A 72,089-nucleotide genomic window follows, 5' to 3' on the forward strand; every position below is an offset into this window, starting at 1 on the left:
GATATTCTGACTTTTTCAGTTTTGAGAAACATTTTTGATATCTATCAATGGCTTGCAAGGCAAGATTTTTCTCAACATGGCAAAGGCGTGTCGTTTGATAATTGGATAGGTTTTTTTTAAAAAGAGAACACAGTTTGATTCAAAATATGATCCTCCTCCAAAACCCTCTCTATATGTTGACTTAGTGGCTTTTGTAGCTCTTTAGATTTGTTATTTCATCAGACCAAGAAGACATAATGTGATCAGGCCAACAATTTTCATGATGGCTTCTGATGTTGTGTATGGGAAAAAGATTACTTTTGCTCCCGCAGTTTTAGCATGCATATATGTGGGGTTGAATGCCATAATTAATAATAGGAAAGGTCCTGGGGTTTCCACAACAATTCTCCCTTCTCACTTTCTATATGCATGGGTCAGATGTCACTTCCTTAGAATATATCTTTGAAGTAGGATTCATGATGGCATGCCTACTATTCCAGGACTTTTGAAGATATCGGAAATGTTGTATTATATAAATGCTTCCCCATCCCATTTGATTATCCTTTGAAAGTGAGGAAATTTATCAGACGTGAAGAAAATTTAATATGGCGTATGTTTCCATTTTGACAACATAATGGCGAAAGAATACGAGACTATAGATATTCTATAGGGTTAGAAGTTTTAGATTCTTACACCAAAGAGTATGTAATTTGTCTTCGTTGTGGAGTTCTCCCACTATGCTATGATTGGGATATTTACACAGAACCATATAATCATCATCGATTTGGGCATCTATTTGGTTATGACAAATATTTTCCAAAACATGTTAATATCCCTAGAAAGCCTTCTTCTCTTTGGATTTTTGCGGGCTACTAGTTTCATTTCTCTCACCTAAGGACCTCGAGTTTGTTTTATATTCCTGGGCATGAAAGGAATGGTAAATTCCTATTAGTCTATGCACAAAAGTGGTTCAAAAATGTCCAAGCTTTCTTCAATCAAAGCATTACATCCTAAACTCAGAGACCTTGTCACAAGTAGGGAGCAATGTCAATCCTCAAGAAGACCATAATTTATCAATGAAAGTATTTTCATTGGTCCCTCTAGCCCCATCTCTAAATGGGGTCACTTTGCGATTGATCCGTCTACTTTCGTAAAACGATAACGAACTCGAGGTATGCTGATATTATATGTGTATACACACAATTTAAAACTTTTATTTATTTATTTATTGCACAATAGCCTTCCATGTTTGTTATTACTCTATATATGATAGCAATTATTATAGTATATGTATATATATATATATATATATATTTAAACATCAGTACTTGCACGTCCCATTCATTCGCCACTTTGTGTCCGCCTTTTTACTTCTGCCTTTTTTTTTTTTTAAATTTCCGCCCCTTTTATTTATTTATTTATTTATTTATTGAATAGTAGCTTTCCATGTCTGTTATTACTATATATATATATATATGTATAGTAATTATTATAGTATAAACATCAATACTTGCAAGTCCCATTCATTCGCCACTTTGTGTCCAGCTTTTACTTCTAACCTTTTTTTCCCATCCCTTTTATTTATTTATTTATTTATTTATACACATAAATATGTATAAATATTCTTTAGATTCCTTTTTTTATTGCATATATATATATATATATATATTATTTTTACTTAAAACTTTTTCATAGTAGGTATACAAATTGATGATAGGCCATCAGAAAATATCATACCCACTCAAAATGAGGAAATTATCGCTGATCACCTACATAGTATGATCAATTTGTTATCATTCATCACAATTTATTATTATTTTATCCTTATTTGCGTTTGGCCATGTCTTAGGTGATATACCAATTGTTTTAGTGATTGAACCACAACAACACTTGCCATTGGTCCAAGAAGGTATTCTTTTATTTATTTATTCACCTATTCATACCGTCTAGAATTAACATTTTTTTTAATTCAGGCGTTCAAGACGATGAACGTTTGCCATCCTTGGGACAAACTACTTCTGAAGAGTTTATTAAACACTCCCTTCCCTCCACAGAAGAATTCAAGGATGATGATACAAATGTCGAAGTTACTTCATCACTAAAATAGAATGAAGGTAATTTCATTCCACCACCATTTTTTTTTTTTTTTGACAAAAATTCTTGAAATTTACCCCTTCAAGAAGATGCCAACCTTTCATCTTTAGGACAACGTATGGAAGAATTAGAGCATACTCATGCCAACATTGACACTACTGTAGGCCCATCTTTTTTCACTTTATTTAGATTTAATTATTTATTATCTTTTATCTCCTTAGGTTTGAGGAATGTTGTATTATTCCTACGGGACATGGTAATCGAAAGTATCAAGTCTCTTGATCAATACAACTACCAAAATGTTATTGACAAGGTGAAAGCATCAAATGCAGTTCTATGTCCTTTGGTATTGACTTGAACAATCTTGAACATGTTTTCGTAAAGGTATCTCAATGTACATTCTATGTTAAAGAGATTTCAGAAGATCCTAGCATTCAAGCTCATGTAGATAAGCAACAAGCCAAAGATCATGTGCTAAATACAAAGTTAGCGCTTGAAAATCTTAACAAGCAAAGGCTGAATTTGAACAATGACACAAATATGAAGGAGGATGAACGTCATAAACTTGAAGCAGAACACCACCAACTTCAAAACAGGGTTCGTGAGATTTAAGATAAGATAAAGATTTTGCGTGAAGAAGTAACAACTTCAAAACAATCCTTGGAAATTTCTGCCCTCACACAAACCAACTTGTAAACTACACTGGATGAGAGTAGAACACAACTTGCTGAGAGTTGAGGGCGCGATTCAGATGATACCCATGTTGCTCTCTTCACAATATTTCTTAATAAACTGGAGAAAGCAAAGGAGTTGTGCGCTCAAGTTTTCAAGCATTTGAAGAACTCTATCTTTCTTTTATTTGTTTAGCTAGTTTGTTTATGCTTTGATAACTAGTTTTGAGTATATATTTGTTTTAGTAGTTGGTTTTGAGACATTTGCTATGAACATAAAAATTTTCCTTAATATGATTTAATTTTTTTTCCCATTTCTTATTATGCTTCACAATTGGCTTTGAAGAGTATTCATTTGACGATGGAATTATAGCAATGTGATTACATCACTCCTCTTTTTTTTTTTTATTGAATCAAGAAAAATAACTGAGATCTAATGTCTTGATTCATAAAAATGAAACTTTTTGAGATAACATGCCATGCACTTGATCATGGATAAAAGTACATAAAATTCAATGCTTTGCCTTAGGAAGTACGCACAATCGTACATGACCGGTCTATCTCTTGTTTTAAGGGTCCAGACATTCTGTCATAGACAAACATTTTACAAAATGCATAATATTTCTTTATAAAATGACCATTAATAAGTAGCATGGGTCATTCTCCATTAGCATCAATGAGTTGGTATGCACTTCCTTCATAGACGATCTCCATGAGACATGGACCTTCCTAATTTTCTTTAAACTTTCCCCAAGCTGTCTCATTGGTAACGATAGGTATTATGAGGATAAGAACCATTTCTCCTTTTATGAATGTCTGGAATCTGGCCAATTTCAAGATTTTGCTGTACTTCTATCCTTTTTCATCAAGAGAGTCTAACTCATCTTTGCTATGTAAACTTCAAGATTTCGTTGTACTTCTATCAAGAATGTCTAACTCATCTAGATGTAGTCGAACATCATCTTCATTTGATATGTCATTCTGCAACTTCATATGGGATGCATAGGTATTATAAATTTTCTTAGCAAGCTCTCCTTCTAAGACTTTGATGGCTTACCTCCTTTATCTTCTCATTTGGTCAAGAGCAAAACCCACTGGTCAATAAATATTATATATAGCTTTAATTGATGACGGTTGTGTACTTAGCATGATGTTAATAAAGTCTGACATCGTCAAAATTTGATTTTTTATTTTTTTTTATTTTTTGTGTAGGGCTCATATAGGTAGAGTCATAAGGCAGCTCATTTTGTGCCCCTTCCAATTAGATAGTGATGAGACATTCCACAAAATAACTTTTCTCAGGAAGATGAAGTATTGACATTTTTTTATCAACATCCTTTTCACACTTATTTTTAACGATGGGAGGAGAAGTCAGTCCCCACCGGGCATGCCAAATTTTGTGGTCTCCTTTCGTTTTCACCTGGCCTTTAATTAGAGTTAGAATGGTTAAAAATGATGGACCAAAAATCAAATTTTAATTTTTTATGACTTCCATTAAAGGCAAGACCCTCATATTAATTACCTTGGACATTGTCACATGAACCACCGATTAAGAAATAAGTGTGAACAAGGAAACAAGTTGTGACAATCATTTTCATTCATTTCAATAAATATGAATTCATAGACTTCATTGAAAGTACAAGGAATTTGAAATCATCTTGATACCACTTAGGCTTATGGGCCTAAGCAAACAATGATTGTAGCATTTTGATCTCCTTCTGACTATTTTGTTGACATTTGATCTTCATCAAATTTTTAGAATTTAAACCTTGAACATGATTTAGAAACTTGTGAACTTGTGTTTGAACTTATGTATTGGACATTATGCATCTTGGATTTGATTTGAATTTCAAGTTATGAACTCTCTATGTTGATGAAGTAAGGGTCAACTTGGGTGGTAAAATCAAGCGGTAACCCAGTATAGACCATGCCACCGATGAACTCACGATCATAAATGCCCAAGTGCACCACAAAATTGTTATAGCTAATGGATTAGGTCTCGTTGTGTACTTGAAAAGTAATACCTCCCCATGGCGAAGATGTGCATAGGTACTTTTCAAGTACACAACGGGTTCATCAATGTCGAACACGGTTAGCCAATGATCAAATCAAACTAACCACCACACTTCATCGGCCAAACCCACTTGTTCAAGTACTTCCAAATCTATTATACTGGTTTGGCCAAATGGTTTTTTCTTAAGGATGTTGTAGCACTCTTGAAAGAGTTCATTATCAAAGTCCGGCACCTAAGAATAACTATACCCTGTTCTTGAATGTTTGTGTGCAACATTTTTGGTCGACATGATCCTACATGCACAACAAACATGAATCAAGCTTGGCAATGGTCTTAGATACATGAGAAGCATGAATAATACAATAAGTTCAATGGAGGCATGATGTACACTAAAACATGATCAAGAATCATCAAACATCAATTCCACAAAAAAGAACATGCTAGCTCATGTTAGAAATACACATTAAGCATGATAGACAACATTATCCATGGAAACAATGTACAAAAGAGAAACATGACATCAAGTCATGACAATAAATATAAAAATTTACAAAACAAACAAATGAATAAACAAACATAGTTTCCAAAAAATAAAATCATGCAAATGAGAGATGAAGCAATCTCCATTAGATTTCCACCATCTTGCCAACACAAATATTAGGAGAAGCTTATTTTGGCTAAGAGAATAGAGTGAAAGAGCTTACCTTACAAGGGTGGAGAGAAACAAAGAAAAATCAGCAAAAACATAAAGGATGAAGTTATGGATCAGAACTTTAAAACTTCAAAGAAGAAGAAAGAACTTGAAAAGAGCTTGAGAGCTTGGCAAAATCAAGATAATGGAGGTTTTGGAAGAAAGTTCTCAAGGTGGGGGGATGATCATGGGAGGATGAAGACCAAAGAAAGGTCTTTAAAGGGGGTGGGAACAAGTGGCAAGACCCTTGCCACTTGTCTAGCCTGCTAGTGTGCGGACTACTATGCGACCAGCATGGCAGGCCACACGGCTTACTGCCAAGAGCATGCGACTAGTGTGCGAGTCGCACACCAGCCGCATAACTCTTTAGCAAGGATGTGCTGGTTGCATGTAGCCCGCACACCATCTCAATGCACTCAAACTCCCTCTATGCGGTCTTTAGATAGCCGTACAGTCTCCCATACTTCAAAAACGAGAAAACAAGTTCAAAAACTCAACTTTGACAAAAACAAAATATGCCGAATCCTCGGATTTACAAACCCGAAATTGGTCTTTAGCCGCAACTAGGCATAACTTTAGTAGTAAGACTTGGGCAAGTAAAATCCTTCTCCCTTCACAGGTTGTTCCTTTTCTATTTTTTTATGAATTTTTTGCTTTTATAAACAAATAATATATCATCACTTATATTAAATTAAAGGGTTTATATAAAATATTTTATTAAAAAATGGTTGAATTACAATTATTTCTTTTATAAAGGATTGAAATTAAATTTTCTTATGAAATTTCTCATCAAATCTTAGCCATTCATCTGAACCCTACAGATACCCACCAACTTTGTATTTCTACAATACCTTGTTTCCACTTGGCAGAGCTTTCTCCCAAATCTAGTGGTTCCTGCCTATACCAGTTATTAGCAAACTCAAAGTTCCCATCTTTGGTTGCCCTCTCTCCCTCTAGTCTCCCTCATCCTTTTGCTCTTACATCATCTTCATACCCTTATTTTGAAAAGCTCAATCCCTAGAGAATCACACAAGGTACACATGCTAATTGTTTTTGGTTTTAATCTTGAATTTTTGTTGTGATTATGATGTGATTCTTTCCTATTGTGTAACCGAAAGTGCCCAGTTAATGTCAAGTAGTAGTTAAAATACTGACCTCTCAGAGACCAAGTGTGGATTACTAACTGATTGCTACCCTAGGCTATTTAGGCAATTAAACAACGTGAAGATGAACTTACGCAATGGAATTTCAAATTTCAAGGTTTGGGAGTATGAAGAGGCAAGCTCATGGAGGTTAAAATTCAGTTATAAAAAGTCCTAGGTTTGGAGGTTCACAATAAGAGTAGGGAAGAAGATGCTAAGTTTCTATTACACCTTGCCAAAACACTTTAAAGGGTAATGCTCCTTAAATACTTGGCACTCTCTTTTAAGAGACAACAAATTACTTTGATTTGGGCTAACCCCCTTCTTTTATGGTGGCAAAACCCTCACAAAACCATTAAGCTTAAAGACCATCTAATAAACCCTCAAGAAACCCTAATCAAGAATTTCAAGATTTGCCTTAAGATATCCAAGATCCAAGTTCACCTTTCAATTCACTTTGATCCATGTGATTGAGCAAGTAAGATGCTTTCACATTCACAAGCTGTGCAAGTGCAAGTCATAAGACTAATTTAGAATGTTTCACCATTAATTAAAGAAGAGTTTTACAAAACATAAGCAAAATTATTGACCCCACTCTAGGCTAACCCCAAACCTATGATGAAAGTTTACATTCTCATGTCTAAATTACAACAACAAAAGAAAAAGAAATAAATATAAACTATTCATGTAACAACAAGACATAAAAGGAATAAAGGACTCCCTCTTCTTCACACAAAAGAGCTCTAATGTCTTGATCTTTAGTTTTTGCAGATTTTCTCCCTTTTCCTTCTCTTTTCAATGTCCTTCTAAAGCTTTTCATGCCTCCAACCACCACTCCTCTCTTCCTCTCCCTTTTCCTACCTTTTTGATGCCTTTTATACTCAGGAACAAAGACTGGTCCCTAGTTGACTTTACAGTCCACAGGTGTACCAACTAGCTTGAAGGGATGATATCTTGGAAGGTTGGTCCACTTAAGTCATCTTTATTCTTTTCTCTAAACAACCCTCATTAACCATAAATTTAGGATCCAGCTCCATCCTCCTACACAAAAAAACTACTAAAAAAAGCAGTTTGCACAAAAAAGAGAAGAATTTATTACAAAAAGCTAGGAGAATACAGGATAAATCAAACACTATGCTAAGGGGTGTTTAGATTTTCATTCTACTTTCTTAAATGGAATTCAAATGATAAAATTATTTTGCATGGGACATGATAAGTGATTGAGTATACATATTTTCCTATATGTTTTACATGCATTGAGCATCATTATTACCATGGTTTATGTCTCATATAGTATATTTGGTGTTCTTTTGTGCAATTAGGTTGTGAATGCCTTGAAGTAAGAAGAAGAAGCAAAGATAGGTTATAAAGACATATTTTGGGAGTTTTTGTACAATCTAAGGATCAAGACACAAGAGGAGCTCATGTACATGAAGGTGTGTGCCAACTTCCAAGAGGATTCAAGCCAATTTTCTAGTTAGAAGGGCACAAAGGTAGTAACACCCCCATGTCCCTACTTATGTGAAGAATGCAAGATCTTCCAAATAACGATTCAATGAAGAAAAGTCTTATAATCCATCACGTGGATGTGTGCCCGACCATGTGGCCTCAAGAGAAGAGTTTGTGAGGCGCGTTGATGAAGAGTACTGTAGTAAAATAATGTAGCAATTCACTGTAGCAGTACTGAAACAAAAACAATGTTCATGCGACCACGTGAAAATTCAACACGGTCGCATGGGAATTTCTGGAGCTCACACGGGTGCAGGGAGGCATGTGACAGATGCGGTTTAGGCTTATAAATAACCGTTTTACCCTATTCTTTGGACATCTTTTGTGTGGCTCTTGAGGAGTGAGATGGCTAGGGTTTGGAGAGGAGGTCTTTGCAGCTTAGGAGGCACTTCTTCACCAACTTTGATCAATTCCTTCTCCATCATAGCATCAAGGAAGCCACTAGCGACCCTAACTTCGGAGTGGATTCCATCAAGACGTCGAAGCTCTCCATCAAGGCCATCAGTTAATATATAGGAAGGGGGTTATTTCTATCGCTTTTATATACTTTCATTCATTGATGGTTTGTTTTGTATATTGCTCCATGGAGAGCTAAACCTCTAGAGGGTATTTGGGCTTGTGAACCCTAGGATTCTAATCTTTTGTGGATTTGCTTTGTGTTTCTATTTAATCCGAGTTTGGTTGAGTTTCAATATTGTTTGCCTAATGCTTTCTTACCTTATTGATCTTATGGTTGTTTGATTTGCATGATTTGTTGCCTTGGTGAGAGAGAGGTCTCTAGTAGGGTTAGAACCTCAAGATTGAAGAGAGTTGAGAGGGTGAGTCATGAGATAGTGGAGCGTCCTCTTTCTCCTCTGATTGGTGTATTCTATCTCCAAATTCCCTAAGCTTTATGCAACCATATTTAGTGTGAGGCATGAGATTGAAAGATTTCTCTGCTGGGACTTTATAGGGGGTTAGGTACCTTTCACCTAGAAGTAGGGTTAGGTCTATTCTTAAAAATCGGATATATCTTTTGGAATACCTATAGTGTTTTGATGTGATCATGTGTGGTGTGAGGTGTTGAGATTGAGCGATTTCTCGACCGGACCTCGTAGGGGACTAGTATCGGTGATCTAGAGGCAGGATCCGATTATCTTTGGATTTCCATGACTTGACCTAATCATTTAAGAAACACTTGGCATACCTAGTAATTAATACCTGAATCGTAGGGGGAACATTGCCTGAATACTCTACTTTTACTGATTGAGATCTCCCTCTATTTTACCCATGTATATTCGTCTTCGGTATTTATTTCTTTGCACATTAGATCATCACATCATCCCATTTATCATTAGGCTAGATAGAAGAGAAGCAGTTAGTACTAGTAACCCTGTTCCCTGTGGATTCGACTACCCAACTCATTGGCTATTTTATTACTTCAACATCCGTGCACTTGTGGTACACATACACAAATCGGTCGTGTCAGGACACAAATACAATTGCAAGCCAATTTCTTAAAAGACATGGAGCAATTGAGCTCACCATAGAATAGGATACATACAAGTACCACAAGAGAATGTTCATTCATCCCACATGCGAATAGTTTGAGACTTTAACATAGCATATAAAGATGTAATGAACCTTTAATACTCCATGAAGTCCCTTACACTAGTCATAATCTTGTTGCTTATTTGAGGGATCAGTAGGATTTCATTCAACACACTTAATTGTTTTTTTTTTTTAAGAATCTATGTCGAGATTATCCTTTTTGAGAGATGAACATGCCTTTTGAGCACCCCAACACCCAACTACTCAGCTAGTCTCAACATTAGGTAAATGTGCTTATATCTAGATGCGAACTTTCTACTCAGCAAACACTCTTATTTGGAGTCAGAGTGTCAAGCTACTTAGCCACTTTAAATAGCGGTGCACTCTTCAAATATTCACTAACCTTTATCTACAAAACATGTTGATAAGTTCTTGTGTGATAAGAATACGAAGTGTTCTTTCCTTACAATGAGCATTACTTTTATCAAGTTTAAGCGCTAATACATGTGTATTTGTGTTCTTTTGCGCATGTAGGGTTGTGAAGCTATGTTTTAAGAAAAGAAGCCAAAAGTAGATCGTGTACGCACTATTTGGTGGAATCTTAGAAGTAACAATGCAAAGACACAAGTGGGGTTATAAGATATGTGAATGTGTGCCAACCTCTATGTATTCAAGCCATTACAATGAGTTGGATGGGCACGAAGGCAGTCACATATGCGTATCCCAACTTGTGCAATGATAGCAAGATCTTCACCAATGAAACCGTTTATTGAAGAAGCGACGCGATCTACGGCATAAACGTGTGCCCGTTTATGTTGCCTCAATGAAAAGTGGATTCAGGAGTGTTTTTGGAGGGGAGTAATGCAGCAGATTACTGTAGCAATTACTGTTCACAACCGGCAAAAAATCAGAATTCCAGAGAATTCACACGCCCGTGTGGAAATTCCACAGGGGCGTGTGGAACATCGACAGGCCCGTGTGGATGCTCGATTCCAGCCCTTTAAAAGCCGCGATTCAGCCCCGATTTCTCCATCTTTTCCCCTATCTTTTCTTCCACCTTTCCCTATTTTTGGAGGCTCTGGTGGCTAAGGTTTGGAGAGGCTTTGGCAAGGCTTTGGAGAGGTTTGCCGGCCTTCGACACAGTGTTTCCTTTGGAAGTATTGGGGGAGCTTTCGTTGTTACCTATTTGGCGAGGTGTGCCCTAGGTTTGACGAGGGGACCGTTGAAGAAGATGCGGCCGATCCACAAGACCTTCGACACGAATACAAGGGGGTTTTCATTCATGGATTGCATCTCTTTACTTTTGATTTCATTATCTATTGTATTTTTCTCCATAGAGAGCTATACCCCTAGTGGGTACTTGGGTATTTGTGAACCCTAGGATGTAAGCTTTTAATTGATGATTATTGTGAGTTCCAATCTTGTAAGCTTGATTGTTTGAATACTCCCCTAGAGTGACACTAGGGTTGAGAGTTCTTGTTGGTAACTCTTGTGAGTGAGTGACACACCACGAGAGTTAGACAAAGCTAGATTGGAGAGGGTTGAGAGGGTGAGTCAAGAGGTAGCAGAGCATCCCCTTTTCCCTCTGATGTGATCTATCCTACCTCCACATTCCAAGAGTTTTTTGCGGCCATAGTAGAGTGAACGGGCTAAGGGATGACCTTCCGCTGGGGCTTAGTTGCGAGTGCAACGGAGTGAAGCGTTGAAGTGATTTTAGCACCTAGGGCTTAATTGTGGTTAGGTACTTTTCATCTGGACTAAAGGGTTAGGTCTATACATAGGAATAGGGTTTATCACTTGGAATCCCTAGAACTCATTGCAATTCTATACGAGTGCGAGGTTGAGAGGTTATTCAATTTCTCCTCCAGGACATGTATAGAGTTAGGCATGGTTGACCTTAGATTTGGGACCATGTATTTAAGGATCTCCATGACTCATTAATGCATTAGTTAGAAAGCATAATAGGGGGTTTTGCACTTGAAACGATTGTCCTAGGCGGAACAATATCTGGGTATCCCATTTATCGTCGATTGCCTCCCCTATCTTTTACTTGCGCCTCCTTTATCTTTTCTTATTTTCATTTGCATTGAGTTTGTTTTCACATCACTTTCAACATATTTTCATTCTAGTTAAATAGCAATCTTGGTGGTTCTAAGCACTATTCCCTGTGTATTCGACTACCCTCTCACCGGGGTATTATTACTTCAACACCCGTGCACTTGCGATTTACACGCATATTCGGTCGTGTCACATGCCTATATCATCTCCCTCTTATTCAACATTTTCATTCTCCACCCGACTAGGCTAAAGACAATGTTTTGGGGCCTTGAAATCTTAAGAGGAACTCATTACAAAAATATATACCAAATTAATGTCCACACGATACAAGCAATGAGATTAGCAAAAGCAATACTGATGTAAGTATAATGTGTGCATCCTAATCATCGTTAAATGAAAATAGCCATTCTATCGCATTTTATGTGCGATGCCAAATAAATTATCATAAGAAATCTGAAAAATTCTTCATTGAAAGGATTTTTTTTCAATGCAAGTTCTAAATGTGAATAAATGTTCATGGAGATGATATGAGTATTAATAGGGTTTGTAATGCAATGAGACTAGGGATGAACTAAGAGTAATCTAATGCAATGCAAAACATGATGGTATGAAAATTTTGAACAACATGTAAAGACTTAAGATGCATGCAGAAATTCAAGGTATGCTTCCTAACTCCCCCAAGCCTAAATTCTACATTTCCCTCAATATCAAGCTTTTAATTGGAAGTAGACAAAAGTGAAAGATAACTGACTGAATCATGATGAAGATGGATGGAAGTGGGCTTGCTCTTGGAGCCACTGATACATGGTGTTAACTTGTAGCTGAAGTTGCTCAAGAGTGTTTCTTTGTTGTCGTTGTTAAGTCGAGATGTTGGTGAGGGCTGCAAAGATGTGTGAAAATTGGTCTTCTGGCTGGGGGAAGGGGCTCTTGTGTTGCTTTCTAGGAATATGGTTTAGTAGAGGGTTGCTCGATATTTAGAGGTGCAGGTTCTTCTTGTGCAGGAAACCCCCAATTCTCGTGGTGTCGCACCGTAGTATGCTCAGGATGGGGGAGTGGGTGAGGTAGTGGATCTACTTTGAGCACTAGGTAATAGATATTACATTCCTTTATGATTATTTTCATTGCAATGCATACCTCCATGTCAATTTTGGTGCTAGCTGTAGCTGGCTAGAAAGAAGACAGATCAAGGTGAAAAGTATAGGCAATTGGGGTTATCAATCCACCAAGAATGATGTTAACCATACTAGCCTTTCCAACTTTAGTAAACTGGCATGCTAAATGCGAACCAGTATCCAACTGATGCTATGAACCATAGCCCACAAAAATAATAGTTCAGATTGCCTCATAACGCTCTCACTATCTCCTTGATCGAACATGGTGTTAGCTAGAACACTATAAACATACCTAAAGCATGGATTGTGAATGCCAGTGGTGCGAGTTATAGATGGTTCATACTTAGAATCTAGAGTCAATGTGTCCCAAAAATCAACTTCTAGAAAGTCTTTAGGGGTTCTCAGATCACCTTCACTAGCAGTTCATAGATTTCATTGAATTGGGCTAAGTCAAGATGACATTCTTTGTTAAACATTTGAAAAGAGATGTTCCCATCTTTGGACCCTTGACCATAAAGGACATGAGCTTTGATTGAACTTAGAGACTAGTGTGAGATGTTTGTAAGTAGGTAGTTTCATGTTAAAGAATTGGGTGCAACCTACTTGGGAAATTATCCAACCTACTTGGGAAATTATCCAATAAACATCATCTAAGACCCCTAAAGTTCACAAAGCATTGTCATCCATGTACTAAGTATTAACAAGATTTCTTTAGGAGAGAACTTTATACTTCTTCTAGTGAAATGCATCTTGAAAAATAATGCCATAAGGGTTGTGCAGATCCGGGAATGGGTTTCAGGTCATTAGAGGAGGACTTTGAGGTTGGTCTTGCGAGCTTAAGGCAGCAGTGGAGAGCCTTGTTCACTTGCTTGTCATGGTGTCAGTGAGAGCTAATGGAGAGAAAACTAGAAGTTCACTATGTGCTTCAAGGGTGTTGAAGAGTTGTTGGGATGGAGAGCAGAGATAAGAGGGATGATTGATGTGATGTGTTGTAAAAAGGTTGGTATTGTCATGGGTAGAGGGACAAAGGTGGTGAAGGGAAGTTAAAGTGGATGATGCCCTCGGGAGTAGAGAAAGTTAAGAGGAAATAAAAAAAAACAATTGGAGTTTTTGAATTTTTTAATTAATGCATGATCCACATCCATGTTTTTCGACACACCCCAGTTGTGTTTCTTACCAGCGGTCTATGGTGAGTCTATTCCAATTGGTAGCATCCTGTCTGTACATTAGAGTATCAAACAATCCATGAGAAACTATGACACAATTCCGCACATGCAATTAGCAATCATACGCACATTAACAACATGAAAAAAAAATCTAACGCATGAAATAATGAACAAAAGGAACACCGAAGAAGGATAAAGCTTGGAATGCCTCCCAAGAGAGGACTCATTTTAGGTTGTGAGCTTGACCCCTTTCATTCATTAGTTCAGCAAGCAAGTTTGGAAAGGGCATAGGTTCTCCCTTTCTCAATGGGTTGTCTAGCAATGTAGTGTTTCAATCTTTGCCCATTAACTTTGAAAGAACTTGTTGCTTCACTCCAAACATCAATAGCACCATAAGGGAAGACCTTGGACACTTGAAAAGGCTTTGGCCATCTAGACCTTAATTTTCCAGGAAAGAGCTTGAATCTAGAATCAAAACGCAATTCTAAGTCTCCTTCTCAGAATTCCCTATGAAAAATCTACTTATCATGCCAAAGTTTAGTCTGTTATTTGTTAATTTTAGTGTTCTCATAAGCATATGTTCTTAGATCATCAAGTTCATGCAACTGAAGTTTTCTTTTTTCTCCAGTTGTTTCCATGTCAAAATTGAGGTTTGATTGCCAAAAACACCTTGTGTTCTAATTCAACTAACAAATGCCAAGCCTTGCCATAAATTAACCAAAATGAGGTCATGCCAAGTGGAGTTTTGTAGGTCATTCAATACACCCACAAGGCGTCATCAAGGCCAATCTTTTCGTGATGTCAAAAAATGACCTTCTCAAGTATACCTTTGATCTCTCGATTTGAGATTTCAGCTTGCCCACTTGTTTGAGGATGGTATAGCATGGCGATCTTGTGAGTTACACCATATTTCTTGAGTAGGTTTTCAAATTGTCATTCAATGAAATGCGACCCTCCATCTCTAATAACATCACTAGGAACTCTGAACATTGAAAAAAATAACCGGTTTGAAGAGCTTAATCACTGTTTTGGCATCATTTGTTAAGGATGACAAGACTTTAACCCATTTGGAGACATAGTCCACAGCTAGAAGAATGTACCTATTGTTACACAAATATGGAAACGGCCCCAAGTATTCGATGCCCATACATCAAAAACATTACAAGAAAAATAGGAATTTACCACAGTAAATTTGCCACGGTTTTGGGTCTAAAAACCGTGACAAATTGATTTTGGCACAATTTTTGGCACAGAATCTTAATCATGCCTATAGCATGTGTGACAAATATATTTTGTCACAGTATAGCAAAACCGTGACAAATTTTGTCATGGTTTTATAGACCGTGACAATGTTTGTCACAGTTTTTGGCACGGGGTATATTTTGACACGGTTGTTGGCACGGTGTATATTGTCACGATTTTTGTCATGGATTTTGGCACGGTTGAATTTGTCACAGTTTTTGGTATGATATAAGTTGTCATGGTTTTTGGCATGGTCGGATTTGTCACAGGTTTTGGCACAGTTGGATTTGTCATGGTTTTTGGCTCGGTTAAATTTGTCACGGTTTTTGGCATGGTGGTTAGCAAGGTTCGATTTGTCACAGTTTTTGACACGATTTTGTGTGTCACGGAGTTTGGTATGGTTTAGTTTGTCACGATTTTGGGCACGGTGTTGTTTGTCACAGTTTTTGGAACGGTGTGGTTTGACACGGTTTTTGGTACGGTTTTACTGTATTTTGAACGGTTTTTTGTCACAAATGTTGTCACGGTTTTATAATTTACATAATTGTTAGCATATTTTTTGTCACGAATTTTGGCACAGAATTTAGCATAATTTATTTATTTCATGAAAAATTAAAATTTATTTTGCTAAATAATGGTAGATTCATTTGATATCATAACCTGCATTAATTTACCAAAATATGTCCTGCAACATTAGTAAAATAAACATAAATGTTATTACAATCATCCTAGTCCTGGCTTACATCATCCAACAAAATACCACAAAATTCTGACCCTCTACATCATCCTAGTCCTGGCCTACATCATCCTCAAAGACTTCAAGAGAATTATCCATAGATGGGGAAATCCGAACTCTCTTCAACATTGGAGAGTTCTCGTCGGCATGTGTTTGGGACTCTCCTGTTGGTGCTCGAGGGTCATGCGGTGTGCGAGCAGTAGTAGGAATGCTAGAGAAATCAATACCTTATACCCGAAGTGCAGCAAGCAATGGTGATTCAAATAACTTACGTCGAGCCAACTCAGCATCAGCCTTAGCGTGGGATCTAGCAAGGTCCTCCTGTAACTCTTTAACTTTGCTACGGAGTTGTTTAGTTGATTCGGAAGGCCCCAAGCGTGGCTTGTAATTGGATGAGGACATTTGCCTAACAATGTTACCTTTTTCTCCAACTATGTTATGACTTCCAATAGCTATCTCATCCCATAATTCATCTTGATTGATAGAATCTTCATCTACGCCTTGACTGCATTTGTCTACAATAGCTTTCTCAAATTGTTCCTGCATCTCAAGTAAGCTTCCTTTCAAAATGAATATATAAATATTATCCAAAATCAAACAAAATTTAAACTCAAAATATTCACATTAATATTTATGAATAATATATTAATATCCCAATTTTTATTCAAACAACCTTCTTATTTGCCATCATACAAACTGAACAAATACTTGATATATATAATAAAAGTGCAAATCTGTGGTTACATATCTCATATGTGAATGTAATATCATAAGTTTTAAATATAAAATCAAGGAAAACTCCTATCCTTAATCCTATCATAAAATAAGTAAAAGGTATGCCTATAACAACATGCAACTCTTATCAATATGTCATGTTTAGCCGTTTCTCATAAAAAGTGAATTGTTAAATGTGAAACAATTCAAATGAAATCATCTAGACCAATCAAACATAGCTTTGTTTCAATTGGAAAGCACTAAATTGTAAATTGACAAATATAAGCTTGTACAATTAGAAAGGATTAGCACCAAGGGTTTAAGTTTTTTTATTGCAATAGATCAACTTTCAGACAATTACCAATCTCACTTTTCAGGCATACATCCAAAAGTTAAACTAATAGACTTGCAACATGAAGGCTCATACAGGCCCTAAGAACTAAAAAAGGTAAATCTCAAATATAAAGATATTGCAAACAAATCTCTAAACAGTCTTCATACATGAAGTCACATAAAATTTGAGTTATACCTGGTGGCTAATACTCATAGGACCTTAAATATAACAACAAAATACAAGTCAAATATTATCTCAACATGTGAAAGAAAATAATATCCTTCTCCATCACATTCTTAACTAAATTCTTTGATAAAAAACATAAATCAATATAGATATGTATATCTACATCCATATAAGATTTAAGACAAGTCAAATATTTTGTTCTTAATATCTAAAGCACAACATTTTTTTACTTGTAAATTTCCTTAAGTGGTATATCATGTCAACAATCATTAGCTTAATTGATTTTCTGAACATATATCTCAATGAACCATGCCACATTAAAATGTAAATTCTAAAATTTTCATATTTTGGCTCAAATATTGTTTTATTTTGAAGATAATATATTATACGTACAATTTTTGTGGCACTCCCAGCCTCAAGTGTGCCATCTTTCCTTCCATGAGTTTGGATAAAACATTCTTTAGGTGTTAGCTCCCTCCCAATTCCTCCGCCTAAAACACAACATAGTAAATAAACATTAAATAGTTAGATGCAACAATTATAATGGTATTTAAATAGATAAGGGACATTACCAGCCTAAGGCAGTGCACAGCAGTACTAACAAATCCACCACGATAAATAACGGTGGAGGAGCTTCCAATTTCTGCCCTATTTTGTTTGTTCTTTTCACTTATTCTCTTAACCTCCTCTGATTCCCAATACCTCTGCAAACCCTCCCAAACTATAGGAGCCATCCATGAAAATGGAGCCATATACAATTTATGTGAAAGATATAATTTTTTTTTGAGCCATTCACTAGCTTCGTTGCTGAAATGTCATAACACTGACGACTCATGCTGTGGCTCCCATGTATAAATGCCCTTAAAAAAATATTAACTAAGATAATGTTTTATTATAATTAATATGCATACTTAAAAGATATTGGAGTATTTAATTAATTAAATGATACTTACCCTAAAAGCAGTGAATATCCTTTGCCTCACATCTTTGGGCACTTTTCCCCATCTAGTCCATGCCTCTTTATAGTGACTTTTCACCAATTCATGTGTTGTTTTCTTAACTTCATAATCTCTAAATAAAAGAGTGATATAAAACAAATTTACTTAAAACTTAGAAATCCTTTATTAGATAAATTATATACAAAATTATAAAATTGTTATAACATGAAATGCAACTCACACAATTAAACTGTCCGGGGTGATCAACTAGGGGGGGTCCAGTGCTCTCAGACTCATTGGATGGCACTTCCATTACCGGGGAGTAGTCCTCAGATGCATGGGCAGAAGTCTCTCCATGTGGAATTAGGGGAGGCTACGCTACTGGTATAGCTGGTGAAGGTTGCGTTATTGGCGATGAGAGAGTCATTGTTGTTGTTAGTTGAATGTTTGGATGTATACAAGGAGGCATTCCCAAATCTGTCATAGTATTTGGTATTAATGCAGAGTTGTCACTGGATCTTGACGAATATTCGGGGTGGAGCAACCCTGGCTTGATGTGGAATGGCCACCATGGCTTGATTTCGATCGATCACCAGATCGACGTCCAGACTGACCCCGTCCTAAGAGATAAGCATAAACAAAAATATAAATGTACATATATATATGTGTGTGTGTGTGTGTGTGAACGATATCAAGTAAGATTAAATTAAGTGAAAATTCAAACCCGATGTTGTCCCAGAATCTTGATAACGATCCATCACGCTTCAAGTGAAATAACCAACCCACCTACATTGAAGCACAAATGAGAACATAAATGGTAAAACTACTTATCCCATTAAAATCATGAATGGGATTCTCACAATGAGATTGCATAGCAAGTTTTTATTCAAAATAAAATAAAACCACCAACTTGATAAAAATAAGAGGTTCATATCAAAAGGAAAAACAAAAAAAAAAAGAGTTTGTCAAGATAGTGCATAGTTTGTTAAAAGTCATGTTCTTCAACATCATCATCATCATCATCATCATCATCATCATCAATTTGTTTGTTTCCTTCATTTTCTATTAGCTCATTTTCTTTATCTTCCTCGGTTTCACCTTCCAAAATGGGCTACAGATTAGACAAGTCATTAATAAGTTGTATGCCTTGTGGGTCAAACAAAGGAAGAATTTCTTCCATAGTACTAACGCTTGTTATGGACTGGATTTCCTCCATTTGATATGCAGATGCATCTTTTTTTCTGGCCAAGTTGTCTCAACCATTCCCCTAGCTTTCGTGGGACACAAGCCAACCAATCAACCTTGTTTTTCTTCATGCTCAGGTATGCAACATAGTTCACTTGAGTGGCTTGTTGTGCCAACAGAAATGGATCATACTTTTGATATAACCTTTTACAATTAATATCAACCAACTTATATAGGGGGTGAACCTTGGTGCCATTTAATGGGTCAAACAATGTACACTCAAAGAGTACTACATGATTCCATCTAATACCATGGTGCTCAAGCTGCACTACATCTTCGAGGAAACCATAAAAATCACAAGATGAATCCTCCGAATTGTTTCCTCTTACACAAACACCACTATTCATGGTGGTCTTCTCAATGCCATGTGCAATAGTATGGAAGTTGTAGCCATTAATGAAATATCCAGGCCATGTTGTTGCTTTCTTTGATGGACCCCAAGCCAAACTCCGTAAGAGAGGATCGGTTACTTGATTAACTTCATTTTCCTCTTAAATTCCAAAAAATGTTAATGAAAATTTTCATGATTTCTTAGTACAATTTAAACATGTCTGCATCATTACTCACAAAATTTTCAAACCATTTTGCGAAATGCTTATCAACTGCCTTACCGATGGCATCAGATGGGTTCCCTTCCAAGTAGGTGACAAATATCCTAAGAATGTCTATTCAAACAAGAAATACTTGTATATCAAAATTAGATCTTGAACATGTACACATTATAAAATTATATTTCTCATTATTCAATAATAACGTACTTGTAATATGTATATACTTCTGGACAATTTCGTAACACATAAGTATGTGCTACATGTACCTCCTCTTCAGATAACCACCTAATTTTTGGACAACCCTAGCCTCGACAAGTATAATTGAATATCAAGAAAGGTGGAAAAATGTCATTGCTATAACCCTCATCATTCCGTCGTGGTCTCCTCCTTCTACACGATATGTGAGGCTCAAAGTAATGCTCTGCAAAAATGTTGATTTCTTGAGCAATATATGCTTGGCAAATTGAACCCTCGATGCGTGCTTTATTCTTTAATGTTTTCTTTAATTCTTTGAGAAACCTACACGTATAAAAATAGTAGAACTCTATATAAATTACGTAAAGAAGAAATTCAAGTTAACAAAATTAGGAAATGTCTTGTATTACCTCTCGAAGGGGTACATCCATCTATATTAAACAAGACCTCTAATTATAACTTCATAGGGAAAATGAACAATGAAGTGTTCCATGGAATAAAAAAAAAGCCGGTGGAAATATTTTTTCCAAGTTACATAAAATTACTGCAACCTTTTCCTCTAACTCAAAAATTTAATCAATATCAACTGCAACAGAACATATCGTGCGAAATAATAAACTTAATTTTGTCAACGGATTCCAAACAAATGATGGAAACAATTATCTAAAGGCAGTCAGAATGAGCCTTTGCATAAGGACGTGGCAATCGTGACTCTTCATGACAATCATTTTCAATTCATTCATGTGAACACACCTTCCAAGATTAGAAGCATAACCATCGGGAAACCTTAATTCTTGAATCCATCCACAAATGACCCTCTTCTGTTCTTTTGTTAAGGTATAAACTGCTTTAGGAATAGTTCGACTTGAAAAGTTTGAAGGAACCGCTATCTCTTTTCGGTCACAAAGAATACTAACAACTTTTCTTGCATTAATATTATCCTTACTATTCCCTTTCACATCCATAATTGTGGAAAAATACATTGTCGAAGACATTTTTTTTCTATATGCATCACATCAAGATTATGTCAGATAAAATTATTTTTCCAGTAGGGCAGATCCCAAAAAATACTTTTTTTGACCACTTATGTGTTGCTCCATACCCTGGAGGTGTGTTAACCGTGTCTTCCATTGCTGTTGGAAATAGCATAACCTGATTAAAAATTTCCTCACCTGATAAACTTTGTGGTGAAGTATTTTTTTCCAATCGACCATGTATGAAAGATTTCTTGTCCTTGCGGTATGCATGATTTCGTGGTAAGAACATCCGATGACAATCAAAATAACTTGTCATCCTACCATGTTGCAGATGGAAAGCATTCGACTTCTCCATACAAATTGGGCGTCCCTAAACCCTAGCAGTACTCCAACTAGATAGCATCCCATATGCAAGAATATCATTAATTGTCCACAAAAGTGTAGATTTGAAGAGAAAATACTCATTTCTTGAAACATCATAAGTCATTTCACCAAATTCCCACAAATTATTCAACTCCTTAATTTAAGGTTACAAAAATACATCTATGTTCTTCTCAAATTCTTAGGCCCTGGACAAATTAGTGATAAGAACATATAAGGTCTTTTCATGCACATTCCTGGTGGAAGGTTGTAAGGGGTCACAAATACTGGCCAACATGAATATGTTCTCCCAAACTGCCCATGCGGTGCAAAACCATCAGCACACAAACCCAAACAAACATTACAAGGTTCTTTGGCGAAATTGGGATAAATTCCATCAAAATGTTTCCATACTTCACCATCAAATGGATGATGCATTACTGATGAGTTCACTTTGTATACATGTTTTCACACCCTAATTTCATTATTTTACTTGTTCTCAAGCGTACTTTTATACATGAGCAGTGCTATTATGGGTATTTTTGTCATATGTGCAGAAATCAGGGGCTCAGTACGTTTTGGGGAAAATTCGGGATGAAAATACCCCATAGGAGTTCAAGTGTTCAAGCCTGACACGGGCGGGACATGCTCGTGTCATACCCCCCGAAGTTCTCAGCCAATTGTTGATTCAGTGAGATTTCGGTGCTGAAGGATATTTTCAAGATTGACACGGTCAGGATACGGTCGTGTCAATGCCCCTGAAAAGCCCAGGCCATCAGCGAATTCATTGGAAAATTATTGACATGAGCTGGGCGCCCATTACACGATCGTGTCATAGCGTTGCACAAACACAACACGATCGTATCCTTGACACAGAACTTTTCAGGATGAGACACTCCTTGTCACTTATGTTGCTCCCAGCATAACACGGTCTGAGACATGAACATGCGCACACCGTATCGAGCCCGATAAGTGCCTTTTTAACTCCAATTTTAGGATTTGCTCTACATCTTTGTTTGGGGATCTTCTTCTCCACCGGGAGGACTTTGATGAGAGCGAAGATCAAGCTTGTCCACACTTTCTAAGGCACAAAGGAGCAAGTTGGAGGCACAAGAGAAGTGGTGTTAGCACACGAAGCTCGACATTGGAGGCAATCTTAAAGAGAAGAGGGTCATGTCTTCTTTCTTTAGATCTAGTCTTATCTCCTCCATGTTGTACCCACCCATGAGGGGCTAACTGGCGATGGTGCCCCGTGGTGGGAACTTTGTACTTTGAATGCTTAAACACCTTTACTCTTTATGATTTATAGAGTTCGTTTGGTTCTTCTATTTGATGATGTGTTTGCATAACTTGATGTGTTTGATTTGCACAGTTACTTAGGTAAAACTTAGTGTGTGTATTGCCATAGTTGTGGTTGTATTGTGCGATTGCAAAACTTGATGTGCATGTTACCATAGTTACCTTAGTAAAACTTGGTGTATTTGAGAACCATAGATACTTCATTGCTTTTGAGCATACACTAGAACCTAAGAATGTACCTGGTAAACCTTGAGAGTGAGGGGGCATTGCTAAGTGCAGAGGGAACACCCTGGGGCATTGTTCTCTTCTGTTGACACTTAATCCAATTACCTTTTATCTCCATCCTTTCTCTACCTTATCTTCCCTTTGGTTGTTCTTCTATTTTACTTAACTTCATCATCTGTTTAATTTTCACTAGAGATCAGTGTTAAGTTAGTATTTTTAGTCCAGTCCCTGAGGTTTGACAACCCTACCTCTCACAGGGTAGTACTATATTACTCGTGTGCGACCCGTATACTTGCGGAGAATACATCAAGTTTTTGGCGCTGCTGTCGGGGACTGGCAACTATTAAGAAAGCTTATAATCTGGTGTTCTAGTTTGTTTATATTGGGCTTATTTCTGTTTATTTTCTTTCTTTTTCAACGCGTTTTTTATTTTGTCATTACTTTCTTGCTTTACTTTAAAATTTCTGTGAGCTTACATTGGATTCGTCTATTAAGTGTAGGTACAAGTGTATGACCCATGGGAGCACATCAACCCCACTAGTTTACCCTGATCCAGAAGTAGAGAGAACTTTCAGAAGAAGACTACGTCAGATTAGTTTGAGCAATACAAGGTCTATTAAAATTAGTGTGGAAGTGGATCATGATGTAGTTATGGTCGGCAATCACCTACAGAGTATCTCTGATTTTGCCCAACCAAATCTAGAGGGAGTTGGTTCAAGCATTGTTCATCCTCCTATTATTGGAAATAACTTTGAGTTGAAGCCGAATTTCATCCAAATGTGTCAATTTGGCGGGTTCCAAGATGAAGACCCATATGAGCATCTCAGAAATTTCTTGGAGAACTGTAATATGTATAAGGTGAGCAACGTCTCTGAGGAGGTAGTTTGCCTGAGACTCTTCCCATTCACATTATGAGGAAGGGCCAAGCAGTGGCAAAATTCCTTATTACATGGGTCTCTTACCACATGGAAACAGGTCTCTAAAGCATTTGTTGCTAGATACTTTCCTCCTGCAAATATCACTAAGCTCAGAAGTGATATCTCTTTGTTCTATTAGTTGGAGTCTGAATCATTGTATGAGACATGGGAAAGATACAAAGAGATGCTAAGGAAATGCCCGCAACACGAAATTGTTGAGTGGATGCAAATTCAAATTTTCTACAATGGGCTAAACACTTCTACCAAGCAGATGCTTGATGTGGCTGCCGGGGTTCATTATGTAACAAGCAACCTAGTGATGCACAAAAGATGATTGAAGAGATGGCAAGCAATGGGTATCAGTGGAGTTCTAAAAGCAACAAACCGGTGAAATCTACCGAGATCTATCAAGTGGATGTTATCACTACTCTTGTAGCACAGGTTGAAGCAATATAAAAAAAGGTTAGACAATATGCAATCCCCATATTCAAGCTCAAGGCCCATTCAAGATAACTCCGGCCACTCATTTGACTCAAGTTTCCAAACTATTGGTGATGTAAGTGCAGAGCAAATTGAGCAAGTGGATTTCCTTGGTCAGAATCATCGTTATCAAAATAATCCATATAGCAACACTTATAATGCCGGGTGGAGGAATCATCCAAATTTTTCGTGGAGTCAGCAGGGACAGAGTCAAGCAACACAACAACAGTACAAGCCACCACCTCAAGTTGCATCACAAGCATCACAATCATAGCCTTCATCCTCTTCTGATTCTGCTAATGATCTCACCAGTTTAATGGCTTGATTCATCAAGAGTGCTAAGACCCGTTTTGGTGGTAATAACGAAATGATTAGAAATACAAATGAAACTATGAGGAACTTAGAACATCAAGTGGCTCAAATGTCCAAGTTACTAGAAGAAAGATTATCGGGGACTCTTCCAAGCAACACAGTGGCTAACCCGAAAGAATCATTGAAGGGCGTGTCCTTAAGAAGTTGGAAGAAACTACAAGATCCTGTTGAGAAAGAACATGAACCATCAGTTGCTGAACCAGTGGTGATCTCTGATACAGACAATGCCCCACAAAACAGAACCCCAGTCACAGAATATCAGCAGAAACTCCCTTTTTCCTCTAAGGCAAAAAAAGACCAACAGGATGAGCAATACAAAAAGTTCATAGACATGTTCAAGACTTTGCACATTAATGTTCCATATGTAGAAGCCCTAGCTCAGATGCCTAGGTATGCTAAGTTTCTAAAGGAATTGCTCACTAACAAGAGAAAGTTGGAGGATGTATCTTCAGTAACACTGAGTGAAGAGTGCTCTGCTTTGCTTTGCAATAATCTTCCTAAGAAGGAGAAAGATCCTGGGGGCTTTATTGTTCCATGCACGATTGGGGGTTTGGTCGATGAAAAGGTACTTGCTGACCTTAGGGCAAGTATCAATTTGATGTTGTACAGGATTTTCTAGAGCTTGGGTCTTGGGGAGCCTAAACCTACAAACATGACTTTCTAATTGGCAGACTGATCCACCCAATGACCATGGCACATAATTGAGGATGTTTTGGTTAAGGTGGACAAATTTATATTTCCGGTGGACTTCATCATCTTGGATATTGACGATAAAGTGGAAGTGTCCTTAATCCTGGGATGACTGTTCTTGGCGATGTCCAAAACTCTCATTGATGTGAAAAATGGTCGAATGACTCTTTGAGTCAGTGATGAAGAAACCACATTTATGCTTCATGACTCCATGTGACATACAATGGATTTTGATGACACTTGTTATTTTGTTGATGTGGTTGATGAGGTTGTTTCTGATTTTATGCAGGAGACATTCTTCAGAGATGAACTCATTGACCTTTTGGAGGATATTGTATTTGATGAAGATGAACTGGGTTTGGCAACATAAGAAGTCCAAGGTCTTGAAGTGTTAGTATGCACAAACTCCAGGCCATCTGAGAGGCAAATCTGCCAGGCAAAGAAATGGTGAAAGAAGGTAACATGCAACAAGAAGAAGACACTCACTTCACCATCCGAACCGCACGTTGCTAACCATGTTGGCACTCGGGCATTTGGTGAGATCCATTTAATTAACATGTTGCTTTCATATATATGCAATTGTATATCAGCTGGCCCATAGAGGTCTCGATTTCACGAAACTCTATAAGAACGTAACAGGTATGTCAAGCTAGTAACGTTAAACAAGCGCTTCTTGGGAGGCTACCCAAGTTATTTGTTTTGTGTTGGTCATCTCCATTTTCCATTTTTGTGTTGGGATTGCTGTCTCCGAGCCTCATGACATTCGCTTTCTCACGGTCTTTTGGTTGTTGTGATCATTTTTGTTTGATCTTCATGCCGTTTTGTGTTTTGTATTTGGTCGTGTGCTTTATCGTTTATTTTTGGAGGAAGATTCTCTACTTTGAAATTTTCCAAGACAGGCACGGGCAAGACACGGTTATGTGTATGCCCCCGATTTTCTCTGGCCAGACGTCTTGGTAAAATTTCAGGGCAGACACAAGCCTGACACGATTGTGTCGACGTGAAACACTTATTCTGTGCTTCTTGCACGATCGTGCTAGTGTTGAATTATTAGTTTCACCATTCTTTAGTGATTTTCGGGGGGATTCACACCCTTGGTGATACGGTCGTGTCACACCTTGATTTTCGTGCCATGAACCCGCGACCTGGCATGCGCGCGCAGCGGGCATGCGCGGGGTGTGACCTTTCGGCTCTGGCACTTCCCTTTAAAACCTTATGACCTTTAGCCGCACTCCTTCGTCGCAAATCTTCCCTTGGAATCACCTAACTCCTCCTCCTCCTCTTCAACCTATTTAGCGGGGTATGCTCTGTTGCAACGTCCATCGTCGTTTCCCTTCCGTTGATAACCTTCTTTGGTTTTTCTAGTGTTTCCCTGATTTCGATACGTTTTCTTTGTTTTAGTGCAAGTTCTTTGTGCTTTGAGTGTGCGATTATATGTTTTTCTGATTCTTCGTGCTTGCGTTCGTGTGGATTGCATACCTTGTAGCTCTGTTCGTTGGCCCTTTTTGGGATGTTGATGGAGTCCCTCTTTCGGGTCGCAGACCAACCTTAACATGATCGTGTCCGGTGTGACACGATCGTGCCCTGGCTGAATTTTGATTTGCTTATTGCTTGGATACAGTTGCAGTGCCCCTAGCACGATCGTGTCCAACCTTGGATTTGATACTTTGACCTGAGTTATTCTATGTTCTATTTGCAAATCATGCCAAAGAAGAATATTGCTGGTGGGCCTTCTAAGCGACCTAGGTCTGAAGCGTCGTCACCTGGCGGGGAATATCGGCCCGCGCTTCATGCTCAGCCCCATATTGAGAGATATGCTCGCCTTTCTTGTCGGCGTTTTGGTAAATCGCGAGAAATAGATTGGGACATCTTGCGAGAGATCGGACTTGAGGCTGAGGTGCGACAATTATTGAGTGCTGGGGCATGGAGGCAATTGTTTCAGATCACTGACAACAACTATGAGCAATTGGCACTCGAGGTGTTGTCCACTTTTGAGTTATCGAGGGCCATGATTGTGTTTCACCATGCAAATTATATTCAGTTCCAGGTTTTTGGCACATTGCAGCGCATGAGCCTTACCGAGTTTTCTATCCACCTGGGCCTATATGATGCTGAGTTCACGTGTACCCCTGCTTATGATGCTTTGCTTACTTCTATAGTAGCAGGGGAGCGCCTTTTTGATGCCTAGCGACGGTTGAGCTCCACTCCCACCTATGATCCTCGTCGCACCAAGGCCACCGCATTCCTCTCCCCAGTATTGCGCTACATTCATTTTCTACTCAGTCATACTTTAACAGGGCATGGTGATAGCACTGGTGTTGTCAGTTTGCGAGACTTCGACTTTTTGCTGAAAATGGTTGAAAGGTTTCATCTACATTTAGGGTATGAAGTTGCTGTGTCCATCTCCCATCAGGGGACATCCCCGCTTGTGGTTGCTTTCTTCGTCGGTCCTTATATCACTTATCTAGTTCGCCACATGGGCATTCTACAAGCGACCGATAGGATGTGTGGTTGGGGGTGTGGCACCTATGACCCTAGAGACACTTCATTCGATGAGATTGGTTCATAAGGTCATGACTGCTCTGGGGGTTGAGTACCATATCATTTTTCTCGAGGATCAGCCTGCTACAGATGCTGCTGCCCCTGCTTCTACATTTGCCCCTAGCCATCTCCTGCCACATCTTCTCCACCTTGTTCGCAGCCATCACCTACCGCTTCTGACCTGATTTTCGTTCATCTACTGAGTTCTAGTGGCTACAACGGCATGTGGTGCATATTGCTCAATATTTAGGTGTTCAAGTATCACTGGAGCCGGTTTCCCCTGCGCCCCACTCGGCATGTCGGTGTTGGCACAACCGACTTGGGTGTCGATATTGATGCCTCAGCCATTTCCTCCGGTAGTGCTTCCGGTGATTCCACTGATGCAGAGAGGGGTGCATTCTGATTTAGCCATCCTTTTATCTCTTTTTATCTCTTTTTGTTTTTGCTATTTATTTTCCGTTTTTCATAGTTCGGTTTGTACTTCAGTCAGCAAGGGATTCTCCTTGCCGTACTGGAATTGTGTGGTTGCTTGGAGTTTGCAACATGTGAGAGCCACACCATCACTCTCAGTGTCTGTTTTGGGGATGTGCCATATGACAGCGACACTATTTAATTCTCAATTCAGGGCAGTCGCTTTACCCTCCTCCTTGCACTTCTCCTCATTTCATTGCATGGTTTCTTTACATTGAGGACAATGTACCTATCAAGTATAGGAGAGTGTTGCATGCTTGTGTGGGTGATGAGTTCCTTATTCATGATGATCTATGATTAGTTAGCGGGTGATGTTTAAACTTAGGGGGACAAGTGTGTGTTAGTAACCATTGTAGTGAAATTACAACTTACTTTCACTTCCTCAACTGAAAACTCTTGTCACCTTACCTTACTTGTGGTTCAATATTTCTGTAAAAAAAAAATTTTATATTGGAAAGTCGGATTCCATGTTGGGAATGCTCTACTAATAATTTTGTAAAAAGTTGGTGCAAAGGGCTATCACCTTAGATGAGTGAAAGTTGTTCTTGAGTAGTTAAATTTTGGGCATCACAAATGTGCATTTGACAACCTATCGAGGGAAAAGGCTACCTCTAGGGTGTATGAAGCTACCACCCTTGCATTTGGTGTCATTGTAAATACTGTTGATTGCGGGGAACACAAGTAGGGTTTTGTACACACATGCACTAGGTTTTGGGAGCTGGAGTATTGTTGTTCTTGTACATTCATGTCTTTACTAGCACCCATGTCCCCCCTTTGTTTGAAACTTATCACCTCTGTCCTGAGATTGGAAACATTGCACTCATCTCCTTTGTTATTGAATGTTTGATGGTTGCTTGAGGACAAACAACAACTGAAGTGTGGGGGTATTTGATGAGTACACTTTGCATACATGTTTTCACACCCTAATTTCATTATTTTACTTGTTCTCAAGTGTACTTTTATACATGAGCAGTGCTATTATGTGTATTTTTGTCATATGCGTAGAAATCAAGGGCTCAGTACATTTTGGGATAAATTCGGGATGAAAATACCCCATAGAAGTTCAAGTGTTCAAGGCTAACACGGGCGGGACATGCTCGTGTCATACCCCCCCCCCCGAAGTTCTCAGCCAATTGTTGACTCAGTGAAATTTTGGTGCTGAAGGATATTTGAAAGATCGACACGGTCGTGTCAATGCCCCCGAAAAGCCCAAGCCATCAGTGAATTCATTGGAAAATTATTGGCACGAGCTGGGAGCCCATGACACGATTGTGTCATAGCGTTGCACGGTCACAGCACGATCATGTCCTTGACACCGAACTTTTCAGGCCGAGACACTCTTTGTCACTTATGTCGCACCAAGCATGACACGATCTAAGACACGAGCATGCGCAGACTGTGTTGAGCCAGATAAGTGCCTTTTTTAACTCCAGTTTTATGGTTTGCTCTACATCTTTGTTCGGGGATCTTCTTCTCCACCGGGAGGACTTTGATGAGAGCGAAGATCAAGCTTGTCCGCACTTTCTAAGGCACAAAGAAGCAAGTTGGAGGCATAAGAGAAGTGGTGTTAGCACACGGAGCTCAACATTGGAGGCAATCTTAAAGAGAAGTGAGTCATGTCTTATTTCTTTAGATCTAGTCTTATCTCCTCCATGTTGTACCCACCCATGAGGGGCTAACCGGCCATGGTGCCCCGGGGTGGGAACTTTGTACTTTGAATGCTTAATCACCTTTTCTCTTCATGATTTATGGAGTTCGTTTGGTTCTTGTGTTTGATGATGTGTTTGCATAACTTGATGTGTTTGATTTGCACAGTTACTTAGGTAAAACTTAGTGTGTGGATTTCCATAGTTGTGGTTACATTGTGCGATTGCAAAACTTGATGTGCATGAAACCATAGTTACCTTAGTAAAACTTAGTGTATTTGAGAACCATAGATGCTTCATTGCTTTTGAGCACACACTAGAACCTAAGAATGTACTTGGTAAACATTGAGAGTGAGTGAGCATTGCTAAGTGCAGAGGGAAGACCATAGGGCATTGTTCTCTTCTGTTGATACTTAATCCAATTGCCTTTTATCTCCATCCTTTCTTTTCCATATCTTCCCTTTGGTTGTTCTTCTATTTTACTCAACTTCATCATCTGTTTAATTGTCACTAGAGATAAGTGTTAAGTTAGTATTTTTAGTCTAGTCCCTGAGGTTCGACAATCCTATCCCTCACGGGGTACTACTATATTGCTTGTGTGCGACCCTTATACTTGCAGAGAACATATTAATAACTCCCTCCTTTCTTTCATGAGTAGCATGCCAAGTCATGTGCGTTGCTTTAGAACTAGAAGCGTATAACCTCTGCAATCTTGGAGTTAGTGGTAAATATCTTAATATTGCTTCCGCAATCTTTTTATGCCTGCCATTATCTGGTACCTTGCATCGACCCTTTACTTGTTTATACCTCAGCTCATTACAGAACTTGCATGAAATGTGCATGTCATCATGTTTCCAATATATCATACAACCATTTTTGCAAGCATCAATTTTAACCACAGGCAATCCCAATTCATTCATGGTTTTTCTATGATGGTAATAATCCATTAGCATTGTATTATCTAAAGGAAGAACCTCTCTAATTGCAGTAATCATAGTATTAAAATCAGCCTTAGACATATTGGCATTAGACTTGATAGATAACATTCTAGCAATAAAAGACAATTGAGAGTGATTCTCACAACCTTCGTACAAAGGTTGATCAGCAACTTTTAACACATCAAAAAATCTATTAGATAATTGACTTCTCTCACCACCCTGAATACTGGAAACTGGCTCATCTAATGGTGGTTGTTCGCTTGGACTTGCTTCATTGTTACAATGAGATGGATCCCGTGGCGGGACATGAGAATGAAAATAATCATATGCCATCCTTTGATCCCAAGTCATCTGCCTATAGTCACCCAGTGTGTCACTTGTTCCACAACACGATCTTGAACGTCATTTTGCTCCTCACTAGTTGGGAACAATTCTTCTCCATGACAAGTCCAATTCCAATAACATTGTTTAAAACCACAGTGATATAAATGCGTAACAACATCATTTGGGTGAACGAACCATGTATTTTTTTCACTTAAAACAAGGATACCTAATATTTTCTACATTCTTATATGAGTCATCTTGATTAATTGTGAATTGGATAAATTCATCCACCCCGGCAATAAATTCGTCAGTTAATCCTTTTCGCCCAGGTAGATTTCGATTATACATCCACTGTCTTGACAACATTTTTGTCCTACAACCACTTTTCTTAATTAAGTATTAGGCACCATTTGTTAATTCCCATACTATGTATATTAATACATATGTGCATAAATAATTTTTAAAGTATGTAAAACAATAGACAATACATACATGCATGAATAAATATTAAATATAACAAGAGATCATTTTGTTTATTTATTTTATCATGTAGTAATCTAAAGAGCTTACATGTCAGATGAATCTCACCATACACATTTACTGTTCATATATTCAAATGACTAAAACAATGACAATCAAAATAACTACATCAACACCTACAATTAGTATACATTAATCAAAACAAGCAAAAGGAATAAAGATGTTTTACAAATCATCTACGTGCATAACACGATCAACTCTAATAATTATGTTCCTCGATAGATAACACTAACAATCAACACAAAATGAGAAATAAAACATCAAAGCATAATAAAAATCAACTCGGTCTGTAAGATTTCTCTTTGTTTGTTGAAGTTGATTGGCAACCTTTATTAGCGATCACCAAGATTAAATGAACAAAGTAATCATAAACCTATTAAAAATAGATATGATCCATGTAAGAAAATAATAGCAATAAAATTAAGTGAACGAAGTTTATTTCTACATAAACAATATAGATGTGGTTATTCTATTTGTCCATTTAGTAGCATGCCCATAAGCAATCCTAAGCTAAAAAAGACCAACTGACATTAGTAATTGTGGAACTTTTTAAATGTCATATCTTTTCATTTGCTTGTCTATCTAATTTTCTTTATTCATGATTCCAACCAAACACCCAAAATAATTTTCCTTCTATTTAATAATCACTAAAAAAACATTCAAAATATTTACCATGGAAAATAAACAACTAAAATTATTGTATATATTAGTTTAGTAATAAAAATGATGATAAATAGTATTACCTAAGCATTAATAAATATTGTGATAATAAAAAAATGAAAATAAAAGGACTATTGAATTTAAATCTTAAGATAAAAAAATAAAAAAAAATTAAAAAAAAACCAAATCAGCTATACACTATTTTTTTTAATAAATATATATTTTTCATGAACCCTCAACCTTGAGAAGAAAATCAATTTTTTTATTTTTCACTTAAGATAGAAATAAACTTATGCCCATAAGAGAAAAATAACTGATGCCTAGTACTAGATGGGTGAAACAAGGACCAATAAAAAACAATTGTCCAAGGTCACAAGTGTAACAATAAATACAGAGCCAAAAGTACCATTTGAAAACAAGCACATAAAAATTATTGTTCATCCTTATCCAAAATGATCTGTAATTTATAATCCAATGGTACAAAATATAGCACAAGTTTGCACATCTTTTTCTGATCAACCTGGGTATCTTTTCACTGAAATCTGATAACCATTCAAAGCCTTGCAATTTAAAAATTAAAATGAAGAAACCAAATTACTTAATAGACGCTCAGATTTATGCACTTTCATTGATCCAGTTCTATTTGTCAGTCACATATCTGATAATTCATTGTTCATTATATTACATATATGAGGATTTGTATTTATTTTAATCAAATCTATGGCTATCAAAACAATGGTATCACATGAGTTTCAGTGGAATAAAATATTTCACTAGCATAATCAAATGAAGTTAAAGCACATCAAATTAAAGGAGAACATAAGAATAGGCAAGAATTCTACCACAAATAAGAACGAAAAATGCTACCACTTACTATGTCGGAGGCCAATCATTAACAATGTCAACTTATTAAATATGATCATGCTAGTATACTATAGCTTGCTTCATGTCATGAGTTGTGGTATCATTCCCTTTTTCAAGTAAGAAGAATAAAAAATAAAAAAGTAAACAAAATAAATAAAAAGCAAGCAAAAAAACCAGACATGCCTTGGAAGTCTTCCTTTCTCTGTACTCCAACATATATTATTCAATTTTAGAAAATGAAAAAAAAAAATCACCTTCTCTAGCATGCGCTTGAGCTATTCAATTTCATTCTTGGTGTAATCTGCGCCTTTCTCAATGCAGCTCTTTGCAGCTTTAGTATATATTTTTATATACGTGAAAGATATTAAAGAGAATTAAATCAAATCCTCAAGATGATAAGTAGATATAATGTCCACCAACATATGCATTGAGTGGTTTCTCCTACAAAGTCATAAGCAATCATAAATATAAGGTTCAATAAGGAATTCAATATCTAGTTTGAGGTAACACAACAAACATGCACATGCACATACACATGAAAATCTTTGTTAAACTACTGGAAGCTATCATCATTATACAAATCATCCAATGTTGTTTCATATTTCACATAACTCTCTGCAATGTAGAATCTAAAATTAAAGAAAAGAAAGAGGTCAGACAAATGCACATGAAGTTTCAAAAAAAAAAAGGAAAAGAAAAAAGAAAGATATGAAAGCATCCAATGCTAATAGAAGAGTTCAAATCTGTTAACTTTGGTGGTTGTATATTGCGCAGTAATAAATCCTCTAGACTTGTATAATCCTAAAGATAGTACAGGACCACATATAGTTCATCAGTATAAATGAGTAGATGCATCAACAAAGACATCCTACTAATTCTGAACCATCTTACATGTGAATATTTGAAAAGTCACGGTGAGTGTAGTTGAATGCATTAGATCAATTGATCGTATAGTTCATTTGATGCACTTGGAGACAATTGTATGCATTTTACACCCATCCATAATAGACAGTATTGTCTAGTAAGGAAAGTTTTCACTTTTGTACTGATTATTTCCTAGCAAGTGGGTTAGGCCATGCATTGATGAGAACAACAAATGAGTGGGTTAGCATCTCTCTTTGAGGTATCTCATTGTGGTTGATGATCCATTACTTGTGTGAATGAGCAGGCTAGACTAAAGTTAATATAGATGTCTGTGTGTGTGTGTATACATATTAATATTTACCAGGAAGAGAAAAACTAAGCAAACTTGAGAAAATAACATACTAAATGCAGAGATCTCTGGTCCTCACGCCGAGTGGAGATTGGCCTCGCTCCTAGAGTCACTCTTCTTCGGTGTCCTATCCTAAAAAATACAAGCAAACAACAACCAATTTCATCAAAGAAACTCCCAACCGAACCATCTAGAGCTCAAATCAAACAAGAACACCGAATTAAACAAAAAAGAAAATGCCTCAAATTAGGGTTCCAAAACGATGAAGAAGAGATGAAACGATCGAGAGAAGAAGAAGTGATCAAAAGCGAAAAGCTCAAGCTGAAAACGAAGAAGAGATCCTAAAAAAAGAGAAGAACGACGAAGAAGGAGAAGGAGGAGAAGAAAGAGAAGAAGAACGAGTGATAGAAAGAGAAGACGGACAAGAGAAAGTAAATTTTTGTAAAAATTATCATTATATATAAAAAATGCATTAAAAATTTAAAATATATTAATCAACAATAATATATACTAGTGCATCTTCAAGAAGATTAATTATTCATATATATATATATATATATAATATCATTTTCATTCATCAAACCACCTTATATAAAGTAAGTCAACATAGATTATAACAATTAATTAAAAGTCATGAGGTAATTTTCTAATTATATATTTTCCACTTATACCTAAATCAAAAACAAGTGAAGGAACATCATCTTAATTAATTTAATTTTGCACATTTTCCATGAATTTCTTATTATATATTTAACTCGTTGAAAAATTTTATTAAGCCAAATATTTCACTAAAATTAAGATATATTATAACAATAATAAATATTTCACCTTAATTAATATATTATAAAGATATATAGATATATATAGCAATAATTACAAATTTTTATTAATATATATTTTGTTATTTATATTTATTTGCTATTGTGTTAATCACAATATTTGTGGACGTACACAACAAATATAATTTTTTATTAAAAAACTAAAACTTGTAGCAATGAATTTGACAAAGTATATCCAAAATCGTGACAAATATACTTATTTGTCATGGTTATTGGCACGGCTTTGGGCAGGCCTTGCCAAATTCTATGCCAAATAAATTTTTTTTTCTAATTATTCTAAAATTGCGATTTTATACCTTTCAATCCATGTTAATTTTATATTTTGTTATTTATATTTAGTTGATATTGAGTTAATCATAATACTTGTGCATGTACACAACAAATATAACTTTTTTATGAAAAAAAATAAAAATATAGGAATGAATTTGACAACCTATATCCAAAACCGTGCCAAAAATCGTGACAAATAAAATTATTTGTCACTGTTTTTAGCACGGCATCGGGCATGCCATGCCAAATATCGTGCAAAATATTTTTATTAAATAACATTTTTTTAAAATTATATTTCAAAATAAATATTTTAAAAAAATAATAATATATGAATAATAATAAATTATTATATTAAAATTAATAAAATAATTAAATAATATATTTTTTAATGGGAGATAGTAACCCCGGCATCGGGGTTAGCCCCGATGCCAGGGTTATGCACTCCTCCCACTATATTTTTTTAATTTCTTATTCTTTAAATTATTATATTAAAATTAATAAATTAATTAAATAATATGTTTTTTTTAATGGGAGGTAGCAACCCAAGCATCGGGTTTAGTAACCCCTGCATCGGGGTTACTAACCCCGATGCAGGGGTTATCAACCCCTCCCACTATATATTTTTTTATTTCTTATTCTTTAAATTATTATATTAAAATTAATATAATAATTAAATAATATGTTTTTTTAATGGAGATAGTAACCCCCGGCATCGGGGTTACTAAACCCGTTGCCGGGGTTATCAACTCCTCCCACTATACTTCTTTAGTCTCCTTCAATTTGTAAAGCTATTCATTACTTCATTATTCTCCTTCTTTAGTTCTTCATACCATAGATTACTTATTAGTATATTTCATTTTTTTCACCCAAAAGTTTTTTAAATTTTTAAATTAAAGATTTTTAAACTGCTCATAAGATTTTTAAATTTTTAATTAAAGATTTTAAAATTTTCAATTTAAGATTTTTAAAATATCTATAACATTTTTAAACTATCCATAAGATTTTTAAATTTTAAATTAAACATTTTTAAACTATCTATAACATTTTTAAACTATTCATAAGATTTTAATTTGTAATATTTTTAGTAGATTTTGTTAGTACATTTCATATTTATTTATGTATATAAAATGATAATAATAAATTTTAAATTAAAGATTTTAAACTGCTCGTAATATTTGTAAATTTTAAATTAAAGATTTTTAAACTATCTATAATATTTTTAAACTTTTCATAAGATTTTAATTTGTAAGATTTTTAATAGTTTTTGTTAGTACATTTCATATTTATTTATGTATATATAATAATAAATATTGTTAGAAGGATCCCTCTCTCTTTGTTAAAATAACTAATCCATGTTTTTTAACATATCAAATTTAGGTTTATTCACATAACTTACTTTTTTTTGTAATTTTATTTAAATTCTGAATTTATTTTAAGACTCAATTTTTCACTTATCTAGATCTGGCATACTGCATACATGTGGGAAGCACATGAGTAAGGTGGGGCAGGAATTCCCAGACTCTGCGGGGATCCCCGCGGGGGAGTGAGTTGGGGGAATTTCTCCACCGTGGGGAAATTTGAGGTGGGGAATCCCCGCCCCGTGCGAAGCATGGAATCCCATCCTTTTAGGAAGCGGGGATGGGATCCCATTCCCAGCCCCGCCCCGCCCCGCCACACTTGCATCCCTAGTTTTAAGAAAATCGTGCCAAATTCCGCGCCAAATGAATAAGTTTCTAATTATTTTATATAAAATTAATTATAATTGGAATAATATCGTCAATAATTTGAGATTCTTTGCATGGACGGTTGTAATATAGATAAAACGAGTGGGTGTAAATAGTTATTAGTTTTAACTGTTTTACTTAATAAATTATTCACTGGTTTATTTGTATTATGTTCACTTTAACTAGATTGAGATATTTCATATGCATCAATGCTAATTTTATATTTGGTTATTTATATTTATTTGCTATTGAGTTAATCATAATATTTGTGCATGGACACGACAAATATAATTATTTTATGAAAAAAATAAAAAATATAAGAATGAATTTAACAATCTATATCCAAAACCGTGACAAATAAAGTTATTTGCCACGGATTTTGGCACACGGCATCGGGCATACCGTGCCAAATACTGTGCCATAGACTTTGGCAAGATATTTGGTATGGTTTTGAGAAAACCGTGCCAACTTCCGTGCCAAATGAATAAGTTTCTCATTATTTTATAAAAAATTGATTATAATTCGAATTATATCATCAATAATTTGAGATTCTTTGCATGGTGGGTAGTTGTAATATTGATAACACAAGTGGGTGTAAATAGTTACTAGTTATTAATATTTTACTTAATTAATTATTCACTAGTTTATTTGCATTATGTTCACTTTAACTAGATTGAGATGTTTCATATGCATCAATGCTAATTTTATATTTGGTTATTTATATTTATTTGCTATTGAGTTAATCATAATATTTGTGCACGACAAATATAATTTTTTATGAAAAAAATAAAGAAAAATAGGAATGAATTTGACAACCTATATCCAAAACCATGCCAAACACCGTGACAAATAAAATTATTTGTCACGATTTTTTGCACGGCATCGGGTATGCCGTGCCAAATGCCGTGCTAAATATTTTTCTTTAGTACAGAATTTAGCACGGTTTTCTCAAAACCGTGCCAAATTTCGTGACAAATGAATAAGTTTCTAATTATTTTATAAAAAATTGATTATAATTTGAATTATATCATCAATAATTTGAGATTCTTTGCATGGTGGTGGTTGTAATATTGATAAGACGAGTGGGTGTAAATAGTTATTAGTTTTTAATGTTTTACTTAATAAATTATCCACTAGTTTATTTGCATTATGTTCACTTTAACTAGATTGACATGTTTCATATGCATCCATGATAATTTTATATTTTGTTATTTATTTGCTATTGACTGAATCATAATATTTGTGCATGTACACGACAAATATAATTTTTTATCAAAAAAAATAAAAACAAATGTAGGAATGAATTTGACTGCTTATATCCAAAACCTTGCCAAAAACCATGACAAATAAAATTATTTGTCACGGTTTTTGGCACGGCATAGGGCTGGCCATGCCAAATTCTGTGGCAAATAATTTTTTTCTAATTATTCTTTTAAATATTGATTAAAATTCGGATTTTATATCTTCAATCCATGTTAATTTTATATTTTATTATTTATATTTATTTGTTATTGAGTTAATCATAATATTTGTGCATGTATACAACAAATATAATTTTTTATGGAAAAATAAAAATGTAGCAATAAATTTGACAAAGTATATCCAAAACCGTGACACAACCCTTGACAAATAAGATTATTTGCCACGGTATTTGGCACATCTTTGGGTGCGCCGTGCCAAATTCCGTGCCAGATAAAAATTATAATTATTTTTAAAAAAAATAATTTATTAAGTTTTAAAAATAGAATCATATTATCAATCACTTGAGATAATCTGTACGATGGAGGGTTGTACTCATCTCTTCAATCCATGTTAATTTTATATTTTGTTATAAATTTGTTTTCATTTTTTATAATATTACTAAAAGACCATTTTATGTTGGTTTATTTTGTCATTGTTTTTGTCACGGTTTTAATAGTGAAAATATATATTTTTTTTGTATTTGTCACAATTTTTGCCACGGATTGTAAGTACCGTGCTAAATACCGTGACAAATTCGTCACAAACATTGGTACGGAAACAAAGACCATGACAAAGTTTATCACAGTTTTTGTTTATGTGTTAATTATTGTCACATTTTTATTTTCGTGCCAATTTCCGAGGAAAATTTGGCACGATTTTTGTTTCAGTACCAATTTCTATGAAAAATTTGGCACGGTTTTCATTCCATGACAAAATTACCGTGCCAAATTCCTATTTTTCTTGTAGTGAAATTTCCACTTCGAGGATGTAGTTTAAGGGCATTTCATGCCTTCTTGAAATGTTTCCCGTTCTTTGTCAAAGACCACAAGCAAGCACATATCTTCTTGCATCCTTGAAAAGAGATGGCCAATAAAATCCGGCTTCAAGAACCTTTGCTGTAGTCTTTGAAGTGCTAGTGTGGCCACCAATAGCTGAAGAATGATAATGAAACAGAATGTTGTCTATCTCATTTTCAGGAATGCACCTTCTGAATATGCTATCAACATAGCGCTTGTAGAGTATGTTAGGATTATGTCCTCGAGTACCAACGAGGATACTTGTATTATGGCATTTCATTTGTATTATACATTCTTATTATTATTAAATAGGTATTTGTTTTGATGTTCATATAAATCTTGTGATGACATTTTAATTAGTTTTGAACATCGCAGTGCATGTGTATGAAGTTAAACCTTCTACTTTTTGTGGAATAAAGAAGAGATCACTAAAAGGGTTTGGTATTTATACACTTAAATAGTTCACAAATCGGAGAATTTTTAATTGGGTGTTTAAGATTCATAAGGATTTGTATGACATTTACTTTGATAAAGACTATAGAATAGTGGGGCATATGTCATAAATGCATCAATGGAATTGGTGTATTCGAATATGACTCACAACAATCCAATTACATGGGTTTTACTCTTTGACAGTTAATGATTTGGATTGTTGGTTATGATCATATGAGTGGACCTTAGATTTAAGGTATCATGATCACAATTTATTTGTGACATCTAGTCTGTTACTAGAGTCGTTAGGCTCAGTTTATCTTTTGGTAGGACCGACCTCGAAGTGCAACTATGTTGGGCAAGTAGCAGTTGTGAGTGGTCACCAAGAAAGAATTCGTTCTCTCTGAAGTAAATGAGTTAGTATCCTATGGAATAATAAGTATGTGAGATTAGAATACCTTGGCCAAGGTAGTCAAACTAATCGTGTGGGACACGAAGGGTAGTTTGGTAACCTTACTCTACTATGGTTATTAGTATACGATCATGTTTAATGAGTTTAAAAATTACCATGGCTATTACTCAGTTGGGATACAAGAACGAAGAGTTTATACATATATGGTAATCATAATCTGAAAGGTTCATAATGATCTACTTATTCGTGTTTAATTCGGTTATGACGTGGGGCCAAGGGGTTAGCTAGATGTTACCCACGTAGTTTGGTATCCTCCCATTGCCAATCGGAACGAACCTAGGGAGTCACACTTAAAGGAATAAAGAACTAGTCTTATTTTGAGTACAGGAGTGAAATCGTCAATTTATAATTTTACTTAATAGGATAAGTGAAATTGTAAATCGGTCTAGGGTTTTTGTCTCAAGTTTAAATTTTGATTTAAATACGATAGAGTCAAATAGTTAATCAAAATTATAAGGACTTAAAAACAAAAGTGGTTTTAGTTACATTAGGACTCATATTTCTAATAGAACTTCTATAATAATGTTTATCATATTATGAATATTCATATTTTGAATAGTACTTCGTAATTAAATAATGTTTATCATGTTTTATGAATCTCTATATATATGGCTCCTCTTTAACACTAAAATCAATCAATTAATTCTCGAGTGAGAAAAATCCCCAAGCTCTCTCTTTCTCTCTAACTCTAGCCACTATTTGAAAAAGAAGGGGAGATTGTTTCTTAATTCCGGCGTGTGATCTAGAGGCATGAGACTTTCGCTCGACGTTAAGAGATCTATGACATTCCGAGGGACAAATTTGGAACATCAAACTAAAGGCTTTCAAACATTAAGAGGTAATTATTAGGCCTTTTAATTAAATTACGATGCTCATTAAAACCATTAGATCATATCACAAATTTATTATTGCTTCCACATGCCTTTGATGATGTTATTTAATTATGAGATATTATCTTACAGTGGTACCAGAGCCGGCTAATTGTTTTAATGAAAATTAGGTTTAAATCATATAATTAGTGATTATAAGTTGATAATTATATAAAATCAAAATATACATGGTAAAATAAAATTAGATTTTGTGCATGATTATTGATTTTATGAATTAAAGTCCATTGATTTATTTAATATTTTTTTAATAATAATAATAATGAAATAAATGAATTAAATAAATCAAAAGTTGCGTTAGCTCTGGAGTGTGCTGAGCATTATACAAAATTGATTTATTTAAAGTTTATATAAATAATAATAATAATATTTAAATAATCTTTTTAAAAAAAATAATATTTAAATAATAATAATAATAATAAATTGAAATTTGTGTGGGCCCACGTAATGGTTGCGCAGTCCTGCGTGGGGTGAGCACTGCGCAATGCGTGGACGGGCCACGCATGGATATATGTTAATTGTTATTTTGTTTTATTATTATTATTATTATTTTATTATTATTATTGTTATAATTATTTTATTAATATATTAATTAATAATTATTTTATTAATTTATTAATTATTATTTATGTTATTTTAAATAAAATTGGACCCACACCAATGTGGAATATACGGTTGTTTTATTTTTGCTTTGATGTGTTGAATGGATGGACAGCATCCGATCATGAATTTAAGGGTTTTTTATATTTATTTTTTTTCATTTATGTATTTGGGTCATGTTGTGTTCAATGTAATTTTCTTTAATTTTTACAAAAGTAAATTGTATCTATGATACATATTTGTAAAGTTTAGAGAAAATATAATCAAGTGATATAAGAGTCCAAGAATACATGGAGCAAGAAACCCGGCGTGAAGTCTTTCTTTTTTATGTAGCGCAAAGCCATGTAATATATTAGAATTTTAGATTAACCTATTAAATTGGGTTAATCTTAGATATTCATGATCGTATGCATGTGATGGTTTGAATATGTATGTCATATTTATACATGTATGTTTGATGTAATGTGAGACCTAATTAATAACATGCAAATAAATTCTCCCAAAAGGAAAACACTAAGTTGAAGGGCATGATTAATGTTATGAGGGTGCATGATGTCTTCCCTGTATGAGGGGGTCTTGTATTTACTTATAACTTTAAGAACCTTTAGTGCATTGGATGCCGTCAGTCAAAACAAATTCCTCCCCAATTATACTGTATGGGTTGAGGGATGAAATTCAATTGTTAGATTGATAGAAGTTGGTGGGCTTGACTTAGATAGTTTACCGGCCAATTAAAGTATATGGGTTGAGGCTTGGCAAACTATGGGCCAAAATTGATTGGACTACCTATGGAATAAGCTGGCATGGAATGCCACTTTATTAACTCTAGTGGTGCAATTATACTGAATGAGTTGAGCTCCATTAGATTTAATAGAAACAATCACTCACTACGAAATCCTACCAATAAGGATTTCCAATATCTATAGTGGGAGTATCTATTTGAGAAAAATGTAGTGGGAGTAAAGTTTTATTTAAAGACCTAAATATAACTTGGGTATAATATAAGTGAACTAATAATCTAGTTTTTATTTTCTTGCAATTTATTTCTTGATATGATTAATAACCCACTTAATATTTTGCTTGAGAAAGATATTCTTACCTGGCCCAATTATGTAGATTGGCTCAGGAATTTGAGGATAATCCTCAATTTAGAGCGAATCGGGTACATTCTTGAGAATGATATTCCTACCGAACATCCACTTTAGGCAAGTAAGGAAGAAACAAGGCATTTATCTAAAATGGCTCGACGATGACTTGCGAGTGAGGAGGTATATGTTAGCCTCCATGAGTAGTGATCTGCAGTGCTCTCATGAGAAGAAGAGTGATGCGAGATCGGTATTGTTGCACTTATAAGAGCTCTATGGAGAGCATAGTAGGACTACTCAGTATGAAATATTGAGAGAGCTTTTTAGGCTAAAGATGAGTGAGGGTGGTGAAGTTAGAGAGCATGTCCTCAAGATGATCTCTATGATTGAGAGATTGGAAGCTCTTGACTTTTCCATGGACTACAACCTTCAGGTTGATCTCATCTTGCAATCTCTTCCAGATTCCTTTTCTCAGTTTATTATTAATTTTAACATGAATGATATTGAGTGCACACTGGCTGGTCTTCTTAACAAGCTAATGAGTACTCAGTCTTAAATGAAGACTAAAGGGAAGAATGTTGTTGCTATGGCTATCTTGACTTCAAGGCATACCAAGGGCTTTGATTGTAGAAAATTTCAGCAGCTATTCATCAGGGAAACCATCATTAATCTGTAGCTCATTTTCTCCACACACATCCAAGTATTGATGCAATCTTGAAAGATGATTAGGCACCACATTTTCTATGACTTTCTTATCATGAATCTCAAGGTCGTAATATTGAAGAAGAAGAATCCATCTTATTAATCATGGTTTTGCATACTTCTTGCTCAAAAGATACTTAATTGCTGCATGATCGTTGTACACTATCACTTTGGAGCCAACTAGGTAGGATCTTAATTTGTCGAAGGCAAACACGACTGCCAAGAGTTCTTTTTCCATGGTGGCATAATTGACTTGAGCTTCATCTAATGCATTGCTTGCATAATAAATCGCACTCACCTTCCTTTCTTTCTACTGCCCCAACATAGCCCTCACTATGAAGTCACTCGCTTCGCACATCACCTCAAATGGCAAATGGCAATTGTTAGCTTGCATGATCAGGACAGATGTCAAGGCCTCCTTTAACATCTAAAGGGCATTTAAACAAGCTTGATCAAAATTGAAAGGGGCATCTTTAATTAATAAATTAGTTAAAGGTTTAGCAATTTTTGAGAAATCTCTTATGAAACGTCAGTAAAAGAATGTGTGTCCAAAAATCTACGCACTCCCTTGACTGAGGTAGGTGGTTGTATTGTCTTAATGACTTCCATCTTTGCTTTGTTGACTTCAATGCCGCCCTCAGACACCAAGTGTCCTAGCACAATGATAAGTGCCTAAATACATCATGTTTTACTTAAAAACTTTTTTCACTTTCATGGGCTTTTGATTAATATCAATGTCCTTTTATGCACTTTATGCATTTATTTCATCTCAGGATATCAAGAGTCAATGTATGTGAGGATGAGCCTTATTTGAGTCATTGCAAAGAAAATTGATGAAGAAACGAAGTTTGCACGAACTCCGAACTTAAACTAGACGAACCTCGCCATGTTGTAAGACAAAGCAGTCCCTATGCGGGCTCTACACAGGCTGCACAACCCAAATAGAGGATTGTGCAGGCCGTACAGAGCCTACACAACCTAGCCAGTGGGCTGTGTGGCTTGGTGTACGGCCCCGCACACCAGCCTGCATAGGGCAGCCAGAAGGCTGTGTGAGCTAGTGTGCGGCCGCATACCAGCTTGCACAAGTTCGAGATGAACCATTTTTGAGATAAAAGAAGGTTGTGCCACCTCGATTTTGTCCGCACATTTGCCTGCACACATGAACGAGTATATATACCCATCCTTAGAGTGTTGAGAGAGAGAGCTTCATCACCATCCAACTCCAAGTAACCCTCGATGATTTTCTCATCAAAGGAGGCCATTTTGGAGAGCATTTGAAGAAGAGAAGAAGGAGAGGATCAAAGAGAGCATCGAGGAACTCGACGGCGCGGATCCGACAAATTTTTATCACCACCTTCTATCTTACATTTCAAGGAGGTCATTGATCATATATGCTATGCTTTACATGTATTTTGAGCTTTCTCTTTTTGCTATGTTGAACTAGACTCCCAAGGCCACCGGGCTACCGATGAACCTTGGGAGCATACTTTGTATGGATGACACTTATGTTTTGTAATTGAATGCTTGGCTTTTGTTTTTGGTTTCAATCTACAATTTTCTTGTTCATTCTATAATGGATAAATTCTGTAGAATTGATTTTGAATAATACTTGTATGGAGGGTTGCTAGCTTGTATTAGGTCATATGATGATTGAAGGAGGATTCATTGTGCCAATACACTGGAGGTTCTAGGTATTTGTAGCTCCTAGGAATCATTTGGGTAATTCTAGCTAAAAGCGAGCATTAGAATTATTCTATACAAGACTCCCTTTTCTGAAAGTCATCATATTGGTATCTTTCGAATAAAGGAACTTATATTGGATTAGGGCTACACCACTGAGGTTCTGGGGTAGTCCACATCTGAGCCTAGTGGACCAAAACCAAGCCAGTTTGTACTTAAGTGTCCATTATCATCCGTTCTTAGTATTCTCAGGGGGGAATCCTCGCCCAAGACATTCCTTCATTATTGGATTCTTTGCTCCTTACTTTTGCTCAAGATTGAGTTTTTAGCTCTTGTCACTTATTTACATGTTTTATTTATTTTGGTTTTTATTTTCTCAAATAACATCTCCATTTTGACCGACTAGACAGTGATCTCCAAAAGGAAGTAATAGTAGATCTCGGGCCCCTTGGGAATACGACCCTCTCATGCTTGCGCAAGGGGTTATTACTTGATGACCCGTGCACTTGCGGCTAGGGAGTCGCGTGCTCACTTTTTAGCGTGTCGCGCGCTCACCATTAAGTTTTTGGTGCCGTTGCCAGGGAATAAGCCGAGAATACTAGGAAAACTTTTGGTTCAATGATCTAGTCTCTTTATTGTGTTTGTGGATATTTATTCTTTCTTGATTTTTTTTTTTCATTTTGTACATATTAACTAATATATCCTTTATAATTTTCATTTGCAAGGCACCTCGTGTATGACTCATGCAAACCCCGCAAGGCTTGTGGAACAGAATAAAGAAATTAAATGAAGCATACATAGGAAGTCCAAGGGGACACAGGAAGGATCATCTTCAAGATCACTTGAGGTCAAAGAAAGGGTCCCGATTACCATGGCAGAAGAAAGGAAAACCCTATCAAACTATGAGAGGCCACAATTAACCGGGGGTGTGTTCAATGTATAAGCACCTACTGTTAGTGCAGGCAACTTTGACTTGGCTAGACCAATAGTCATGATACAAAATACAATTCAGTTCGATGGTTTGGCAAATGAAGATCCTAAAGAGCACTTGTCCCGATTCCTACAAATGTGATCTACATTCAAGGTTAATGGAATCTCAGATGATGCAACCAGACTGTCATCTATTCCCATTTAGTTTGAGGGGCACCACGTACAGATGGCTCACTTCACTTGCCTTGGGATCCATAAAAACTTGTGAAGACATGGTCAGTAAGTTCCTTGGGAGATACTTTCCTCCTAGTAAGGCTACAAAATTGAGGCAAGAAATCTTTGCTTTCAGTCAAAGGGGCTCGGAAACATTGTTTGATGCTCATGAAAGGTTCAAGGACCTACTACGGAAATATCCACATCATGGCTTTACTTCTTGGATGAGAATTCAAATATTGTACAACGGGTTAAATTATCAAACCCATCATCTTATTGATACCATAGTTGGTAGCTCTTTGAGTAACAAGTAGCCTCATGATGCTGAGGAATTGATTGAAAATATGGCAAGAAATGAGTCTCATTGGGGATTGAAGAGTAAGCCGATCCAAACTTGAGGGCTCTTTGATTTTATGGTGTGATTATTGGATGATTTTCTAGTTTGCAGGGGGGTTTTTCCACTAAGGTTTTGTATTGTTTTTCATTTTTGTTTGTGTACACGATCTGAAAGCGATATGTTGTGTTGAAGGATATTTTTTGATTGTTTTGCAATCTCATTGTGATGTGTATTGTTTATGATGTATGTTACCCATTTAATTTGATATGGTTGCAGTATGTAGTGTTTAACAGTATTAGTGTAAAAAAAATGAGGTTTCCGTTTAAGAATTGAGTTTACCATTTAAAAACATAGCTATCCGTTTAAGAAATGAGTTTTCCTTTCAAGTTGTTAGCTTTCAATTTAAGAGTTCTAAATACCGATTAATGTATTACTATTGTTGTAGCTTGTGATTATGGTAGTCAACCTAGTTAATGCACGATACTACTTGGCACTGGTAGTGGATACTATGGTTGAATTGAAAGTTCACATGAGTGGACGACACAAGGAGATCATCCAAAGCACACTTTTTACAACACTCACTGAACTGGAACCTGTATTCCAAGAGAGGGTCTTTCTTGATTCTCTGTTGCAAAGGTACGATAACCGTACCAATAAATTCAGGATCGAGGCAAGCTTGCTGAGTTTCAGGTTTGAAGATGTGGCTCTTATTCTTGGTCTACAATGTGATGGAGATGCAGCCATATTTTAGAAGAATAAAACACTCATATTTTGAAAACAATTATTTATCGAAAACTTACGAAAGACACAAAGACTCCATCAAGAGAACACTTGACCAAATTGTTCGGCAAATGGGAGATGAAAATTTTGTAAAACTTCTTATGGTGTACCTCATGGGTGGTATCCTCTTCCTAAACATCTCATGCTCGGTTCCAAATTAGATTGTTAATTACGTAGATGACCTAAGTGGCATGGGATGCAAGGGCGCAGACGACGCACAAGTGGCTTATGGAGGGCGTTCCATAAACGGCAGCTCGAGTGCAAGCAAGATGCGCTGGGAAAAAGACCAACACATGGTACCTTAAAGGTTGCGCGGTCGCACTGAACATATGGTTTTATGAGCTCACCGGCACCAGCAAGAAGCTACGTTTTTGTAAGACCCCTAGGATATTGTGTTATGATGAGAATAGTTATCAAAAGCAAGCGTCAATAGAACCCATGTTGTCATCTCTCGAAAGAAAGGAGGTAATAAATCATTAATAATGTGTTACAATTTCACATTTTACGTTAACAATTGTTTGGAGTGGCATTTTTGTGTAGAAAACTTTGTTTCTTTTTAAGTCAACTTGTTATCATTTAAAAATAATAGTTTGTGTTTAAAAAATTCTTTTAGTGTTTGAAGGTTATTGTTTAGGTTTACTGGTTACCGTTTAAAAATATTCTTTTAGTGTTAAATAGCATTGGTTATTGTTTAAATTAAGGGACTTCACTGAGATTGTGTTATTTACAAATGTTAGTTTCCTGAATTGGTCGTCGTGAGTACGGATGAAGAAGTCTTTGTTCGGGCCACCCGCCGTGATGTTGATATTGCTCCCGCACCACTGCTTCGAAGGAAAGATGAGAGGCCAACATCTTTAAGGCACGTTCGACGTCGTTCCCCTTCTCCCAGCCCAACCCTTACACGCACTTCTCGGCATTAGGCAAGCCCCCCTACCCCCTCACCCCCTTGAGAGCGACAACCAATGACATCACTGCGCGGCTATTACAGGCTTGTGAAATACTGACGAAAGAGTTCCCCCGGCTTGTTGCTTGTATCGAGGCGTTGGAAGGGCGTTCACAATCGAGTGCTACGTCCCTGCCAACAAATAAACTACCTGGCTACCAATGTATCCCCGGTGTTTGCCGACGATGATGTAATTGGGATGGCCATTCGAAGATCCCTGTGTTGAAAGAGGCTTTCCATGAGAATAAAATCAACAATAACACTGGTCAATCACTTCATAACAGTCATTGACACAATGACCAACACGTAGATTTCGGCTTTCCACAACAAGTTTCTCTATGTTATGTAAGTCAGGGTATAAGTATGTCTCCCATTTGGCGATTTACTCACGGTGGGTGCATAACATGCACATCAGCTTGTACCTGTATGACGTAGAACATTTATTGAACATTATAAAACATTGTTAAACTAAGAAACTTAAAGTTAAACAGAAATAAAAATTTTAAAATGATAACAAAATAGAGTTAAACGAAGACTTTAAAATTTTAACAAAAACAAAAATTGTTATATGATAACAAGAAAAAGTTAAACGAAGATAATTAAATTTAAACAAAAACAAACAGGTTTAAATGGTAATAAGCAATATTCAGTGTTAAATAAAATCAACATTCAAAGACCGTTTGAAGTAAACCATTTTCGTCACCGGTAAACACCGAGCTTCTTTAAGCCACGGATTGAACGGCTCTGTGACATTTAAATACATCTCGCCCCAACGTTCACCTCTGAATAAATAATTCGACCAATGTGACATATCTGATTTATGAAGCAACCAGTGACAGGCATCGAGTGATGTAGCCTACAGTTCATTCACCGTATCATCAAATTCTTTCACCGTAGCTGCATGTGCAATACGAAAGTGTATGGACCAACACTCCTCCTTCAATGTCTTCCCAAGTCTAACATTGTTTTCATAAAATTGGCCTCCAAGTGTCGAAGGCAATATGCATGTGGGGAAGAAGGGAAAACCTTTGCAATGACGTTCACAAGGCCCTTAGACTTGTCTAACATAAATGTAATAATCCCTTCATAATCTTCAGCATCGTATAAAGCATCACCTAATTTGGAAATGAATTTCGTCCAATTGACATCGATTTCATTGTCGATAATACCGAAGGTCACGTGAAAAAAACCATTGTTTCCATCTTTGCTTGTGGAACCCAATAGAGTACCTTGATATTTTCCAAGAAGGTGGGTACCGTCGAGAAACAACAGCGGCCTGCAACCCCTCTTGAATCCCATGATACGCACACAGAAAAAAAAGAATGGAGACATCGTAGCTGGAGACATCGCTGCCATCACCTAGGTACCGTCGAGAAACAACACCGTCTCTTTCCACAATCGCAATGCTACAAGAGTTTGTCTCAACCACCTTATCCATGTACTAAAGCAACAAATCATAGCTGGAGACATCACTGCCATCTAGGCTCACCTGGGCATACTCTTTACGAAACCAAGCTTGCTTGTATGGAATGTGGACACCATATTCCCGTAACATGTCCTTCTGAATATCGATGGCCATGTACAAGGGCTGGTCCTTAATCTTCTGAATCACGTGCGATTACCCAGTTTTTAGACGCTTTCGGGTGTGACACCGAGCCAATTCCACCACCACAAGTGCGTGAAGGGTGCATCTTCTGAAAGTATTTTTTTATTGTATTCCTTAGATGTATGAAGGAGCCATTGACAACCAACGGCACGCATTCTACAGTCACCCGGCATTTTTCATTCTTTATGAATTTGAAGTCAAAATTGCGCTTAATTGCAAAATTTTGAAGTGCATCTCTGAAATGGTTGGTGCCTAGAAAACATTGCCCGACATCCAACAACAAAACTTCAGACTGATCTGACGAGAAAGGAAGGCCTGCTAAACCGTCAGAGTCGCACTGAGGTGGAACTGATATGTTCACAGAATCTGAATACCTGCTAAAATCATTTTTGTTTGAATGGAAACGGGATAAATTAAGGCGAAAACATAACATTTTAAATACAAACTTGATAAATTTAAACGGAAACATTTCTGTTTAATCGGAAACTAGATAATTTTAACCGAAAACAGGGACAGGACAAAGATAGCTGAGAAAAAACATAGGTTTTAGCGGAAATTGTAATAATTAAACAAAAAATATATAATTTTAAGTGGAAACTAGGATAATAATCAATAATTAACTTGTATAACTACGTAAACATAAAAGAGGAGAACTTTTACAACGAGAAGCAATCATTGTCAGTAGTAGAAGTCTCAACCATGAGATCGACTGCAGCGCATTTAAAGAGGGCGTGCAAGTGACACATGCCCTGGAAGTCTACCTCGTTTTGTATTGGACAATCCGTTTTATGTGCATTAGGTGTGATAAACTTTACCCTGACGCGGGAAACATCGAGACCCCATCGCTCACATATCTTTGCTAACGCTAATTCCCAATAAGGTAGTGGCGTGAACACTAGCACTTGTCCCTCCCCTTTGTATCTAGCAATAGCACAAAAACTCTCCATAGTAAACCTATATAAAAATAAAATGTTACTCTCTCTCAAGGTGATCAAGGTTCTCGCAGGGTGATCAAGGTGAGAGCAAGGAATAGATTCTCACCTTATCGGGCAACTGGCAGAATTCTAACATACCAAATCTGGATGAATTGAAAAACTCCAAGAATCCAAGGTGATAAAAGTCTTCCAAAGTTGGTTTTAGAAAAAGGAAAATGAAATGTAAAAAATGTTGGACATGATGTGATTGGGTGGTTTTTTCCCACCATTTTCAAGGGCAGCAATGGAATTTCACAACATAGACCCAATCCGAGTGACGTACAGGGGCAAAAAAAAAATGAAACTATAACGTAAGGGTTATCCAGGGTATTCATAATTTACAGTGGCTGTTTGTGAAGTTTTGAAATTTCTTGAGAGTAAACAGTAATTTTTCATTTTTAAATATACCCATCTTCTTCTTTATTTCTAGCTGTGCTTATGTTATATATCTTCATCATAATAATTATTTCAAAAAACTTTTAAGAAAAAGATATACACGCTTAGATTAGCACATCCAAATGTTTAATTGTTTATTGTAGTTTGAGTGAATAGTTTGGAAATAAATATTTTTAATTCTAAATGTTGTTTTATTGTTTAGAGATTTTAAATCTGTGTTAACTAATAAAAGGCCTGCTAAATTGTATTATGCATTGTACTAGAGATAATGGTTACATATTAGAGATAAATAATTTTAATAATTACCACACAGAATAATGGCTTTTTTATCCTGTCAGCTCAAGAATCAAGATTTACTCTTATCCAATAATTATAAAATAAAAAGGAAACTTTGAGAATATTTTTCTTTTTACACCATGACAAGTGAATACACATTTTTTTTTTATTATTACAATTTCACCATGCATTCAAAGAGAATCTAACTCACGATCTCCTACATGAGAGTCAATTATCTTAGCTGCTCAGCAATTATTATTGTTGCAACTTTATATAGAATTAGGGAGAGACTTGTAATATTTTTTTTCTTTTTTAAAAATATCTTAATTGTTTTATTATTCTCGTGGTACCAACCTTGTGAAGAGTTAGCAAGATTTGCAATAACTTTTTTTAATGAAAAAAATATTTCATATACTTGCAGAAATTATAAATTTCTATATTTTATTATTATTATTATTATATTTTTTTGACAATAGATGACAAGCTCTCCTCTCCTCTCCCTCAATTTAAAGAAAGTCAAGAGTGTGCACAAACATGGAATTAATACCATGACAAACTTGAAGGCTTGCTTGAGGGATTCGTTCTCTCTGAAAAGCACACCCTATGCAAGGGAGTCAATGTGAAGAACCTACATCCCCTCATCTTAAAGCCCATTGAAGAATCCCTAACCAAGTGGATTAATGTTTGTTTAATATATACCCACACACACACACACACACACACACACACACACACACACACAAACACATCAGTGTTGGAGGATCAAATTTTATCAGGAAAATGTTAGAACCATGGAACTTTACTTGCTAACATTTTACAACTATATTTTTTATAAAACATAATTGACTATTTTTTCTATTGGAAATTTACAACTGTATTTCTTATAAGACATTATTGACAATTTTTTGCTATTGAAAATTTAAATAACTATTTATGTAGTCTTTAAATAAAAAATAATAAATAAAAAAAGTCAATTAAAAAAAAAAGAGAAGAAAAAAAATCAAATAAAAAGATATAGGAGGGCCAAAATAAAAAAAATTGTCACGTGGAAATTACCAAAGAAAGAGAGAATATATGAAAGTTTTTTTTAAAAAAAGAAAAAATAAAAAAATTGAAAGAAAATAAAAGGAGTTGATTTAAAATAAAAAAAGTTTTGAAATTCAAAATTCAAAATTCAAAAAGAAAAATTGAAAAAAAAATCCTCTCTTGCAACATATGGGGAGTTGGTGATATTGCGGAACAGAGATGAAAAAGATATGGAGTAAAAAAGAAAGAAAGAAAAAAAACAGGACAGAGAGCTTGGAGAAGAGAAAAAAGAATAGGGCTCAGAGAAGTGGAAGGAAAAGAAATTTGGAGTAAAAAAAAGAAATAGAAAAAAAGAGAATCCTTTTGAGAGATCTCCATAGCTTGCAGAAGGAAAAATTGGAGGAGTTTCGCTGGAGGACTACAGACGACGAGGTGCGAGCTTACCTTGCTGAAGTTCACCAATGAGGTACTAAGATTTATCTCCATAGAAGAAGGATACATCATATAATAGAAGCAATATAAAGTATTTTTCCTTTTTAAACCCAGGTTCACACAATGCATGCATGGATGATGGTGGGTCCCACCAATTCATAATTTTTTTTATAAACCATATGCCATGAACATCTAGGCTATCTTGAATACATATGTGCATGTATGTTTAACATAAACCCTATTGTGAGGATATGCAAGCATGCTTTTTCTATAGGATTTATTTATCTCATGTGGGTTAGATCATGTACGAAATCTTACCAAAAAAAAAAATCCGGATGTTTCCCTCCTATGCCCATAATGTCTCTTTGAATCCCACTGATAAGGTCGACAATTTTGATCAAGTTCCAAGAGTAATGAAAATTATCTCTTTCTCTTCAAAATCATTTTATCTTTTTATTTTGAGAATGAACCCTTCTACTCAACCCTCAGCAACTCATGTTTGTTTCATCTGACCACCACATTCCATGCCTATGTTCCTCCTCATCATGCCTCTCTTTTCCTCTGAATCTTTGTTCCATTGATAGCACCATAAAAAAATCATAGTTATCATGTTTGTTGATCATCATCATCATCATCATCATCATCATCATCATCATCATCATCATCATCATCATCATCATCATCTGTGTTAGTTTCCATAGATTCTCAAAGTAATCATATAGAGATTGATATTGATTCAAGATTCTACTTGTTAAGTGCCATCTTAAGTTTGTAAATAAAGGATCTCTATAGAATCATAGCATGACAATGTTAAACACCATAGCAAATCCTTAATCCGTTTGATGCAAAAACACACCCATTTTATGTTGTCACTATCGTGGTCTCTTTCTAAAAATTCCATTGTATAGTTTGTTTGCATGAATTTATAAGGTGATGGCAACTAGAATCTTTTCATGAATGGATGTATGTGAAATGATTATTGGTGACAACTATTATCATGCAAAATTGGTGTTTTGTCATAGGTTATGATTATTATTAACTCATGTGAAGTACACAGGTACTAATGTTAGGTGTTAGGTATAGAATGAAGAAAATGCAGAAGTGTGGAAATATATATATTTGGATATGAATGTGGAAAGAAGATATTTATGCCATGATGTGAAGATTATAGTACCTTTATTTTCATAAAAAAAAACAGAGAGGAAATGAGATTTTGGGGGTGTATCTGTGAAACTTGCAAGAAAAAAAGTATTAATGAATAAATGTGAATGTACAAAGATTGGGCTTCTTTGCAAAAAAAAAAATTAAAAACAGTAAACATATGGAGATTTGAGGCCTCAATTGCAAAATTCATAAGTGTAATATCATAGATGTAAGAAATTTTGGTTTATTTGCAAAAGTGGCCAAAGATATGAAAATGAAGAAATTGGAGGATTTGTTTGGAAAAAAAAATCCTCCAAACATAGAAAAGTGAAGCTTTAAAGGGTTTGGTTGAATAAATCTTGAACTTTTATGAAAAGACAAAAAAATCAAGGGTTGATGTGAAAAAATGGCTTGGGATGAGAAAATTTTTGGTTTATTTGCAATAGTCACTCCAATTGATATGGGGGTATTTTTGTAATTTTCGTAGGAAATCCTCTTAGAAAATTTTATGGGCACTTTTTTCAAACCTACCTTAAGGTCTTGACACCCTTTTGGGTAGAGAGAAAAATTTTATAAAATTTTTGAAACCTACCTTGATGTCTTGACATTATTGGGGGTAGAGAGAAAAATTATAAAATTTCTTGAAACTTACCTTCAGATCTTGACACTCTTGGGGGTAGAAAAAAATTATAAAATTTCTTCAAACCTACCTTGAGGTCTCGGCACACTTGGGGATAGAGGAAAAAATTTATAAAAATTCTTCAAACCTACCTTGAGGTCTTGATACTCTTGTGGGTAGAGAGAAAATTTTATAAAATTTTTTCAAACCTACCTTGATGTCTTGACACTCTTGGGGTAGAGAGAAAAAAATTATAAAATTTCTTCAAACCTACCTTGATGTCTTGACACTCTTGGGGCTAAAGAGAAAAAATTATTAAATTTCTTAAAACCTACCTTAAGGTCTTCACACTCTTGGCAGTAGAGAGAAAATTTTATAAAATATCTTCAAATCTACCTTGAGGTCTTCACACTCTTGGGGGTAAAGAGAAAAAATTATAAAATTCTTCAACCCTACCTTGAGGTATTGACACTCTTTGGGGTTGAGGAAAAAAAATTTATAAAAATTCTTCAAACATACCTTGAGGTCTTGACACACTTAGGGGTAGAGAGAAAATTTCAAAAAAATATTCTTTGAACTCAGTTTGAGGTCTTTTGGCACTCATTGGAGTGAAAAGAAAGAGTAAATGAAAATTTTATTAAAAAACTCTCTCTTTGAATTCACTTTGAGGTCTTTTAACACTCATTGGAGTGAAAGGAAGAGTAAATAAGAAAGTTTATAAAAATCTCTCTTTAAACTCACTTTGAGATCTTCTGACACTCATTGGAGTGAAAAGAAAAGTAAATGAAAACATTTATTAAAAAATCTCTCTTTGAACTCACTTTGAGGTCTTTTAACACTCATTGGTGTGAAAGAAAAGAGTAAATGAAAACATTTTATGAAAATCTCTCTTTGAACTCACTTTGAGGTCTTCTGACACTCATTGGAGTGAAAAGAAGAGTAAATGAAAAATTTTATGTGAAAATATCTCTTTGAACTCACTTTGATGTCTTTTGACACTCATTTGAGTGAAAATAAGAGTAAATGAAAAATGTTATAAAAAAATCTCTCTTTGAACTCACTTTGAGGTCTTTTGACACTCATTAGAATGAAAAGAAGAGTAAATGAAAAATTTTATAAAAAAATCTCTTTGAACTCACTTTGAGGTCTTTTGACACTCATTGAAGTGAAAGGAAATATAAATGAAAAATTTTATTAAAATCTTTCTTTGAACTAACTTTGAGGTCTTTTGACACTAATTGCAGTGAAAGGAAGAGCAAATAAAAAAGTTTATGAAAATCTCTCTTTGAACTCACTTTAAGGTCTTTTGATGCTCATTGGAGTGAAAGGAAGAGTAAATGAAATTTTTTTATGAAAACTCCTTTTGAACTCACTTTGAGGTCTCTCGACACTCCTAGGAGTGAAAGGAAGAGTAAATGAAAAATTTTATAAAAATTTCTCTTTAAATTCATTTTGAGGTCTCTCGATACTCACTGGAGTGAAAGGAATGGTAATTTATGAAAATTTCTCTTTAAATTCACTTTGAGGTCTCTTGACACTCATTGAAGTAGGAAAAAAATGTTGACAAAAATTCTCTTGAAACCCATTGTGAGGTCTCATGTTTGATATGCACATGGTTAATGAGAACTTTTGCTCTTTGAAGATTTTCATCTCAAAACTACTATAAGGTCAAGAGTTAGATATTCGCAAGGATGAATTGGAGAACTCAATTGATGACTTAGTTAACATAAATTAAGCTCATAATTACAGTTTGAGATCCATTCTAAAAGCAAGTCAAAATTGTCAAGTTAACGGCCCAATCATGTTGAAGGTCACGGTTTGAAAATATGATGGTCAAGGCTCAAAAGCGTGAAAGAGTCAAGACCTAAACATTTCATATGAATGTCAAATGCAATTCTGAAGTCTCCAGACATAAAGAAGTCAAAGACGTAAGAAGCTTCACAAGTCATAGACCTGAAGATTTCACAAGCACAAAACACCGGAGTCTTCAGCAATAAAAAAACAAAAATGATCAAGTAGGCACTCATAAATGTAGAGTGGCCACAATTTGAGAGTTATGCGATATGTCAAGAGACAAACACACATAAAAAAAAAAAATCAAAGAAGGCCACAGTTACTGGGCTAAAAAGGTCTTCCAACATGCTTTCAGCAAAGGAGTCAAAAGCGTCAGCTAAGTCATGCAAATAAAAAAAGAGTTTGAAGAGTATAATAAAAAAAAATTAGTTCTCTTAATAATTTTGTATTCTCACTCATGATTATATGCTCATATGCTCTTTGAAATCAATAGAAAAATTAATTTTATGTTTTCCAAGTTATTTTTCATTCACACTTGTTTTCTAATCGGAGATTCCCAGGATATTGTCTGAGGTAATTAATATTAGGGGCTTGCCCCTAATAGAAGTCATGAACCTACTATCATCTAAAATATGAAAATAATTAAATTTGATTTGTGATCAATGATTTTTAACCATTCAATCGTAATTAAAAATCATTAGAATTAGAGGAGGGCCATAAATTAGTTAGCCGACTCCACTAGCCACAATCAGACGAGTTAAGTCTGCCAAACCGGCCTGGTCTACAATGCCAACCCACATAACTAGGTTGATGAATGTGACAGGCAAGAATCGAACCTAAGGCCAATACCTCCATTTCAAATGCTTTAACCAGGAAGACAACACTAACCCAATATTGTATATATGTGCGGGAGCACCATTAATTATGCTACTTTTTTAATTCAATTTTCTGCCCAATAGTTTTTCTTGATTGGGTTTCCAAGTGTGTTTTTTTTTTTGTCCTCTTATGTTATTGTTTGCCTATTATTGATTGTATTATCCCTAACAATAATAGTTGGCAATAAAAATATATGGCTTCAATATTTGGTGGGGTCAAAAAATATTTTAACTCAATGGCATCTAAGTTAGAATATCATGACTTTTTTTTATATGCTCAAGCCAAAATATTAAAAAAACTTATTTCATTTTGAGGGCCTAATCCAAAATTTAAAATTAAATTGGGCAAATCACATTCATCATCCATTGTGAGAGAGTTGATCCCTAAACTTCTCACTAGGAAGGATAATGAGTTAGGACTCTCCTATTGTAGATGAGGTTACAAGTATAATTTTTAATTAAGTATAACATTTTTAAATCATAAATTAAACACTTTTTACTAAGATATTGCTTACTTTTATTTTTATCATGGATATTATTATATATATAATAAGTAAAATTTTATCATATCAGATACAGATATATTATTCTCTTTCCTCAAAATTATGATTCACTTATCTTGAATATATCTTGCATTGTTAAAATTAATTCAATTATAATTCAAATGCCTGGGTGAGGTTGTTTATCCGTATTTGGATATAGTTGCTAGACATCTATTACTAAATTGGATGGTTTTTGAAATCTCGCTCTAATTTGAGTTACTCCCACGCTAGAAGGTTTAATGTTTGAAGTTTAAAAGAATTAATTGTCACCAAAACATTTATAGTCTAGTAGTATTGGTTTCACTGAAAAAGACTTTGGTCTGAACAATTGTGTTTATGGATTTGTAGCCGAAATCATATGTTGTTGGGTGAGGATGCAAAGACTGGACGATCAATTTTCAGCTCTTGGATGAGAAAAACAACGTTTTTCAATAATAATAATAATAATAATAATTATTTTTTATATACCTTATATGTTATAGTTTATTAAGGGGTTATGTAAAATATTTTATAAGAAATGGACTAAATTATAATTATAACTTCTAGAAATGATTTAAATTAAAATTTCTTTTTAAAGCTCTCATCAAATCCCAGTCATTTGTTTTTAATAAAAAATTAAAATAAAATTTAAAAAAATTAAGAAAATATTAAGAAAAATATTTTTTTAAAAAAATGGTTAAAAAAAAGAGTAATAAGATTTTTACAAAATAGATTTACCGAATAAGTTTTACAAATGACGTGGATGCCAAGTTGGCATCCTTGCTAGCATCCACATCATTCTTTCTCTCTTCTTAATTTTTATTAAAAAAAATTTTCATTTCTATTTGTCATCAAAATCCTAAATTTAGAATACCCTATATAGTCCCTCTACTTAGGTCACTCTGCTCTTTTAGTCCCTCTACTCAGAAATACTCCCAACAAATCTCTTTGCTCTTGAAAGTGGCCCACTTAGTCCCTCTACTCTTAGTCTCTTCCCAACTAGCCCCTTTAATACAGGGACTAGTTGGTTATTTTTAAGCCTAAAAAGATTAAATGTGCATATTTTCAAGAGTAGAGAGACTAATTTGGAGCATTTCTGAGTAGAGGGACTAAAATGGCAAAGTGACCTAAGTAGAGGAACCAAAAGGTCAAAGTGGATTAAATAGAGGGACCATTTAGGGTATTCTACCAACTCTTAATCGTCAGTGGTAAATCGAAAACTCTCTCCCTAAACCCTTTGTGGTTTATTGTTTTGGGTTTAGAGCATAGGATCTAGGATTATAGGGTTTAGTGTTTAGTGTTTAGTATTTGGGTTTTAAAATTTTAGAATTTAATGTATAGGATTTTATAATATTTGAGTTTTAAGATTTTAGGATTGCAGATTTGGTTTTATAATTTTTTATAATTTTAGTGATTTTTAAGATTTAAATTTGAAGTTTATATAAAAAGAATGGCATGATGACGTGGATGGAAAGTTGGCATCCACGTCATTTAGAAACCCTGTTCAGTAAATCTAATAATCGCTCAACAAAAAAAGATAAAAGATAAAAAGAGGATAAATGCTAAGGAAAGAAGCGAAGCTGAAGATAAGATGTGAACTAAGGACTTCTTGTCCGTTTGGATCACGGAATAGGAATGGGAACGGGAATAGAGTGATGGTAATGGGAATTATGGGGGTGGGAATGAAAAAATGTTTGGTTGGAAGAAATGAGTATTGGGAATATGAAAAGTGGAGTGTAAATTGTTATGAAATTACTCTTATACCTTTATAATAATAAATAATATAAAAATATGCAGAAATAGGAATTATGATTAAGAGAAAATAAAAGTAGGTATTCATAAAATATTTTGAATATAATCATTCATTTTAATTATTAAAATTAAATATTTAAATGTAAGAATTAACTTAATTATTTTGCATATCCCCCGTTACTTATTTACTGATTATATTTAAATATTTATTAATTAATTAAAATTAGTTATTATATAATTTGATCACAATAATAAAATATTTAAATTGAACAATTTACTCTTAGTAATTATCAAACTTAAATACAAAATATTTGTAATATTGATATTGAAATCATATATAAAGCAAGATGAGAGACACATTACTATGCTAACTTTGCCTTCATATTCTCAGAAGCTAACAACTACTACCAACATCTGCGATATAAGAGAGCCTTGCCAACATTTGAGATAAAATTTTCTTTTTTGCATCTAAAGTAAAAGAAAAGAGAGGCCCAATTAACATCATTGTGTTAAGCAATAACACAAGTAAAAATTATTTATAAAAAAAAAGCTTAAAATAAATACATGAATCCAATGAACATCTTCATAAATCTTAAAATCATCACTTACTCTTTGCCTTCAAAACAAAATCCCCAGACCATTCTTTATGAATACATGATACATATGCTCATAAAAATAACAAGTATGGACAAACAACATTCAACCTATACAATATATTTCCTAATAGAGAATGTTAAATGTGAACACATATGTGGTCTGCAAATGATCATTCACCAGCTCTACAAAAATCGCTAACATGATCCATTAAATCACCATAAAAAAACAAACAAGTGGCATTCACTATATGAGCAAACATAGAAGCATACATATCCCCATAAATTCTCCACCATAAAGTCTCATAATGCAGCAACATGAAACAGAGATACAACTTTTTCAAAAGTCGCATACTAACATGGTCCATAGAGCCTCCATACACACAAGCATCAAGCCTAAACCAACATAACTTCCAAGATGGTTTACAAATTAGGTTGGTAATCTAGTATCTCCACTAAAATTAGACGGAAAAAATGTAGCTTCTTTCTTGCGGGCAAGTTCAAAAACATGTTGAGTTTCTCCTCATCTTTTCGTAGAAATTGTAGTATAACTAGTGCTTTACCCTCAGATAGCTCGTTAATGTTGAAAATTTACATCACAGAGTAATTTCGTTTTCCCTTCAACTTCTTTATGATTTGCTTCCTTGAGAGCAGCTATCTTAGCATTGTGAACAACACATTCAGCCATTACCTTAAACCCCGTACCAACTACGTACTTCCACAATTTTTTAAACCTTTTTAGAATTTGCCTAAATATTTCGATCCTTGGCAAGAACTTTTCTCTTTCATTGCTTAGACGTCTTCAAGGCATTGCTATCTAAAGTCATGAGTGGTGAAGAGTTACTAGGTTCTTGCATTAGCATGAAAAAAATCTTCACTTGCATTTTGCGAGAGGCCCCCATTCTCATCCAAGCTAATGTTATCATGCATGTACTAATTTACATCATCTATGAGGTCATCTCTTGCATGGCCATGAGCTCAATCTTTGGTGAACACCAAAGCGAGATCATTGAAGAAAGGAAAAGATTTCTTGTAAAGACCAGTAGTGTCCTTGTGATTCTACATTAAAACCAAACAAAAAATTGTAAGTATAAACAATATTAATAGAAAGTTTTTTATATAATTTATAAATATACAAACCTTCACATACTCATCATACACACTTTTTTCGCACTCGATCGTGCTAGTCTCATGGTTCCAAGTAAATCCACTAATGCACATAATGTCTGCAATAGCTTAATAGTTTCATTATAGATTCAATGTTTGGCATAGCCTTTACTGTGGTATGCGGAATCTTTTCCTTTATCATTCTCTCTAATTAAAACAAATAACCATTTCTAAATCCGCTTTCCCCTCGCCACATGCCGTTTGTGGACAACTCAACTAAGGCCTCAATCAAAGCTTTATCCTCTTCTATTATTCAAAAATGTTTATTTTGGCCTCTCCCTATATGCTGCGATTCTCCAACATCCATTCTAAAAAAAAGTGTGTTTAGTACAAATAGGTGTTTAAGAAAATTTCTACACAAAGATGGATAACTAAAACAATTATAGCATTGTATAACACAATTTCTAATAAAGAAACAACCTTCAAGATCCATTCTAAGTAGAAAAGATGAAAGCAATAAAAAAAATAAAAAATAGGACTGAATTGCATGATTTAAAAAACAATATTGACACACATAAGCATTGTTTGTGATTACAAAAATAAACATTGACAAAAAAGATACTAATACACGGAAGCATTCATTCATTTCCATAACATAGGTATTAATTGTTTAGTGTATATATGATTACAAAGTCAAATATTGACTAAAAAAAGACTAAATCATAGTAATATTTATTTCAATTACATGGATATTTATTATTATAATCAACTTGATCGCCAAGTGTTAAACATGTCTATAGCCATGTCAAGTCTAAATTGAGTCCACTCATCTGTTGGATCAATGCTGTAATATTATCAACATCATCTTCCATGTTTTCCCCTTAAATTAGATTATCAACTTCAGCTTCTGTAGGGTCTTCTTCCATCTCTTTTCTAATGAAATTGTATAACAAGCAACACACATTAATAATACGCCTTTGGGATGTTATATTATAAAAACTTATACTAGCTATATGATGAGTGTACAATGTTCATGTATTTCATATCATTTTGTAAACTCAATCGGCATGTGTTAGAACCATATTGTGGAATTTAATGCTAAATGTAATGTGTTTCACATTAACAGGCTTAAGGCAGCACTTCAAGATGAGAGAGATGCAAAGAAGCATTCCAGACATTAAACGATGAAGTTGGAGCTCTCTCGGCATCATTAGAACAAGGACAAGGCAAAGTAGGTGGCTTACGGGTGGCTTACGGCCAAACTTACGACCAAAAGTAAATTCCTAAGAACCTTGCGGCCATGCTTATGCCTGTAAGAGGGATTTATACCCAATTCAGAGGACCTTACATGAAAGGCTTACGCCCGTAATGATACCCGTAAGGACCATCCACAGAAGCTTACAACCATAGCATAAAACCTAAGGGTGGTAGTAAAAGGCAGAACAGTGAAGCTTACAGGACCGTAACACCAACAAAAGACCTTACGGACATGACTTACAGCAGTACATATTTCCGTAAGACTCACGACCATCCTCTATAGCTCCTTTACGGCCACGTCCTTACGCTCATAAGCTGCCCGAAAGCAGTCAGGTATAAATAGGCATGATGAGAATTTTTAGGGCATCCAATTCTTTTCTTTTTGGCAATTCTTGGAAGCGAACTTAGGAAAAATAAGAGATGAATCTCCAGCACAAAAGTGGCAATTTCAAGTGGAATTCAGATCTACATTCAAAGGGATTGAAGATCGTAGCCATTAAGCTCGCCTTGGTAGCTTGCGTGGAAGCTTCTCTAGGGTTTCTTCGACGATTCTTCATCGGCACAATCGAAAATGGGGTTTTCACATATTTCATATTTTCCTCTTATTATTGTATCTTAGATGCTTTTCCTCCATTAATGGAGGACTAATTTGTAGATGTTTGGGAGTAATTGAAATCTAGGGTTTATTTCTATGACATTGGGTGTTGGATCTTTTATGCTTTAATTGTGTTCTTAATTACAATCATTTCTATTTGAATTTAATTTCTTGTTTGAATGCTTGGTTGCTAACGAGGCAAAAGCTCTAGCTATCAGGTTTGATGTGCTACGTGATTAGTGGAAATACACACCTAGCTTAGATGTGCCATGATTAGAGAGAATTATGAGTAAGCCTGGGTATAGGGTATTTTGGAGACTCGATCTCCCTCAATTCTCCCGAGTGAGTTATTGGAAATTTCCATGCTCTTTGCAATCATATGAAGTTGATTTTAGGAGAAATCACATTTCTGCTTTGTATTCGGATTATGGGTAATCTCTCTTTGGGGAAGATTATCTAGTTAAGAGATTGTCATTAGCCCACAATAAAGTTTCATAGAGTGTTAATGCAATTGTGTGGATGTCTATATCAACTCTACACCTATTCAATTACTCTTTACCTGAGAAATTGGGGTTTAGTATAATTCTACAAACCTTTAAGTTCAAATAGGATTGATTAATGTTTAGACAACCTTTGTCCCGTACTTTATAACCCTAGAGGGATGCTATGCCCGAGCATCACTTTCTTCCTTAACTTCTCTCCAATTATTTCCCATATTTTCCTTTATTTGTTTGCTTTTGTTCACACACATAACATTTGGTCTTTTAGGCTATTTTTCAGGTTTAGAGTCATTACTAGTATTTACTTTCTTCCCTGTAGACCGACACTCTGCATTTATGAACACTTTATTACATGATTGGCATGTACACTTGCATCCTTATCACTATAATTTTCCAACAAATTTTTAAAAGACCAAATGTTCTTTCAATCACATTCCTTACACTAGCATGTTTCATTTTAAAAAACTCTTGAGCAGTATGTGGTTGATGCCCATTGGCCCAAGAACTAAAATGATAGCGTTGTCCTCAAAATGGAGCAAGAAAGCTAGGGCAATTTGCATAACCAGAATCAACCAATTAACAGAATCCTAATAGATAGACAAATAAATAATTGTTATTAGCATATTATTTTAGGTAACATTTTAATAGTAATTAGGGCACACTTTATTCACTATTTGGAATCTTTAATCCATTAGGTTTTGTGACTACATCCCTAAGAACTCGACCATCATGGCCCGAATCCTCCCAACCAGATAAGGCATATATGAATTGCATGTCTTGGATGCAGAGACCGAGAACATTAGTAGTGATCTTGATATATATCTTGGTTGATCAGCTTTAGGAACATTCACTTTAATATGTGTGCCATCCAGTGCTCCAAGACAATTCTACATGGATAGAATAATGAGTCATTACTTATAAAATGTTTATTAGGATTTTTTTTTTTGAAAGAAAACCTACGAACTTGGATTATTATCTTAAACCACTTCCACCTACAGTCATTTGAATCAAGTTAAATTTTATTACTCTATTTTTGACATGGTGTGCTAAGATATTCAAGAACATTACGACCATCTCCTCAACCATCACATTTCTCGGGCCTGGTAGACCTCCAGTGGTGGTTAGCAATTGGCACAAACTATAAAAACATCAATGATCCATGTGTAGCTTATCAATGCATTGGACATCACTTTCACACACCACACGGTGAAAGTATTCATATTTTTTGTGACACCTAGCTGATGTAGGCTCTATCTCAGGTTCGATCATGCTATTTCTTTCATTATGTTGCTTTATTGCAAATGTAGGGATCAAAACATTTAGGAGGAAAAAATAACATATAGACATCACATAATACAGTTGAAGTTCTTCAAATTCGTCCACATTATCATTGTCCATATCTATAATGACAATTACATACAAGTCAATTTTAGCAACTTTATGACCTTAGTTTGAAATCAAGATAACTGTAAAACTAATAGACACATAATTGATTATATACATTCACATATACTGATAAGTTCATCAATTCAATATTATTTAAACTTCAGCTTAGCTTATGGGGTGGTTAGAAAAGATGGGCTTCCACTAAATAGGACTTTGGGAGCCCTTTTGTTGTGATCTTTCAACATGGTGATATTTATCAAATTGGCTTCATTTTTGCATCTACTATTTGAATGTATTCAAGTTTAAACATTAATATTCCTTGCTTCTATTTGCACAATTCCATTATAGGAACTAAGTTCCATATGAAGTTCAATGTCCACTTACAAGAATATTCTAGATTGGGATGATTCCGCAGCAATAGAGGCATTTCAGAAAAGCCAAGGCTAGGTTTTGGGTGAAGTTTAACGATCTTAGGAGTGATGTTTCTTTGTCGAATCCTAATATATATATATATATTAATAAGGTCAATTATGATGCAATTATTGACCCAGAACTTATTGAAGATTTGTATAAAGAGCCACCAGAACCAGCTAATCAGGGAAAAAAATGTTCCATAAAGTAAAAAAATGTTTCTTGTACAATCCATTATATCAAATTTTGGTGGGAGAGCTTATGGCATTTGCTGTATTTCATTGCATTATATGTCATTTGACTTGTTACTATTACAGATATGATTGTCTAAGTTTGATTTATTACATGCATTGAAGTTTCATTAGTGAAGAGAATGGTATGAGTTGTCTTTTTCGTAATCATTCATGTCTTATCATTACTTTTATGTGACTGCTTATTAAAGATTATCTAAGTGTATCATTTCATATGAGATCTAAAAATAAAATGTATAATTTGTAAGTATCAAAGTCAACAAATAAAAATAATTAAGATAAGCAAGTACCAAAATCACCAAATAAACATGCTTATTTTGCAACTAACCTGATTCTCCAAACCAATATTATTTTGTTAGGCAGAATCTTGTCCACAAAACCTGAAATGATTCAAAAAAATCATGAAGATAAAAATATTACGATAATGAAAATCATGCTAATAAAAGGGATTCTAACAATATTAAAAATAAATAAATAACTAAATAGACCTTTTAAGTGAAAAGGGATAGGATTTATAGAAGCAAGAGATCAATTTTATACGTCTATAAAACTAATTAATTGTTGGAATTTGAGGGTTGAAGATAAAAATGGTTGATTGTGATTTTTGATTTTGTGTTGTTTATGCTAGGTAGAGGAGCACTTATAGGCACTTATTTATTTATTTAAGAGTTTGCACCAAGGAAGTGGAAAGGAAAGAGAGGAAAAATAAACTTACACTGAGGAAGATGTAAGATCTAGTTATTATAACCTTTGCAAGATGTAATTGCTTCTCCAGAACTTCACTCAAAGGTGCTTCTCATTTCAGATCTAGTTCTTCAAAGACACAATTGCTTCTTCAAAGTATCTTTGTTTTGGTTTGATTGAGAGTGAAGATGCTATAACATGGGAGAGTGTGTCATAATCAATGAAAAAGTGAAAAGCAAGGGTAAAAAAGATATTTCCCATGTTATCCCCCTTCAAACCCTCCAATTTTGGCAGGCTTGTGATTAATGTACGGGTAGCCATCTCATTAATCTCAATTTGAATTTTGATCCTTTGTTGGGTACAACCAAACGTACGCATGGGGTCAAGGGGGTAATGATGCCCATTCATGGGGGTTCATTACCCCCATCCAAATGGACTATTAGATTCACAAGTGCGGAAACAAGAATACACAATACAACATATTCCTATTTGTAATAATATGTACAACATGTTCTTATTTGTAAGAATATGTATTATATGATCCCATGAAGTAAAAGCTTTGAATTCCATGTTTATATGCTTGAAAACCCTATCTGATATGCCCTATTTAATGCTTTGTGATATGCCATGCATTACCTTTCATATTCTATCACATGCCATGTGAGTGCTTCTTGAGTCCTATTTCATTTGCTATGCTATGTATGATCTCTCATTCCTCATGTATGTAGTGAGTAGTGAATATTGTTTTCATGGCATACTCATGCTTGCTCTCATGATGACGTGCATGCACATACTTTTTAGTGTTGAAAGACTCATCAGATTTTGTAATAGGTTTCCACTTTTATGCATAGATGAAAACTCAATCAGATCTTGAGCATGATTTCTTCCTAGTTGTCAAGCCTGTTTTACTTATTGCTAAAACATTAGAACTTTCACCTCATGTAAATTTTTACTAGAGTCAGGAATAAAGCTTCTTATTGTATTTCATTAGTCATTTGAATCTTTGGTGAGATAATACATGCAAGTTGTCATGTTTTTAGTATAGTCGACATAGATCCAAGGAATGCCAATTTCATAACAACCTTTTGATATGGAAATACTCTGTAAATATAAGATGATCATGCAAGAGTTCATATATATACATATATGTGACTTGTGTAAAGCAAATAATCCCAGGTTTGTTTAAAATAATATAAATAAATAAATAAATAAATAAATAAATAAATAAATAAATAAATAATCTTTGGAAGATGCGGATAAGATATGCAGGGTTTTCTAAAAAAAGAAAAAAGAAAAAAGGAAAGATATCCAGGCCTATAATGTGTAGTTGAATTCTTTATGGATGCATGGTTAGATATTGCTCTAGAGGAATTGGATTATATGATTCAAGAACAAAAGAACCTGTTTCCCATATACTAATTATGATTGATTTGTGTGCTCTCAAAAAAAAACAAAAAACAAAACATAAGAATTTTGGAATTACTTGCAAAGTTATAAAAATATGTGAAGATGTAGAAACATTAGGTTTATTCTCAAACATTATGAAAAATGTGCAAATATGAATGTTTGAGGACATATTTTCAAAAACTGTGTCAATAAGTGCAATAAAGAAAAATTGAGGATTCATTTGCAAAAAACTATGACAAATGTGAAAATATAAAAGTTTGAGGATTTATATACAAAATTTAGAAGAAAATTGATAAAAGTAGAAATATAGAGAGTCTATTGGCAAAACTCTTGAAAATTTGTGAAAAAGGGAAATTCCAGTAATGTGCAAAAATAGCATGAGACAGTTAAAATGCCAGGAAAGTAGGGAATTTTGTGGAAAGGAAGAGCCTTCCGTAAATTTGTAAGAATTCTTTTCTTTGACCCATGGATGTATAATGCAATGTGGACTCTATCTTTGAGATAGTTTCTCACCCTTGCCTCTTAACACGGGAGGTTTCTGAAGACTCCACTCTTCTTTTAACCCACTAATGATGGTTTTCTTTTTGAGAGAGTTTCTCACCTTTATCTCTTGACACTCACAACGATGTCATTGAAGATTTTTGTTTGAAGATTTTGACTCACAATAGAATCCAATGCAAAATGTGTTGGTTTCTTCTTGAGAGCTAAAGTAAAGGAAATATGCTTTATGTAATGAAAGAAAACCCTTCTCCAAGCAAGAATAAAAGAATGGTTTCTCAAGCATTAGTTAATAAGTGAAGGTCATGCATTAATCTATGAACTGATAAAGGGAGTTCTTACATATATATAAGCAAGGGTCTCTCCTCAGTTAGTAGACATGATATTCTAAGCCTATTAAAAAATTTTAAACATCTCAAAGAAACCAAGTTGATGACTCAACAATGTGAGAAAGTTAAGGCATGGTAATCTCAAATGAAACAATAAATCCAACTTTAAAGTCCCAAAGTACAAGTCCAAGACACAAAAAGTTGCAGAAGTTAAAGTGTTGAAGGGTTGAAAAGTATAAAATGCCAAAATCTTCAAATATCAAAGTTAAAGGTGATCAAATTCATGATTACAACTTGAAATTCATTCCAAAACCAAACAAGTCAAAGCACTCAAGTTAGAGACATAAAAACAAATCTCAAATGAATAACAAATGAACTCTGGAGTCTTAAGACATCAAAACGTCTTAAATTCAATTAGAATATATTTGATTTTATACTAAATATATTATTACTCTTTGCCCTTAAAATTAGATTTCACTTATCTTGAATTTAAAAAGAATATAATTATATTGGGTGCTAGTACTATTATGTATGGTTTTAATAAACTATATTTGAGAATTCATCATTATATTTTTGTCATAATTTATTTTTTGTTTATTTTTTAGGTGCTTTTAAGGTTTGTGAGTTTATAACTACTTTTTTGGGTAAGTGATGAGTGCATTTTATATAGATTTTTTATATACCCTATTGTATGTTTTAGTTGTTTTTGTAGCACTTTTTTATAATAAAGTGATGCTACTTGAGGTATGTTTGCTAAATTGTGCAATTAATTGAATTATGGACCAAAAAAATGAAAAGAGACCAATTCCGACGCAAAACAACATTGGAATACAAGTTTCATGAACAGTAGAGTCCGAAGCACACCCATGCTCGGAAGCACAGGCGTGTTGACCCCCCGTGCATTATACTAGAGTATGCACAGAATGAGAATTATGGTTTCACTACCCCTAATACCATCGTGCTAAGGAAGCACGGTCGGTAAGCACGGGCATGCTTACCCCCGTGCATTTTACTGGAAGTTCCATGAGAAGATCAGCAGGGTCACTGTGCTCCTTGCACGAGCATGCTCTCCAAGCATGGGTCGTAAGTATAGGCATGCTTACCCTGTGCGATTTACTGGATTTGTGTAGAAATCTATTCCTAAGATCTAGAGACAAACACGCTCATTAGCACTCCTATCAGCACAGCTGTGCCTACATCGGGAAAGGGTTATTTAAGCCCTAAAGTTAGATTTCAAAGGGATCTTATTCTCTCTTTTTGGAGGTGTGAGTTAGCTAGGGTAGCTATCGACACAGTTCAGGGCTTGATCAGGAGGGGAGATAAGCGTGGGAAAGGAGGATCGTCGGCGATAACTATTGTCAAGCCTTCTCCGACGTGATTATGAAGCAAGAAGGGAGTTTAATGGATACTCTCTATTTCTCTTGTTCATTTCCTATGTTGTTTGTAAGACAATGAGGGGCTACCAGTCTTTTGGAGCTCCAGATTATGAACTTTGACTTCTAATGATTTGATGTTAGTGAAATTGATTCTTGAGTTTTCTTGTGGTCTTCTTGTTGTTTATATCACTCATTGTTGTATGTGTTTCTTGCCTTGATGCTTATATGTTTCTAGCTTATTGAGGTACTTGCCAACTAGCCGTGTATGCATAAATTTTGGTTGCTATTTTCCTCGTTGGGTTGCCATTGCATTTTAAGTTGCTATTTAATCTTAGAACGATTTGCTGTCTAGAGGCTGATATTCATCTAGCTACGGCACACATCAGGAAAGGGGTTGAGTCCACTCCGAGGCATAGGCAAGGACATACGTTACCAAACCCTCTGTGGTGTTCACCATGGTCCAAGCAAACTCTTGAATCATTGCCTAGTCATTGCATTTGTCAAGGGGATAAATCTAGGGCACTGCCTTCCCACTGCTATCTCTTTGACCCAAACCCCATCTCTTTTTTATTCTCTACTCTTCTATTCTTTAGTAGTTTAATTAATTCAGCCCTAATCTTTGAACCGGCTAGATATTAGAAAATAAGCGAGTATTGAGAGCTATATCAGTCCCTGTTGATTCGACTATTGGATCCTATTGGGTACATTTTACTACTTATATGACCCATGCACTTGCAGATACACAAGGGGCATATTAGTAAGCCTAATGTTGATTACTCCAGACAAAGTCTGTAGAAGAAGAACAAGAACAAGAACAAGAACAAGAAGAAGAAAAGGCTAGAGAAGTTATGGATGAAATACAGAATGCAGCTAGAAAGTTCCAACATTGATGACATTGGAGAAGAACAAGAAGAAGAAAAAGATGAGAAGATAAAGCTTGAAAAGTTATGGATGAAACATAGAATGTAGCTTGAAAATTTCAACATTGATGACATTGAAGAAGAACAAGAAGAAAAAAAAAAGATGAGGAGAAGACAAGGCTTGAAAAGTTATGGATGAAACATAGAATTCAGCTTGAAAGTTCCAACATTGATGAGATTGAAGATGAGGAGGAGAAGTTAAAGGAATGAGAAGTTAATAATGAGATATAAAGATGCTTTATTTAGAATTGTTAGTGTTATTGATGAAAAAGAAAAGAACGCTAAATTTGAGAAATTGAACTATAAGAAAACAAGGATGATTAGTGATGTGGAGCCCACCATCAGTACTGTGAAAGCCTGTTAGTGGGAAGCTTAGGATGCTGATTTCTTTCACTTTTCCTTAGACCTATCTCCCTTGTTAGCTTGTAATTAAGCTTTAGTTGAAAGTGAGGAATTCTTGGCTAAATTTCTGGACTTCCATTATATCCCTATCTGTAGATAACCAAGCTTTTAACTCCATTTTTTTCTTTTTCTCCATTTACTTCCTTCTTATCCACTTGATCTTTAAAAAACTGAAGTGTTGAC

At 35.1% G+C, this 72,089-nt stretch overlaps 1 protein-coding gene and 1 non-coding gene across 2 annotated transcripts; one reads left to right on the forward strand and one right to left on the reverse strand.

Annotated features, from left to right (window-relative positions):
• Positions 1-23,991: 23,991 nt before the first annotated feature.
• On the reverse strand, positions 23,992-24,098 carry LOC120283147. The gene has a single exon (XR_005543148.1). It is a non-coding gene; the product is annotated as a small nucleolar RNA R71 (small nucleolar RNA).
• A 658-nt stretch (positions 24,099-24,756) lies between these two features.
• Positions 24,757-25,797, forward strand: LOC120282760. The gene is made up of 2 exons (XM_039289610.1): positions 24,757-25,302; positions 25,717-25,797. Exons 1-2 carry the CDS (start codon positions 24,757-24,759, stop codon positions 25,795-25,797), a joined length of 627 nt encoding a protein of 208 aa, XP_039145544.1.
• Positions 25,798-72,089: the final 46,292 nt, after the last annotated feature.

The sequence above is a fragment of the Dioscorea cayenensis genome, chromosome 18 (assembly GCF_009730915.1).
Source record: "Dioscorea cayenensis subsp. rotundata cultivar TDr96_F1 chromosome 18, TDr96_F1_v2_PseudoChromosome.rev07_lg8_w22 25.fasta, whole genome shotgun sequence".
Taxonomy (NCBI): Eukaryota; Viridiplantae; Streptophyta; class Magnoliopsida; order Dioscoreales; family Dioscoreaceae; genus Dioscorea; species Dioscorea cayenensis.

Bases quoted from the DNA above. Each gene is read 5' to 3' on its own strand.
- LOC120282760 (XM_039289610.1), top strand. From the start codon at position 24,757: ATGAGGAACTTAGAACATCAAGTGGCTCAAATGTCCAAGTTACTAGAA. The intron at 25,303-25,716 runs GTACTTGCTGAC...GATTTTATGCAG, and splicing joins GGGGTTTGGTCGATGAAAAG to GAGACATTCTTCAGAGATGA.